Source organism: Cryptomeria japonica, chromosome 6 (assembly GCF_030272615.1).
Source record: "Cryptomeria japonica chromosome 6, Sugi_1.0, whole genome shotgun sequence".
Taxonomy (NCBI): domain Eukaryota; kingdom Viridiplantae; phylum Streptophyta; class Pinopsida; order Cupressales; family Cupressaceae; genus Cryptomeria; species Cryptomeria japonica.
Genome location: NC_081410.1, coordinates 446,865,537 through 446,937,625, shown reverse-complemented (window position 1 = coordinate 446,937,625; position 72,089 = coordinate 446,865,537). Strand labels below are relative to the sequence as shown.

General features: G+C 35.4%; 1 protein-coding gene across 1 annotated transcript; it reads left to right on the top strand.

The window, feature by feature from the left end:
• Nucleotides 1–24,830: 24,830 nt before the first annotated feature.
• Nucleotides 24,831–39,839, top strand: LOC131876646 (endoribonuclease Dicer homolog 3-like). The gene is made up of 13 exons (XM_059222089.1): nt 24,831–25,094; nt 25,213–25,715; nt 25,818–26,109; nt 26,278–26,487; nt 27,433–27,861; nt 27,977–28,252; nt 28,726–29,046; nt 29,478–29,582; nt 29,678–29,822; nt 30,448–30,525; nt 30,707–30,833; nt 30,970–30,988; nt 39,597–39,839. The coding sequence occupies exons 1-13, from the start codon at nt 24,831–24,833 to the stop codon at nt 39,837–39,839; spliced, it is 3,012 nt and encodes a 1,003-aa protein (XP_059078072.1).
• The last annotated feature ends 32,250 nt before the right edge of the window (nt 39,840–72,089 follow it).

Here is a 72,089-nt window from a genome sequence, read left to right as displayed (position 1 = left end):
ATCTAGGTCGACAGGGTTCAACACAACTGGAACTTGATCAATAATGATTAGGAAATTCTCTCTAATTTTAGTTAAGTGGAATATTAGGTATAGGAAGTTAATGGTTTTGATAGTGTTTATGATTTGTTGGGCCCATGTGCCACTTAAAACAGACTTTATTTTGATGATGACAGTTGTTACTGGTGTTTAATTTTGGTAATACTCATAAATTTGTTGTTCTGATGGGTAGATGGTGGTTAGTTAGAGTTAGCATGTTTAGTTACAGAGACAAGTTAATTTTTTATCATTTTTTAAGGTTGGCTTTGGATCTTTGTGACTGGCTGTTTGAGGCCAGGGTTTTTGTTGTTGTTCTATGATTTTGTTGTTTCATAGGTTTAGGGCCTTCTCCCTACTAATATAATAAAAAACATTTACATCTCAACCCTTTTAATTATTATTTATACATTGTGTTTTTTAAAATAGTTTTTGTTAAAAGACCCAATCTCAACCCTTTTTATTATCTTTTATGTCGATAATTATCATTTTAAATAAGATTATTTGTCACATTTTAAAAAAAATTTAGAATTACTTTTTATTATTTTTATGCTGACCTATTTTTTAAATAGTTTTTGTTAACACACTCACATCTTCCTTTTTTATTTTTCTATATTGGATTTTTTGTTAAAAGTCTCACATCTCAAACCTTCTTATTTTTTTTAACGTCAACTTTTGTTAAATGGTTTTTATTAAAAGGGTCACATCTCAACCCTTTTCATTATTTTTTATGTTGGCTTTTTTTATTAAGTACTTTTTCTCACATCTCATCCCTTGCTGCCATATTTTTGTAGGTCCTCTCTTTAATCGTTACAAATAAATATTTACATATTGTTAAAAACATATATTAGAAAATTGTATTTATCATTCATAACCTTGAATTCACATATAAAATAAATATAAATATTATACATTTAAGATTTCACATTATATTATTTTGACACATTGCCCAATTTTTTTATATTATATTGTATAGTAATAAATACCTAACAAACATTACACCCATACATATTAACATGCACCTATTCAAACTTGCATACTATAAATAAAAGTTAAAATTTTACATCTCCATTTATCGCTACCTCTTAGAGATATGATTTTTCTCTAATCGATATAAATGAGTTAAAGTTCTTATTGAATTGTCTTATAAGTTTTTTGCATAACTAATGATGGATCAGTGTGAGTCCAAATATAGATGTCTTTGTCACATTAGTTTTACTTTTTATTATTTTTTATGTTGACTCTTTTTTTAAAATAGTTTTTGTTAAATAGTTTTTGTTAATAGGCTCACATATCAAATCTTTTTTATTTATTTTAATGTAGGCTTTTGTTAAATAGTTCTTATTAAAAGGTTCCCATTTTAGCTGTTTATTTATTTTTTAATGTTGGTTTTTTTGTTAAATTAAAAGGCTCACATTTTAGCCTTTTTATTTATTCTTTAATGTGGGCGTTTTTTGTTAAATAGATTTTGTGAAAAGGCTCACATCTCAACCCTTTTCATTATTTTTTATGTTGGCTTTTTTTGTTGAGTAGTTTTTCTCACATCTCATCCCTTGTTACCATATTTTTGTAAGTCTCCTCTTCAATCCTTACAAGTAAATATGTACAAATTATAAAAAACATATATTAGAAAACTATAATCATTGTTCATAACCTTGAATGCACATATAAAATAAATATAAATATTATACATTTAAGATTTCACATTATACTAAGTTTCAAACATTGCCTAGAAACAATATTGTGTTGTATAATAATAAATACCTAACTAGCATTACACCCTTTCATATTAACATGCACCTATTCAAAGTTGTATACTATAAACTAGCATATATGCCTTAAAATTTAATTTAATCTATATAAAATATGTAAAGATATCCTTCTCCAGGAACCTTTTTTTAAGGATATCTCTCAGCATATCATATATAGATTTTAAATTTTAAGGTATATATGCTAGTGGCACTCGTAGGTGCAACATGGAAAGCATAAAATATTTCAATATATAATTATATGGTATATTTTTATTAAAATAAATTATATTATAATATTATAATATTATTATACTATTATATAGAGATATATGAGATTTTAAATCTATTTAGACTATTTTAAATAATATATATGTTTTGCAAGACCAAAGAAAATACTAAAATCTAAGATATATTAAACTTTATTTAATGGCAAGTATTGTGGTTATGGTTATTGTTAGGGTCAAGGTTAGTGTTATGGTGAAGAATAATGTTTACATCATGGTTCGGGTTAGGGTTATGATTAGGATTAGGGTTATGATAGGTTAGGGTTTATATCATGGTTAGGGTTAGCATCAATGTTAGGGTTTGGTTTTTGTTTAAGATTATGGTTAGCATTAGGGTTATGGTTATAGTTTAATATTAGGGTTAAATTTATGGTTAGGGTTTAGTGTCAGGGTTACAATTATGTTTAGGGTTTACATCAAAGGTAGGGTTAGGGTAAGCATAATTAAAGTTAGGGTTAGAGTTAGAATTATAACTGGGGGTATGGGTAGGATTAGGATTTGGTTTATGGTTATGTTTTGGATCAAAGTTAAGGTTAGTATTATGGTCAGGGTTAAGGTTTACAACATGGCTAGGGTTATGATTAGGGTTAGGGTTTGAGTTTAGGATTGTGATAATGGTTAGGGTGTATATCATGGTCAGGGTTAGCATCAAGGTTAGGGTTAGGGTTTATGATTATGGTTAGGGTTAGGTTTAAGTGCTAAGGTTAAGTTTATGGTTAGGGTATAGTATAAGGGTTACCATTAGGGTTAGGGTAAGGATTATGATTAGGGTTGTTGGTGTAAATAATTATTCATCATGGATATTATTACACTTACTTAAGTTTACTTAGGATAATGCATTTCATAGTAGTTTGGATATGAGACACTTGGGTGTTTGTGCCACATTGGGATAGTGTGTGTAGGAGAAATTCCACCTCTTATGGTGTTGATCTTGTTATTACACTATCATATCCACTTATTGTGGAGTGATAATTCCACCTTCGGTGGGTGATCCACCTCATGTGGAATATTATATTATTTCTCCTACCTACCCACACCTATTTCCTACCTACCCTTGTTTCTTATTGAGCCACATGTCATGTTTGTGTGCTCATACATATCCCTAGCCTTGCCTATATAAGCAGGCTCATCTACATTGTATGTAACAACAACAACAACAAGTTGTTGATTATTTTCTATTGATGAGAATACAGTTTATTCTTGTCCCATATTATGTCTCTATCTTGTACATTTCAATGACTTCTTGATCTTGGCAAAATCCAACATGGTATCAGAGCTATTGGAGTCTCATTGATTCGTCTTAAAGAGGCATTATTGTGACGTCAAGAGGCAGATCTGAGGAGCATCGTCATTTGGAGGCGTCCTAGACCAGATCCGACCTTGCCATTGCGTCCGGAAGGCTGTTTCCATGAATTTTGGTTATAAAGTTGGCCTATTTTGGTGAGGAAAATTTTTTTCCCCAATTTTGCTATTCGTACGGATTTTTCGAATTTAATATATAATTTTTTCAAAAAAAAAAAATTTCTGCAATTTGTTTTGAAAAATCGAAAATCGAAAAAAAAAATTTGGAAAAATTCGGAAAAAATCAAAAAAATTGAAAAGCAAATAAAAATAAAAATAAAAATAAAAATCAAATTTTGGGGGGTCCGCAGACCCCCCCCGTACTGTACCTGCGGTACCATTTTGCAGGTTGCCGCAGACCGTGTACTGGCAGAATCGTACCTGTTCGCAGGAGACTCCGTACCTCCTACCGCTGACAGGCCCGCCCGTGCCGTCCTCGCCGCAGAGGCTCACGCCGCTCCGGACTCCGGCGCCGGCACCCACAGCTCGCCCCGGCAACTCCTGCCACCTCCGGCACGTCCCCGCCGCAGCTCCCTGCCGGTACTCCACGCCTGCTCCGCTCCCAGGCTCCCCGTCCGCCGCTGCGCCGTCACCGGCAACTCCTCGGCTCTGTCCACCCTCCGCTCCGGCCTCGGCTAACTCCTCCGGCGCCCGTTCCTCGCTGACCGCGCCGACACAGTCTCCCACCGTTCAGCCCGAGCGCCTCCCGGCCTGCACCGCTCCGCCTCCCGGCAGCTTACGCCTCCTCCCGACGGCCTCCGCAACATCTCCTCCCGCCCGAGCCAAGTCCTCCAGTGGCTCCTCCGCCCTCGATCTCCGCCCGGCAGACAGAGCTCTGCCGCCTCCAGGTTCTCTCCTCCCGCGCGGCGCCGCTCCACCACTCCACCTCCGGCTCCATCCTCGGTCTCCGGGAACAGCCACGCAGACCGCCACGTAGACCGCACGTACACCAGCCCAGCCAAATCACCTCTGCCGAGTCAGATTCCGTACTGCCACGCGTCTTCTGTACGGACGCCACAACAACAGCCCAGTCACTCTGCCACGTCAGCATTCCGTACAGTACGGAACATACACAGTCAGCACGCCACCTCATCCGTCCGTACGGTACGGACGACCAGTCAGCCAGGCAGCGAAGTTTTGGCGACGGTCATACGGCCGTCAAATTTAACACAGTGTTTTGCTGACGTCAGCGCCACATCAGCAGGGTTTGAAAATTTTTTGACCCCCTCTCATTTGCATTTTTGATTTTGCAGTTCAACTTCAAATGGCCATAACTTGCTCATTTTTGCTCCTTTTTGGGTGCAATTTTTTTTGAAATGGGCTAGAATTTCGTGCTCTCCGCAGTGGTGAAAGAATTTTTTGTTTTTGATGCACGGATTTTTCAGAAAATGCAGTTTTTGGTGACTGTCCCTGAGTAATCCCAGTTTTTGCAACTTCAGAGGCTTCGTTTGGGGTCATACGACCTCCTTTTTAGGTGCCGTTTTTTTTGAAAGTGCGTATTTTTTTATCTACTTTCACATGATGCTATCAGATTGATGTCATTGTCAGTAGAAATTGTACTTTCAGATCTTGGCCTTTTTTGGCTCCTTTTGGTACTTGCATATTTGCTTGAATCTCAGTTAGATTCATTGCACTATTGATTGAAGTCTCTTGTATCTCATTTAAGAAGTTGTAAAATTTGCATCATAAGTCCACTTAGCCTTGTTTTGCAAGTGGCTCATTGTAATCGCACTAAGTATAAAGTGCCAAAATCATCACTTTAGGGGGGGTACTTTGATTGATTGAATTTGGGGGGTGTCTCTTGTGCTCTTGTGCTCTTGTGTTCTTTCCTTTTTGCTGCTATGGGTTCTTCTAAGTTTCCTCTCTTAACTCCACATAATTATGCTACTTGGAAAATTGATGCATGGAGTAAACTTATGGAAAAAGGACTCACTCATTACATTGATGGAACTATTGTTGCTCTAGCTGATCCTAAGGCTGATCCAGTTGGTCACTTAGATTGGCTCACTAAAAATATCATGGCAATTGGTACCCTAAGAAAGTATGTATCAAAGGATCTCATTTTTCATATTGAGAAATGTACTCTAATCAAGGATGCTTGGAAAAAGTTTCAAGACTTGTATGGTCAAGTTGATGAGATTAGGGGATATCAAATTGATAGTGATATCACCATGTTAGATCCCAAGAACTTTGATACTATACAAGATTATGTCACTAAGGCAAATGAGTTGAGGGCACAACTCAAAGATTGTGGCATTGATAAAAAGGATACTCAATTGATATTCAACTTGATAGGGAAGCTTCCACAAGAATATGCAGCATTTGTTTCTAGTTTCCAAACTCATAGGATGACAATGGGTTCAAGCTACAAAATGCCTACATTTGATGCTTTCAATGAAATGTTGATGATGGAACAAACTAAGTTGATAAGCATGGGCATTCTTAAGGCTTCTTCTAAGTCTCAAGCATTAGTGACAAACCAAGGAAACAAAGGAAATCAAGGAAAGGACAACTCAAACAAGAAGAAATGGCAATCAAAACCTAAGGAAAAAGCACAATCTTCTCCACAACAAGGAGATTCATCTTCTTCCAAGAAAGATAATTCACCAAAGAGAGAGAGACCTACTTGTGCTTATTGTAAAAAGATTGGTCATGAGGAACATCGTTGCCATACTAAGAAGATTGATGAACTCACACATATCATCAAAAAGCATAACATTGATTTGCCTAAAGTCTACAAGAAGGATGATTCATCAACTTCCACTTCCTCACATTCAAAAGGAAAAGGGCAAGCATTCATGGCTTCTACAAGTGGAAAAACTCACTCTTTTGGAACAAGAAAAGGACAAGCTCTATGTGCTACAACAAATCATACTTCAGAGAGATGGCTTCTAGATTCAGGGGCTTCTCATCATATGGCATCTTCACAATCTATGTTCTCTACATTTGAGGCTTGCACCATGCCTCAGATTTTGATGGGCAATCATACATACATGGATGTGATTGGGAAAGGATCTATTGACATTGGGGATAACTCCTTCAATGATGTGTTGTGTGTACCCCACTTGACAAATAATCTCCTTTCTATCTATCAAATCACACATGGCGCAACTAAGAGAGTTGTGGAGTTCACACCTGACTCGGTTTTTATTAGAGACATGGAGACTAGAGCTATCATTGCAACTGGGGTGGTTGATCATGCATCTCGGTTATACTCCTTTTCAGATTTTGTTGATGATGATGATTTCACATTTGATGATTCTACACATGATGATCACACTTATTGTGATGATTCAGATTTTGAGGAGAACTTTGGACACTTGAATTTGGGGATTCTCACATGTAACCCAGTTCTTGAGTCTTGTATTTCATCTTCTCATATTGATATCACATCACCTATTGCACCTGATGATGCAGATAGTGCGACAGTTTTGCCTTCATGTGATTCAGTGCAGCAGGATATACCTTGTCTTCCAGCTTCAGATTCATGGGATGATTACATGACAGATATTGCAGGTTTGTTTGTGGAATCCTACATTGCAGACATCATTGATGACATACATCTTCTCTTTGATGAAGATGATCCTTCTTCGATTGTTGCGAGGGCACACTCTGACCCTCTTGTTCATTCTCTACATGATCATTCTTTCGAGGTTGACATGATTGTGGATACTTATGTACAGCAGTTGGAGGAGGTCTCTTTATGCTTTGAGGAGACACATGAGTCTTTGGACATTGTTCTTCATCCATCTCCACTAGATGTTGGAGTTCCTTTTTCAGTAGTGTGGAGCAGTTCACCACCTTTGGAGGGGGTATCTTTCAGCATCGACATGGGGACACTTGAGCAGTTTTCAGAGATTCCTTTCATCATGAGTTTTCTTCATACATCTTCCCTTCATGATTGGGGAGACTTCATGGATACACCTTTGGTTTTGTTTCTTCCTAAGGGGAGGAATGTTGTTCGACGTTCGTGGAGCAGTTTCTTCTTACATCGAGCTTCTATCATTGGTGCAGATTCTTCATTGAGGGATGATCACAGTTTGACTTCTCTTCTTCTCTCATATGGGGGGGACTTTTTCCTCACATGGGGTTTTGTTCCTCACATTCTTCTTTGAGAGTTCTCTTGTATAGCTTTCATCTCTCTTTTTGGGGGAGGGTTTTTTCCCATTGGGTTTTTCTCTCTTTCCCCACTTTGTGAGAGATTTCATTGCATTGGTTTGCATGCATTTGCATTTGTTCATGGGTACCTAACATGGCCTCGTAGCCGGGACCCATCTTGCATTGCTTAGTTGCATTGTAGACTTAAGTGCATTCCCCTAAGTTGCACTTAAGGGGGGGTGTTGGTGTAAATAATTATTCATCATGGATATTATTACACTTACTTAAGTTTACTTAGGATAATGCATTTCATAGTAGTTTGGATATGAGACACTTGGGTGTTTGTACCACATTGGGATAGTGTGTGTAGGAGAAATTCCACCTCTTATGGTGTTGATCTTGTTATTACACTATCATATCCACTTATTGTGGAGTGATAATTCCACCTTCGGTGGGTGATCCACCTCATGTGGAATATTATATTATTTCTCCTACCTACCCACACCTATTTCCTACCTACCCTTGTTTCTTATTGAGCCACATGTCATGTTTGTGTGCTCATACATATCCCTAGCTTTGCCTATATAAGCAGGCTCATCTACATTGTATGTAACAACAACAACAACAAGTTGTTGATTATTTTCTATTGATGAGAATACAGTTTATTCTTGTCCCATATTATGTCTCTATCTTGTACATTTCAATGACTTCTTGATCTTGGCAAAATCCAACAAGGGTTATGGATACGTTTATTGTTTACATCATGATTGGGGTTAAGGTTAGGTTTAGGATTATGGTTAGGGTCATAGTTAGGATTATGGATAGGGTTAGGGTTTACATCATAGCTAGGGTTAGGGTTAAGGTTAGGGTTAGGGTTAGGGTCATAATTAAGATCATGGTTAGGGTTAGGTTTAGGCTTATGGTTATGATTTACATCATGCTTAGGGTTAGGGTAAGGATTATGGTTGGGGTTAGAGTTTAAGATTAAGGTTAGGATTAGGGTCTTTTTGGGTTAGGATTTAAGGTTAGGATTAGAATTATGGATAGGATTTACTCTTAGGATTAGGGATAGGTTTTGAGTTATGGTTAGGGTTAGGGTTATGATTAGGATTATGTTTTATGGTTAGGGAAAAGGACTATTGTTAGGGTTAGGGTTTATGGTTATGGTTAGGTTAGGGTTAAGGTCTAGAGTTATGATTAGGGTTATGGTTTACATTATGGTTGGTGTTGGAGTTAGGGTTAGGTTTATGCCTAGGCTTAGGGTTATAATTATGGTTAGGATCATGGCTAAGGTTAGGGTTTATATCATGGTTAGGGTTAGGGTTAAGGGTTACAATTAGGATTGATATTAGTGTTTATATCATGGTTATGGTTAGGGTTATGGTTTAGGTTTTGGGTTATAGTTAGGTTTAAGGTTATAATTATGGATATGGTTAGGGTTAGGCTTAGGATTTACATCATGGTTAGGATTAGGGTTTACATCATGGTTAGAATTATGGATAGGGTTAGGGTGTACATCATGGTTAGGGTTAGATTTAGGGTTATTTTGAGGGAAATAGCTATTTAGCCCTTAGGATGCACCAAGATATTAATGTACCCTTCATATATTATTAATACATTGTAATAGATGATTGGTGCATCCTAAGGGTTGTAAAGTCATTCCCTATTTTTAGGGTTAGGGTTTAGGCTTATGACTCTAGGATAGGTTAGGTTTAGGGCTAGTGTTATTATTAGGGTAATGGTTTAGAGTCGTGGTTAGGACTATAGTAAACGTTATGGTTTACATCATGGTTTGGGTTAGGGTTAGGGTTAACGTTAGTATCATAGCTAGGGTTATGGTTTACATCATTGTTAGGGTTAGGGTTAAGGGTTACTGTTAGGATTAATGTTAGTGTTTACATCATGGTTAGGGTTAGGTTTCTAGGGTTAGCATTATGGTTGGGATTTACATCATGATTAGGGCTATTATTAAGATTATGGATATGGTAGGGCCTAGGATTACGGTTAGGTTTAGGGTTCAAATCATGGTCAGGGTTAGGGTTATGATTTGGGATAGGGTTTAGGATTAGGATTAGGATGATAGTTCGGGTTTACATCATTGTTAAGATTAGGGTTAGTTTAGGGTTTGGGTTACGGTTAGGTTTAAGATTATAATTATGGTTATTATTAGGGTTAGGATTTACATTTTGATTAGGGTTAGGGTTAGCATTACAATTTAATTAGGGTTTAATTATGGTTAGAGTTAGAATTAGTATTCAAATAGTGTTAGTGTTTAAGGATAAAGCATGGTGTGAGGGTTAGGATTATATAATATAGCTTGATTTTAAGGTCAAAGTTAAGGTTTGGGTATGTGCAGGATCATGGTGTGCCAAAACAGGCCCTTAAGTGGCAATGAAATTTCAAAAAAATCAGAGTTATGCAACTTGACATGAAAATTTGAATAAGTTGTGAACATTATTTTTAAAATATGTAAGAAGAGAATATATAGAAAATTGAATGTAGTTTCTAAGATACTAGTTGTTTTTTGGAAAAAAAAATCCTATTTGATGAAAATTTCAAATTTCAATGCAGTGGTACTAAAATTTCAGGAAAAAAATAAGAAGTAGATGTATGTCTGACCACCCTAATCACAATCAAATCTTAATATTTTTTTATAATATTTATAATATAAGTATTAGAATCATGTCCAGATGTGACACATATTTTTTTTTTAATTTTTTATGAATTAAATAATTATTTATGATTTTTTTACTATAGCTTTTCAGAAATTCAGAAACTCCCACGTCTGACCACCTTAACTTGGTCAAAACCTTATGAATTTTTTAAATTTTTTTTTTTTCCCTATAGTAGACAAAGCATAGGATGTGACACATGTTTCGGTTTCAAAAAATGTTATACCATTTGAAAGTTATGAGTGTTTTTCAATCAGTATATCAATCAGGACTATTGTCAGAATTCAATTAGAAAATAAATAATAATTATTTACTAAAGTCAAAATAAGACAAGCCTTATATTGTTGGAAAGCTGGGAATGTCCTTAAAAAACCCTTTTCATTTTATCAATTTTGGCTACATAAAAAGTCGCCAGCCACCAGTGTAAAGTCTAGAAAATCAAGGAATACTGAAAAACACGTTTTTTTAGTTGACTTTCTAGGCTCGTCACTTCCAAGCCTAATACCAAAGCATTCCCGAGCTGAAATTTGAAATTGGAAAATTTGAGTACAAAAAGTTGCGGTCCCCAAAGAATTTCCCTTTGCCGCCATTTATGAAGTAAACTGCCACATGGCAGAAATTCGATATCCGATTAAATCGGATATCAGATTTTATTGGTCATATTTTAGAGAGAGAGAGAAGGAGAGGGAGAGAGAGAGAGAGAGAGAGAGAGAGAGAGAGAGAGAGAGAGAGAGAGAGAGAGAGAGAGAGAGAGAGACCATATGACCCCTAACGACACAATTTGGTGTCTTAAGGGTCCTATGGTGTCATTAGGGGTCATATGGTGTCTTGGGACACCATAGGACCCCTTAAGACACCAAATCATGTCGTTAGGGGTCATATTGTGTCTTACAACCCATAACTATGACCCCTAATGATAGTTATGTGATATGGTGTCCCATTAACCCTTATGACCTCTCAAGACACCATATGACCCCTAATGACACCATATTGGGTCGCTTTGGGTCATATTGTGTCCTAAGGGGTCATATTATGGTCTATGGCCCCTTAGGACACTATATGACCCCTTAGGACACTATATGACCCCTAATGACATGATTTGGTGTCTTAAGAGGTCCTATGGTGTCATTAGGGGTCATATGGTGTCCGTAGGGGTCATATGGTGTCTTAGGACACAATATGACCCCTTAGGACATAATATGACTCAACGTGACCCAATATGGTGTCATTAGGGGTCATATGGTGTCCTAAGAGGTCATAAGGGTTCATGGGACACCATATGATCCCTATGGACACCATATGACCCCTAACGACACCATCGGACCCCTTAAGACACCAAATCATGTCGTTAGGGGTCATATTGTGTCCTACGACCCTATAAGACACAATATGACCCTTAATGTTATGATTTGGTGTCTTAAGGGGTCGATTGGTGTCGTTAAGACACCAAATTGTGTCGTTAGGGGTCATATTGTGTCCTACGACCCCATAAGACACAATATGACCCCTAACGACATGATTTGGTGTCTTAAGGGGTCCTATGGTGTCATATGGTGTCCCATGAACCCTTATGACCTCTTAGGACACCATATGACCCCTAGTGACACCATATTGGGTCGCTTTGGGTCATATTGTGTCCTAAGGGGTCATATTGTGTCTTAAGGGGTCCTATGGTGTCCCAAGACACCATATGACCCCTATGGACACCATATGACCCCTAATGACACCAAATCATGTCGTTAGGGGTCATATTATGTCCTAAGACCCTGTAAGACACAATATGACCCCTAATGACATGATTTGGTGTCTTAAGGGGTCCTATGGTGTCACAAGACACCATATGACCCCTAACGACACCATAGGACCCTTTAAGACACCAAATCATGTCGTTAGGAGTCATATTTACACCATAGGACCCCTTAAGACACAATATGACCCCTTCGGACACAATATGACCCAAAGCAACCCAATACGATGTCATTAGGGGTCATATGGTGTCCTAAGAGGTCATAAGGGTTCATGGTACACCATATGACCCCTATGGACACCATGTGACCCCTAACAACACCATAGGACCCCTTAAGACACCAAATCATGTCGTTAGGGGTCATATTATGTCCTTCGACCCCGTAAGACACAATATGACCCCTAATGTTATGATTTGGTGTCTTAAGGGGTCCTATGGTGTCGTTAGGGGTCATATGGTGTCCATAGGGGTCATATGGTGTCTTGGGACACCATAGGACCCCTTAAGACACATTATGACCCCTTAGGACACAATATGACCCAAAGCGACCCAATATGGTGTCATTAGGGGTCATATGGTGTCCTAAGAGGTCATAAGGGTTCATGGGACACCATATGACCCCTATGGACACCATATGACCCCTTAAGATACCAAATCTTGTTGTTAGGGGTCATATTGTGTCTTACGGGATTGTAGGACATAATATGACCCCTAACGACACAATTTGGTGTCTTAAGGGGTCTTATGGTGTCACAAGACACCATATGACCCCTAATGACACCATAGGACCCCTTAAGACACCAAATCATAACATTAGGGGTCATATTGTGTCTTACAGGGTCGTAGGACACAATATGACCCCTAACGACATGATTTGGTGTCTTAAGGGGTCTGATGGTGTTGTTAGGGGTCATATGGTGTCCATAGGGGTCATATGGTGTCCCACAAACCCTTATGACCTCTTAGGACACCATATGACCGCTAATGACACCATATTGGGTCGCTTTGGGTCATATTGTGTCCTAAGGGGTCATAATGTGTCTTAAGGGGTCCTATGGTGTCCCAAGACACCATATGACCCCTATGGACACCATATGACCCCTAACGACACCATAGGACCCCTTAAGACACCAAATCATGTCATTAGGTGTCATATTGTGTCTTACGGGGTCGTAGGACACCATATGACCCCTAACAACACCATAGGACCCCTTAAGACACTAAATCATAACATTAGGGATCATATTGTGTCTTACAAGGTCGTAGGAAACAATATGACCCCTAACGACATGATTTGATGTCATTAGGGGTCATATGGTGTCTTGGGACACCATAGGACCCCTTAAGACACAATATGACCCCTTAGGACACAATATGACCCAAAGCGACCCAATATGGTGTCACTAGGGGTCATATGGTGTCCTAAGAGGTCATAATAGTTCATGGGACACCATATGACCCCTACAGACACCATATGACCCCTAACGACACCATAGGACCCCTTAAGACACCAAATCATGTCGTTAGGGGTCATATTGTGTCTTACGGGGTCGTAGGACATAATATGACCCCTAACGACACAATTTGGTGTCTTAAGGGGTCTTATGGTGTCACAAGACACCATATGACCCCTAACGACACCATAGGACCCCTTAAGACACTGAATCATAGCATTAGGGGTCATATTGTGTCTTACGGGGTTGTAGGACACAATATGACCCCTAACAACATGATTCAGTGTCTTCATGGGTCCGACGATGTCGTTAGGGGTCATATGGTGTCCATAGGGGTCATATGGTGTCCCATGAACCCTTATGACCTCTTAGGACACCATATGACCCCTAATGACACCATATTGGGTCGCTTTGGGTCATATTGTGTCCTAAGGGGTCATATTGTGTCTTAAGGGGTCCTATGGTGTCCCAAGACACCATATGATCCTTATAGACACCATATGACCCCTAACGACACCATAGGACCCCTTAAGACACCAAACCATAACATTAGGGTTCATATTATGTCTTACGGGGTCATAGGACACAATATGACCCCCAACGACATGATTTGTTGTCTTAAGGGGTCCTATGGTGTCGTTAGGGGTCATATGGTGTCCATATGGGTCATATGGTGCCCTATGAACCCTTATGACTTATTAGGACACCATATGATCCCTAATGACACTATATTGGGTTGCTTTGGGTCATATTATGTCCTAAGGGGTCATATTATGTCTTAAGGGGTCCTATGGTGTCCCAAGACACCATATGACCCCTATGGACACCATATGACCCCTAACGACACCATAGGACCCCTTAAGACACCAAATCATAACATTAGGGGTCATATTGTGTCTTACGGGGTTGTACAACACAATATGACCCCTAACGACATGATTTGGTGTCGTTAGGGGTCATATGGTGTCTTGGGATACCATGGGACCCCTTAAGACACAATGTGACCCCTTAGGACACAAAATGACTCAAAGCGACCCAATATGGCGTCACTAGGGGTCATATGGTGTCCTAAGAGGTCATAAGGGTTCATGGGACACCATATGACCCCTAACGACACCATTAGACCCCTTAAGACACCAAATCATGTTGTTAGGGGTCATATTGTGTCTTACGGGGTCACAAGACATAATATGACCCCTAACGACACAATTTGGTGTCTTAAGGGGTCTTATGGTGTCACAAGACACCATATGACCCCTAACGACACCATAGGACCCCTTAAGACACCAAATCATAACATTAGGGGTCATATTGTGTCTTACGAGGTCGTAGGACACAATATGACCCCTAACGACATGATTTTGTGTCTTAAGGGGTCCTATGGTATCGTTAGGGGCATATGGTGTGCATAGGGGTCATATGGTGTCCCATGAACCCTTATGACCTCTTAGGACACCATATGACCCCTAATGACACCATATTGCGTCGCTTTGGGTCATATTGTGTCCTAAGGGGTCATATTGTGTCTTAAGGGGTCCTATGGTGTCCCAAGACACCATATAACCCCTATGGACACCATATGACCCCTAACGACACCATAGGACCCCTTCAGACACCAAATCATAACATTAGGGGTCATATCGTGTCTTACGGGGTCGTAGGAGACAATATGACCCCTAACGATATGATTTGGTGTCGTTAGGGGTCATATGGTGTCCATAGGGGCCATATGGTGTCTTGGGACACCATAGGACCCCTGAAGACACAATATGACCCCTTAGGACACAATATGACCCAAAGCGACCCAATATGGTGTCACTAGGGGTCATATGGTGTCTTAAGAGGTCATAAGGGTTCATGGGACACCATATGACCCCTATGGACACCATATGACCCCTATGGACACCATATGACCCCTAACGACACCATAAGACCCTTTAAGACACCAAATCATGTCGTTAGGGGTCATATTGTGTCCTACAACCCCGTAAGACACAATATGACCCATAATGTTATGATTTGGTGTCTTAAGGGGTCCTATGGTGTCGTTAGGGGTCATAGGACCCCTTAAGACACAATATGACCCCTTAGGACACAATATGACCCAAAGCGACCCAATATGGTGTCACTAGAGGTCATATGGTGTCCTAAGAGGTCATAAGGGTTCATGGGACACCATATGACCCCTATGGACACCATGTGACCCCTAACGACACCATAGGATCCCTTAAGACACCAAATCATGTTGTTAGGGGTCATATTGTGTCCTAGGACCTTGTAGGACACAATATGACCCCTAATGACATGATTTGGTGTCTTAAGGGGTTCTATGGTGTTGTTAGGGGTCATATGGTGTCTTGTGACACCATATGATCCCTTAAGACACCAAATCATGTCCTTCTCTCTCTCTCTCTCTCTCTCTCTCTCTAAAATATGACCAATAAAATCCGATATCCGATTTAATCAGATATCAGATTTCTGCCATGTGGCAGTTTAGTTCATAAATGGCGGCAACGAGAATTTTTTTTGGGGACCACATATTTTTGTTCAAAAATTGGATATCGGATTTTATCTGATATCCGATATCCGATTTTAGTACTAAAAACCAAGAAAAAAGGGTTTGTGGGCCATTCTATAGATTCCAACGACCGACAGTCTGGGTCCTATGTTTTCTGTCGAGGATCATGGGGTTTCAGACAGCTAGAGACAAATTTGTGCTTTTGGGAGATTCTTAAAGTGAAAACTTACATTGTCAATCACGAAGGAGCATATGTGTGGAGGGAAATGGGGAGTAGTAGTCGTCGGAAGTCTAAACGCAAAAGAAAACTTTCAAATGACCAAGTTGAAGTGTATAGAGAAAGAGATAGAGAATGCCATAGGAGGAGAAGACAAGGTATGTTAAATATTGCTAATGTTACTTCAACTGAAGAGGAAATTGAAATTGAAAATGTGCCACAAGTTATTGAAAATGAAAATGTAAATTTTGAAAGTGAAAATATTGAAAACTTTGAAAATGTTGAAAGTGATAATGAAAATGTTCAACATGTGGAAAATTTTGACATAGGAGGTGAAAATGTGGAAAACTTTAACATTGAAGGTGGAATTGCCTCACCAAGTGAACCATATGTAACACCTAATTACTTTAGAAATGAAGACCCTCTCATGGATGAAAGACAAATTCCAAATCCAAGACCTTCAAGAACCCCAAAATGGTTATTTGAAATCGATGAGAACATTATTGTGAATCTTGAAGGCAAGAGGTCAACAAGAACCGTTCGGTTGTGGGCTACAAAACTTTTCAACCAAAATTTTAGCAATAAGACATTAACCGAGCAATGCCAACTCTTTGTTAAATTGCTAAAGATGATAAAGATGAGACCATTGCTAAAAAAATTGAAGATTCGTATGAACAAGAAGATGGAGAGAAATTCTATTATTGCAAAAAATCTATTTGACGCTCACAATTCTATTGGAAAGAATACCAAAGAAAGAGATAAGAGAGCCGCTCGAAGAGTGATTACAACCTCCTTAGTAAGCCATCAATTGAGGAAGGCTCGTCAAATGAGCCAAACTTGTGTTGATTTTAACATAAACCGTAAAACTTTGGATAGAGCACTTGCACGAAGACAAAGACTTGACGATCCACTTCAACAAGATACATGGGCATTTGGTGGGAGGCTTCCACGTGTTGATAGAAAGTTGACTGACAATGTGAAGGAAGAGATTCAACAATTTTGGCACTCTAATTCTAGAGTGTCACCCAATGTAAAGGATGTTTTGAAATTAAGAATCGACAACCGAGACCACACACCGCATCCCAAATATTTCTTGGAATCAAGCCAAACAATGTTGTACAAATTTTTTTGTGAATTACATCCAACTTTGCAAATATCACAAAGGGCCTTTGAATCTTTGAAACCATTTTATTGTGTTCCTCTTAAGATTCGCAATACCTGTTGTTGCAAGTACCATGTGGAGTTTTCAATGTACCACGTACTTTTATGTCATATTCATTCTATGATGCATACTAATGAGATGTTGCAGAAGCGTGGTGCAATGCTATTTCTGAGATCATCAAGAGACTTGCAAGATCTATTTTTATGCCCTAGAGATGATGGCTTCTATTTCTATAGAAATGATTGTTTGAATGAGAAGTGCTCAGAATGCGGTGGGTTGTCAAAGTTTGTTTCATGTTTTCATGAGGGTAGCGAACACGAGTTTGGAAATAATTATGTTGAGAAAAAAAGATATGAGATAGTGAAATATAATTTGAAGAGTGGAGGTGAAGGTTCTAGATGCGAATTAGTCTCAAGAGAAGTGAGTATTGCTAATTTTATTTTGGATTTTAAGGAAAATCTTTTCTACAAGTATGCAAGGCACACCCATAGGTCTCAGTGGTTGGATCAACAGTTCAGGATGTGTAAAAACTCTTTCCCGATTGGCACTATTGTATCAGTGGTTGATTTTGCAGAGAACTATACATTGCAACCATAGAATGAGGTACAGTCTCAGTACTACAATTCAGTCCAGATTGCTATTTTTGTTCACATTACATATAGACATGCTCCTTATAGTACAGAAGAGGACAGGAAGATAATCAGGGAGTATCATTTTTATATGAGTATCATTTGTGCACCATTTAATAGAAAGTTTTATTTTTTTGGGATCTACGGGTTGACCAGTACGGGGATTGAAAAACAATGAGGCGATTTCGGCTTTGGATATCTCAAGATCCTTGATATCCTTATATGACAAGCCATCTGCATATTTTCCCCTCATAGAATCTCGCCACAAAAGGGCGGCATCGTGCTCCTCAGTCATGATTTCCATACTTTTTATGATCGATGTGAGAGGATCAAACATTGGGTTTAGATGAGGGATCCTACGATATACTTCTGCAATCCCCCTCAATTCATTCAAATTTTGTGCAATCAAATCCTGAATTGAGGGGGGGTTTGGCAAATGAGGGTTTGGCTGTTGCAGTTGTGGTTCGTCAGTGTTTTCATTGTTATCCCCCATTTTTAACCTAATTGAATGTAAACAATTAAATTTAGTTAGCAAACTTAAACAATTAGGTATTTGATTTTTAAAAACCTATTTTTCATAAAAAAACCATATTTTCAATGAAAAATCAAATAAACATTAACAAAAAATACAAAAAATGAATGAAAATGATTCAAAACAATAAAATTCTTACATTTGAATCTATCTTTTAGCAATTTTTTGTCAAAAAACTAGATATCGGATGGAGCGGATATCAGATTGTGATGAAATCGTGCGGCCCGTGAGTTAAAAATGACTCACGAGCTGCCACTGTCAAAATATAAAAGTCTCAGAAAATCGGATATCCGATTTTTATACTTAAATTATTTTTAAATAACATATATAATATAATAATATATTATATAATATAATAATATATTATATAATACGTATTGTAATATAATATAATATAATACGTATTGTATTATATTATATAATATAATATAATATTATATTATATTATATTATAATATATTATAATATTATATTATAATATAATATTATATTATTATATTATATTATATTATAATAATATTATATTATATTATAATAATATAATATTATATTATATTATATATTATATTATTATATAATATATAATATAATATAATATTACATTATTATGTTATATATAATATAATATTACATTATTATGTTATATATAATATAATATTACATTATTATATTATATATATATTATATTATATATATTATTATATAATATATATTATATAATATAATAATAGATTATATATATTATATAATCTGTAACATATAATATATTTTTTAAATTAAAATTACAAATAAAAATCGGATATAATTAGGATAAGGCATGGTGAGGGTGAGGGTTAGTATTAAATTAGGATTAGGATTCAATAAGGGTTAGGGTTCATGTTAGGGTTAGATTAAGGTTGAAATTGTAGGTAGGGTCTATTTCTACGGTTAGAGTTAACTTTAGGGTTAGGTTAGGGTTAGCATTCAATTATAGGGATTAGAGTTAAGGGTTACAGTTATAGTTAATTAGAGTTAGGGTTGAATTATGATTAGGGTTTGATTATGGTAAGGGTTAGATTAAAATTAGAGTTGAATTACGATCAAAGTTTAATTAGGGTTAGGATTAAGTTTAGGCTGGGATTTAGTTATGGTTAGATTAGGGTTCATGTTATAGTTAGGGATTAATTCTAGGGTTGTACTTAAATTTAGGGTTAGGTTATGGTTAGGTTTCAATTATGGTTAGATTAAGGTTTAAGTTTAGGATTAGGTTATGGTTTAGGGTACAATTAGGTCTAGATTAGAGAAATTGTCAAGGTTAGGGTTTGATTATGGTCAAGTTTTAATTATAGTTAGTGTTCGTATAAAAGTTCAATTAAGGTCAGAAAGATTTATGATTCAATTACATTAGGGTTACAGTTAAATTAGGATTAAAGTTTGATTAGGGTTAGGGTTTGGGCTATAATTCAATTAGGATTAGGATAACATTAGGTTTAGGGATTATGGTTAGACTTAAAGTTTAAGGTTTTGGGTTTTGGGTTTTGGTTGGGATTATGGCTAGGATTAGAGTTTACATCAATGGTTAAGATTAGGATTGTGATTAAGATTAGGTTTTAGGATTAGGATTCATGGTAAAAAAAAATGGTCTTCTGCATGTCAATGGTATCTAGCACAAACCAGATGCATTCATCCTTTTTCCTGTCTTTCCTGTCAATAAGGGCTTGGAAAGCTCTGCGTGAAGCTAAATGAATTTATGGCTAAATCCTTGCTCCTCTTTGAATCACACTCAATACGAATTTGTTAAACACATGAAGAAATGAGTGCCACTACAAGTGGCATGTTACAGAAGAATTATATAATAGTATAATGTGATTGACAGAGAACGGAAGACTTCTGATAAGAAGAGAGCTACACCTTTGTTGCTAAAACAATATTCTAGTTTTTTAAAAAGTCATAATGGGAATCGAAGCTTCAAAAAATTTATAATGCAAATGCGAAGTTGGATGGTAAGCGTTGCAATTTTCCTCGGTTTCCAAATAAGTAATTCAGTCTGGACAGAGACACGTCAAACATGTAACGCGGAGGAAGATACCATAATATTCTAAGCGAGCAATGGTGGATGACTGCCATTGTAGTCCTACGCCTCTCATCTTAATAAAATTGAACTTTTACATTTTTATTTATCACTACCTCTTAGGCTAGAGTCTCATGGAGGGGGCTTTCTAGAAAATAGAGCTTCAAAATTTAAGGAAGCTAGTGGTCTCATGAATATAATATCTTTGTATGTATAATATAAACAAGTAAAAATAATTCATTTCCTTCCAAAATTATTTTTTAATAGAAAGTAAATTTAAATGTTTGACAAGTGGCAGATAACATTCCTAAGGTGGTGGGGCAATTTCTAGCCACACCCCTTTTTCATCGACTCAAATTTGCAAGCCAATTATTTTTATAGTAGATATGATTTTTCTCTAATCAATATAAATGAGTTAAAGTTCTTATTGAATTGTCTGTATAAGTTTTTAACATAACTAATGATGGATCAATGTGAATCCAAATATAGATGTCTTTTTCATATTAGTTTTACTTTTTATTATTTTTTATGTCGGCTCTCTTTTTTTAAATATTTTTTGTTAACACACTAACATTTTAGTCCTTTTTTTTTATGTCTACTTTTTTGTTAAATAGTTTTTTTGTTAGTAGGCTCACATCTCAAAAGTTTTTTATTTTTTTAATGTCGGCTTTTGTTAAATAATTTTTTTTAAAAGGCTAACATTTTAGCCTTTTTATTTATTTTTTAATGTCGGCTTTTGGGTTAAATTAAAAGGCTCACATTTTAGCCTTTTTATTTATTCTTTAATGTGGACCTTTTTTGTTAAATAGATTTTGTGAAAAGACTCACATCTCAACCCTTTTCATTATTTTATATGTAGGTTTTTTTTGTTAAGTAGTTTTTCATAACCTTAAATGCACATATAAAATAAATATAAATATTATACATTTAAGATTTCACATTATACTAAGTTTTACACATTGCCCAAAAAAATATATTGTGTTGTATAATAATCAATACCTAACGAACATTACACCCATTCATATTAGCATGCACCTATTCAAAGTTGCATACTATAAATAAAAGTTGAAATTTTACATTTCCATTTATCATTACCTCTTAAAGAGAGTTTTGCAGAACATTGCCTGCAAAATTTTAAGGGAAAATTTTCAGGTTTGTTGTAATAGAAGGTCATCATGGAAGATGCAAGTGAAAGCATAAATGTCTCAAAGAGGTATGATAAACAATTATATTTTTAGCAGACGAGTTTTTATTTTTTTCTAATCAGTTAAAGTTCTTATTGAATTGTCTGTCTAAGTTTTTTTATATTACTAATGATGGATCAGTAACAGTGATTCCAAATATAGATGTCTTTTTTGTTTTTTAATCATAAAAGATTGATGTCCATAATAAAAATGAACACACTTCTATTCTATTATGTTTTAATAACAATAATAGATCATATCCATTCCAGTGTGTGATAAATTTGTGTTAAAGTGGTTATATAGATGTAATCTCTCTTTAAATCTATAATTCAGGTTATGTAATAGTTGATCTATATTTTTGAGATAGGGTTTCAATTAAGAGAGACAAAAGATGGATCATGGAGTGTGATCCAAAACACTGATAAAAAACTCACACACAGTCTAATTATCACACATAATCTAATCTATTGTCAACTTGCAACTAACAAAGAATCTGCTTTATTATTCATTTTTTTTGGGTATACACTTTGCGTCTGAATTCTCTAAAGAATTTCATATTTCAGGGTTTACAATCCATTGGGTCTCATAAAGGGCTACCCACTTGACACATTTGTGCAAATCTGGTATATCCGATTCCTTCTGCATTTGGAAATAGAAAGAAGAAACGCAATGTTCTATTTTTTTAGGAGACATTCAGTTACCAAGTTGTATTGGATGTCTTCAGGCCTAATCCAGATTTCTCTTGACTGTCCTCCTCTCTCATGGAATAGATAATCAAGGAAAGCTGCAAAAATCTAGGGAATACCATCTGATTGCCAGCTATTGGATCTCCCAAACTAGTTGATAATAAATATTGCATGATAATTTTCTTAGCAAAGTTTGTATGTTTGCTTAGGATTCCCTGTATTTGTGTAGAACAAGACTCCCTCACATCTCCTTTTTCATTCACCATGGCAATGGTCAACATTTGAGATAGAAGGTAGTGGTTCTTTGTCATGCTTGAAACCTGCAAATGTGAAAATAATTGATGTTTCCTTGGTGTCCTTCCCATGATCATCTCAATGGTGGTCATTGCTGCTACAACTTTATTCATGTTAGCTGAAACTCTTCATGCTACAACTTCTGCGATGCATGAGACATACTACAATTGTTCCCATGGGCTAGAAACTATATTGCAGACAATTGCTATGATGTTCTTTTCATGTTATACCTTGTTGGTTCATACAACTTTTTGGCTGTGAATGATTTTCCGTTCTACTGAAACATATGCTACAATGAAGGCCATATGTTATTATAATGTTTACTGTCAAGTTAAAGTGCTACTAGGAATGCTATAACAGCTGAGATTATGTGGATTCTCATATTACAACCATGCACATGCTACACCTTATGAGATTTTGTGCAAAATACAATTGACCATGTAACCCACTGGTTTGTGTTTGTGTATTGGGTCTCCTTTTTCATTAAAATGCTTTGAGGGAAGGTAGTGATGTTTTGTCATGCCTCAAACCTGCAAATGTGAAAATAATTGATGTGAAAATTGCTACGATGTCCTCTTTCATGTTATAACTTTCTGGTTCATACAACTTGTGGGTACGAATGATTTTCCTTTGTACTGAAACATATACTACAATGAAGGCCATACATTATTATAATGTTTACTGTCAAGTTAATGTTTCTTAGTTATGTGGATTCTCATACTACTATCATGCTTATTATAATGTTTACTGTCAAGAAGATCGGATGAAGTTGGAGATGTTGGTGAAGATCTTGGAGGAGTTAATGTAAGAGAGGATCTTCAAGAGGGGAAAACATCTTTAAAATCAGGTATGCAAACAATTCATTCTCTTGTATCATAATTATTTTGCTAAACTATTTGTATGCGCTAGAATTTGAAGTATTTTCTGTACTGATGGATAATAGGAACTAGTGAATTAAAATGTTTGTAGCATTTTAGGGTTTTTACAAATTTTGTCTATGAGAGGGGTAAAATGATAGCATTTTAGGGTTTTTACAAATTTTATCTATAAGAGGGGTAAAATGATAGGTTCATTTTTACTATTGAATTAAACCGTTTTTACCATTTTAGGTTTTTACAAATTTTGTTCATAAGAAGAATAAAATGATATTATTTATCAAATAAAATTAATATTGTTATGCAATATGAATTAATTGTGTTTAATTTTTTTTTTTGATCGATAAAAGCAAAGCCATATTAATATATTAATTCATGAGAGAGATTATAGCATAAATGTCTAGATTTCCAAAAAGCTGAGAGGGCCTAAAGATAGACCGTATGAAACTAAATCCTGAGTATGCATAAGTTTATCTCATAACAGTAAACCTTACGAAACCTCCTCAGTCATTCAAAAATATCTTCAAAGTTTAAAGCTACGATAACGAAGTATTAGTAGAATTTATGAGAGTTTAATTAAGGGTCCGAAAGGAAAAAAACCCCAGCATGAAACACCTATTTGACTATTCTGCTTGGGGTTCCTCCTCTTCTGTTTTAAGGCAAGACACCATTAAGTCTGACGAATTCAAGAAGCTCTTCCTCCCTGCCCAAATCTTCCGGATTTTTCTAAAGAAAGCGCCATTTCAGGAATCTGAGACCCATGGCTGCAAATGATCTATGCTTATCAAGATCGATCAAGCAGAAAAAGGGTAGAATTTAATGAGCTCATCGGGAACATTGAAGAGAATTCTCTCGCTGGACTAAGGAGCCCCTGAGAATTGTGTTTAATTTTAATAGTAAGTGAAAACTTGTTTTTTTTTATTATTTTATAACTTCATAATGATAGTGTTTAAACTTTTGAAAATTTTGAAATCACGTTAGAGATTCCAAATATTTATGGAGGATTTTAAATTATTTTTTATTATATTACTTCATTCTTAAAAATGCATTTTTCATGTATATCATTTGTATAAACGAAATTATTATCAAATTAAAAAAAATTAAATGAAACCAAATAAAATGTTAATATTCTTTGAAGAAAATTTTGTTTTCATTATTTTTTAAAATCTTTATTTATGATAATTATGCATTTGTTAATATAATTGTTTTAATGATGATTAGTAGGTTGCGATATTTGAAGATTTAATTGTCTGATATTATCTCTTTGTCTTTCTTTGTCTTTCTTAAAGGTATATCAAGAACAATGGAGTTACATTCGACTGCTAAAATAGATGCTTTATCTGATAGTTGGGATGAAGACGAGACAGGAGTAACTTTGAATGTTTATGAACTTCGGTTTACATCTCGATCCAATAATGATAAGACATATTCAAATTTTGCCTTTTTGATGAAATCTGAATTGGATGATGACATTACAAACACAGAAATAGATTTGTTTGTAACTACAGATAAGATTGTTAATTCAGAATTTTTGCCAAGAGGACAAATGACTTTGGATTTAACTCAGGTATGGAAAGATAAACATCTGAATTTCAAGTTCAAATCTATATATTACATTCAATCTCAATAAATTATTTACTTCTTTTTGCATGTAACTAATAACTATTTTGTGTATTATTTAACAGATGAAGAATGCGAAAGATTTTCAAGAAATAATTTTCAATGGAATTTTTGGAAATCTAAGGAATAAGAAAAAATTCACTGAAAAGAAAAATCTATGGTGCAGTTCCTATATGTACTTAATTTTGCCCTTAGAATCAGATAAGTCTGGTGTAAGTGTTATTGACTGGAAATGCATTGAAACATGTGCATCAAGAGCTAGAGAATTTAAATCACTTTCAACTATTTCAGAAGAGGACTATAGTACCATTGATATTGATAATATAAAAGAGGCTCCTATGGGAGGAACAATACATTTGCATAGCCAAGGGGAATCACAAATTTTGATTCTGGCAAGTGGCATTTGTGAATCTTCAAATTTGATAAGTAAAGCGGTACTTACTGTTCATAATGGAATGCTTTACCAAGTGGTGGAAATTATCCATGAAAAAACTGCTGAGAGTCCTTTCCCTTTGAAAAAAGATACTCAACAACGTTATGATAACTACAGTCAATATTTTGAGAAAAGGTGAATATATCTCATCTTTTTTAGTCTTAAATTCCCATCCAAGTTTATTTGCATAAAATTGATTGCAATGGTTCTAAATTGCTTATCATGGTGTGTTTGCAGGCATGGAAAGAAACTTGAGTATTCAAATCAACCACTTCTTAGGGTGAAGCATGCTAAGCAACCTCGTAATTTTCTTACGAAACACCAAGTACAGCCAGTTGAGAATGAAGGAACATTTGTGGAGCTTCCTCCAGAGTTGTGTTTGAATTTGGATGTTTCAAGCTCTGTTATGAAGTCATTGTGTTTGGTTCCATCTGTGATGCGTCGCCTCATTTCGTTAATGCTTGCAAGCCAACTCAATAAAACAATCAGAGAAGAACGCCCAGAATGTCCCCCTGTGTCCTTACAACTGGTACTTTTATTTTTAATAGCTTGAAATTCAGATGAGATTATGTTTTTGTTTTTTTTCTAAGACATTTTATAATGGTAGTAATGGATAGAGAGTAATGATATGAATATGTTAAAACCCCTCTTTTATTTTTCTGTCATAAGTAATATACTGACTTTATTTTGGTGGCAGATAATGGAAGCAATCACATCGCATAAATGTTTAGAGTGTTACTCATACGAGAGGTTGGAATTATTGGGTGACTCATTTTTGAAATATGCCACCAGTCTGCATCTTTTTATGAAATATGAAAATGGAGATGAAGGAGAGTTATCATCTCGTAGAGCTGTGGCAGTTTGTAACAAAACTCTTCATGGTTTGGCACTGCATCGTAATTTACAGGTATTAAAATGTTATATTTTAATAGTTAGTTAATAAATATATCTTGATAAATGTATTTTAAGTTAGAAATATTAATGCTAAAAATGAGCTTCTGTTTTATGTTTATTTATTTTTTGTTATGTAATAGGCTGTAGTCGCAATAATAATAATAATTCAGTCTACAATAATAATAATAATTATTATTATGTTTGATTAGATTGATCCAAGACCTTCCCCATCTTAGAGAAGGTCAAGAGTCACAACTTAGAATTCCACTTTAGATGTCCTTATTGAGAATTGAACTTGGTCTCCACAGTGAGAACCCATAACCAGTTAAGCTCAACCCCTTGGAGAATCCTGGTAAATATATTATAGATTAGAAATCTTAATGCTAAAATATCTTGATAAATATATAATAGAAAAAATATCCTAATGCTTGAGCTGCTGTTTTGTGTTTCTTTTTACTCTTTCATGTTCATTAGTAAATTTCTTCTAATCATTAAGAGAAAAAAAAAACATATATTTTTTAATAGATAACACTTTCTTAAAATCTATGCTCTATATTTTATTAAATATGGATAAATTTGTCTGTTATTTGTCTCTTCAGATTTCAATGTATTCGTAATTGAGGGCTCTTTTGTTTAAAATTTCTCACCTTAATATGAAGAGAATATATTGATATTTGCCTTCTTGGAGGCAAAAGACATTCGATTCTTTACATAATTTTCTTTCATTTTCCATCTTGGCCTTTTACTTCAGCCAATTGACTCAATAATCGCCGATACTGTTGCTGATTGAATACCATCGCTTGCTTGTTTGGAAGAATTTGAATTTGATTTTGTCTATGTATAAGTTGAGTTTTTGTCAATTTTAGATTTAATCTAATAATTTTCTTTGTTTATTGTTTACTTATTCATTTGAAAATATGGTTTTGGGATGTTGATTTTTATTTTGTTTTGTGAAAAGGGGTATATTATAGATGAGCAATTTGATGTGCGCAAATGGGTGGCTCCTGGATTATTTTGTAGAAGTATTGTTCCCTGCTCTTGCAACTTAGAAGATCCTAACAGCCTTCAAACAGGAAAAGTTTGTGATAAGGGACATCGATGGATTCATTCAAAAACAATATCAGATGTTTTGGAGGCATTAATTGGAGCACATTTAATTGGAGGGGGTACAAAGGCAGCCCTTGAGTTCATGAGGTGGATGAACATAGAGGTTGACATTGAAGACAAATCAATAGATATTGCATGCAATCGCTCTTTTGATTATCCTAGTGCTTTGGAAACAAATTTGGATGAATTGCAATCCCTCCTAGATTACCAATTTAAGAACAAACATCTCTTAGTGGAAGCACTCACACATGCTTCAGCAAATGGAGGATGTTCCTACCAGGTAATTTTTATCTCATCTTACATTGCACAATCCATATAGTACTTTGATAGTACTTAAAGATGAAGTTCCTCTGAAATATAAGACTGAATTTTAATATTTTATCTATATTTGACAGCGGTCAGAATTCCTTGGCGACTCTGTGCTGGATCTGCTTATTACTCAGCATCTGTATTCAACATACCAAGAATCATCCCAGGGAACATTATCAGATTTACGGCAGGTAGCTGTTAATAATGAGAAGTTTGGTCGAGCAACAGTCAACCATAATATTCACAACTATATTCGTCACAATTCAGATGACCTACAAAATCAAATAGCAAATTTTGTTCAAAAATTTAAACAACGTAGAGGTGATGATTGCCCGTTTGGAGGAGGAATGCATGCTCCCAAGGCAAGTTATTTTGTTTTACATTTGTGAGAATTCTTCCTTGAATATAACTTATGGGATTGGAAAGCCATCTGATTTTTTATTAATTAAACATCAAAAGTAAATAGATAGTGTCGTATGGGATTGGAAAGCCATCTGATTTTTTATTAATTAAACATCAAAAGTAAACATAAACATTAAACTTCTCCACATATTTCAGAAGTTCCTCTGAAATATAAGACTGAATTCCAAAAGTAAATATATTAATTTTATCTCATCTTACATTGCACAATCCATATAGTACTTTGATAGTAATTTTTTATTCAATGAAAGATTTTCAGTGGGTATTCACAGAACAGATTTTAATTTATTTTGTTATTGAGTAGATCATAGAGATTTTATAGACATGAGATTAGCATTGCACTTTGTTTGTATATTAATATAAACGTTATCTTCGATTGAAACTTATGTTATTTTACTATTTTTATTGAATGCAGGTGCTAGGAGATATATTAGAAAGCATTTCCGGTGCAATATTAGTGGATACTCAACTTGAACTAGATATTGTGTGGGAAAAAATAAAACCCATTTTGTCTCCTAGTACGGGAAAAAATAAAACCATTGAATTGCAACCAGTACGGGAATTGCGTGAGCTCTGTGATCAGCAACATTATAATTACAGCTCGGACATCACTAAGAAAGAGAATGTTAGTGTGGCCACTGTACAAATACAGATCGAGATATGTGGAGAAGGTTCAGACACGAATAAGAAGTCTGCACAAATTAAAGCTGCCAAACATGCGTTGGCACAGTTAAAGGTAATTTCAAACATTGCTGTCAAATTATTTCTAGGGAAAAGGCTTCTGGCCTTTCTTTAGCCTTTCTTTTGCAGACCAATATAACAGTCTGATCTGAATTCAAACTGGGAAATAAGTTAACTGCTATTGTTTGGTGGGTTGGTAAGCAATGTCAATCTTTATTTAGCCCATTGAAGCAAAACGTTAACCGTTAATCTGCATATGCCACCAACTAATCATATTTAGCTATTCCATATTTTTCCAGAAGTTAATTCGTTCCAGACTGTCAAGTTAAGTTCTCAAAATGTTTGATCAAGAAGCCTTTGGTGCATACATTTATAGTAGTTTAAATGGTGAATTTGAATTTATTTTTACTAATCAGTAGCATCATATGGACAAGCCTTATAACAATTTGGAATTTCTGATCCTGAAATGGTTGTTTTGTAAATAAGGCAATGGGAATATATCATGACCGTCATACCCATGTCCAAAGTTCAATGGATGCGACTGGGAACGAAGCTCCACATGGATCCAATCTCATTGCTCAAGAAAAAATGGTTCGTCTTTTCTATAGTGTTGAGTTTAATTATGTTAGCTGTAAATATTTTTGAAAAAAGTTGTTAATGGAGATAATATTTTGATGTTGGGCCAGATAATTGCTAGGAGTCCACATGGGGATATAGAAAGTGATCGGCCAAAGAAGAGGACCAAAGCTAGAAAGATATCAGTGAATTCCTTAATACCTGAAGATCATATTGGTGATGGAAAGGACGTTCCTATAACGCACAATTCCGGAGGTAGTTTTTTAGTTGAATTTTTTTTTTTATATAGTTTTAAGTTATTTTGTTATACATGATTAAATCTATGGGATGATCTGTGGTAATGAAATAATTATCTCTGTTAAAAGGGAAAAACTATTCTTTGGAAGTTTCTACTACAACTTTCACTACATTAATTTCTACTACTACTTTCACTAAATATCTCTGTTAAAGGGAAAAGTACACTGGTCTTATATTTTCTCTTACAAACTATAGTAATGGATTGGATTGAAATTTTTCTACTACTTTCTGGTCATCAGCTGTAGTTATATCTTAGGAAACCACTGTTTAAATGCTACCACAAAACTCTATAAAACAGATCCACAAATCAGCATAATAACCAACTGCTCATATGCAGCTATATAAACCTAGACCGCTAACAGCAGCAATAACAAAAATATAGCCGATCATTAAACAAATAATAACATAGCTGATTAGCAAATCAGCAACCTATATAATGTTCAGTGGCAAAAACAACATCTACAATATCATATACAGCTTTAAGATGCAAAATAAAACGTTGATCAGCAACATAGTTAAATTGTATATTTATAATTTGCTGATTTGATAATTATAAACAATTATTTTGCAATGAACAACTCAGGTGGTCTCATAATTACAAATGAGGATGTAGAACGCAATCATCCAAAGAAGAGAGCGAAGAAAGAGTGTTCCCTCCCAGGTATGCAACATCTAAAGTGTAATTTTAAGTTCAATTGAATATAATTTCAACAAAGGAGTGATGTAGGATTGTCATAAATTGTTTGAAAAAATGTGTAATTGTTTGAAATCACTTAAAATAAATTTTTTTTATAGAGATTATTATCATTTAGTACTTATTTTAATGTGGATTTGTTTCACAGTACACATTTTGCTCAGTTCGCAACAAGGTAGTTATAGATGCAATTTGTATCAATTGTGTCAAAAGATGCATTGCATGGAACCTCAATTTACACTGGTAGAAGAATCGGACATGCCTCACAAAGCAAGGTATTTTCTAAATTATATTTTTTTATTGATTTTTTTTTGGTATGCTTAGCTAATATTCTCTTTTCTAAATTATATTTTCTTATTGATTTTTTTTGGGTATGCTTAGCTAATATGCTCTTATGATTTTCTTGTGTAGGTTTGTATTCAAAGTTGAGGTAAACATTTCAAATAAAGAAGTTGTAAAGATTTGTAATAAAGAAAGTTTCTCAATTCAAGGTGAACCTGAAAGAGATCATGCAAGTGCAAAAGACTCGGCTGCATATAAAATGTTGGTGGAACTTCAAATTCATGGATTGTGTTCTATAAAAACATCCAATAATGATTGTAAAAATAACATAGATTTTAAACCTCCCTCTTAAAGATCAAGGCCCATTGGCTCTTGATATATCCATTGTACCTTCTTTTGTGATACTTTTATATGTGTATGATTAAACAAATTTTGATGCTTAAATGATAGTTGAAGATGATTATACTGGATACCTTCTTTTGTGATACTTTTACATGTGTATGATTAAACAAATTTTGATGCTTGAATGATAATTGAAGATGATTATACTTGATATATCTATTGTACTTTCTTTTGTAATACTTTTATATGTGTATGATTAAACAAATTTTGATGCTTAAATGATAGTTGAAGATGATTATACTTGATACCTTCTTTTGTGATACTTTTATATGTGTATGATTAAACAAATTTTGATTTGGATGCTTAAATGATAGTTGAAGATGATTATATTTTAAAGTTTTGCTTTGTGATGTTTGTTATGTAGATAAATTAAGATAATTGAAGATGATTATACTTGATATATCGATTTGTATTTGTAAGGCCTATTGACTCTTGGTATATCCATTGTACCTTCTTTTGTGATACTTTTATATGTGTATGATTAAACAAATTTTGATTTTGATGCTTAAATGATAGTTGAAGATGTTTATATTTTAAAGTTTTGCTTTGTGATGTTTGTTATGTAGATAAATTATCTATAATATTAGTTCATGTGTTGATAATGGTTATTTCCTATCATAATTAATTTGAGGGTTTTCAATTAATTTGATGGTCACTCGAGAGTTTTCAATTAATTTACATTGTTACTGATTAATATAAGATTAATATATTATATAATATATGATTAATATATTATATAATATAAGATTAATATACTATATAATGAAACGGTTATTGAGACGGTTTCGATTAATATATTATATAATATATGATTAATATATTATATAATATAAGATTAATATACTATATAATGAAACAGTTATTGAGACGGTTTCACGGGATTGAATGATTAAAAATTGCAGAAACCTATTGTTCCACTCTTCGAATTGAAATGTTCTGAATTTCAGAGAAGGGATCATTTACACAACAACAACAGGTATGTGACTTTGTTTTAATAGAATTTAGTTTTTGACTCTCAGTTTTCTCAGAAACTAACTCTATCTTTTTATTGTATCTTTTTATTGTTACTAGAGAGGGTCTCCTAGGTGGCTTAGACAACTTCAACATCCTTTTTAGATAGAGGTATTTGATTTTTCCTCAGGCTTATCATTTTTTGATCCTTTCTAAATACTTTATATTTGATATTTCTCTGCCAATAGCCATCATATATTTCTCCATTGCAATACTTCATAAATTCATCGTATATTTTTCCATTGTAATACTTCATAAATTATTTCATGTGGATGAATCATTTCATTTTGTATAGTTGGAGTCATCAATGTTGATATTTGTTTTATGATTTCAAGAGTGTGATTTGTGTGGGGTGAAGAGTGTACCCAGCCAAATATTTCTGAGGTTGGGTTGGTCTCAACCTCCCTTACCAGTTCTCATGCTTTTTATCAATCTTGGTGCCCAACCAATTAAGTTTCCCGGAAAAAGGGCACCATGGTGTTCATCTATGCCTCCATGAACTCATATGCCTTATTCCAAGGCTCACACATTTATATAGACCATGAAGGATTTTCGAAAATGCTGACTACTTCAAATTTGTGTGGAGGTTTCTAGAACAAATACATTTTAAGTATATACTGCAATTGTGATCTTTTGTGAAAGCAGATTTCATTGAGGCATTCTATTAAACAACTCACAAGTTTCAGAGAGAGAAGGGATCAATTAGGCAACTTCAACAACCTTTTCAGACAGAGGTATGTGATTTTGTTTTAATAGAATTAATTTTCCAACTTCAATGTCTTTTTTACTATAAAGTACATAGGACAACCATAAATGATAATGAGACCACCAAATCCTATTATTACATAAAATTTTAATGTGAAGAATGCCCGGCCACTAATATCAAATTTGTACATTAGAAAATCTATGTCTTCACAATCATACTATAAATAATTTTCTGATTTTTATGAGACGAGATTTTTATCTTTGATCACTAAACTGGATAATATTAAGAATATAGTCTATTGCACTTATATGGTAGGCTATCATTTGTGTTACATCATATATATAAAATAACGACATTTGGTGATCGAAACTTTCATTATTGTGACAAACAAAAAATTGTAGTTCATGTAAAGATATTCCTACAAAACATAGTTAGATAATTCACATGTATTTCTCTCTGTTTCATATATCCACATAAAAAAACTTATTACAAATTGCACCTACATAATTTACACCCCAGCCTTTGTTCTCACTTAATTTATATTATTATTTTGTATAGTGTTGTTGGCAATTGATTCTAGGGCTCATTTGTTGCATAGTTGAAATCATATAGTAAAGTTAATCTGGATGACTAATGTGGTACATGAAATCATATATTGCAATGATCATTCAGTGGTTTTTTTTTTTTTTTTTTATGTTTATCATTTGGTTCATATGATAAACATTTGGTGTCATAAATAATATAATGGTTTTTTTATCAGTTTGGAAGCTTTAGACATAAAAAACATAATGGTTTTTTTAATAAGTTTTGAAACTGGGTTAAAGTTATGCAAATGAGGAATAAAAAATAATTTAGTTATATATTAATATTTAAATTTTGGTTAAAATAGATTTTATAAATTTAAAAGGGTGAGGTTTAATTTGTTATGATTTAAATAAGATTATGATTAGGTATTAATTAGGGTTAAGGTTAAGTAAAATTTGAATTATCAATATGGTTAGGGTTAACAACCATTTCATTAAATTTTTTTTTTTTATATCTATATCATTAGTCATATTAATTTTGGACACTTTTCAGATAGTTCAAATGAAAAAAATTAAATTAAATTAAAAAATTATTAATAGTGTATTAAGGAGCTAATCAAATCAATTGTAAATCAGAATAGTATTCTATTTATAATTTGAGAAGTCTTATATAATTGATACTTCTTACATATTAATTTAAAATAAAGTTGAAGGCAAGGATGCATTATTATTATAATAAAATTTATCTAATGTTTTTAAAATAAAAAAAGAGAGCATAAAACATAATAAGTCTATTCTTAATTCTAAAATCAACACTAACATTATAAAAGATTATACTTATTTTAATTATTATTATATTCTTATTATATTATATCAAGATTTTAGTCTTTATACTTAGTTCAAAATTTAAACCCCATACCTAATCTCAAGTATTATCATAGACTTAGTTGAAACCCCATACCATAACCCTAATCATAAAAAATGAAGAATTTTAGGCACTTTTTAGATAGTTCAAATTGAATAAAATAAAATAAAATAAAATAATTATTAATGGAAAATAAAAAAATTATTAATGGACTATTGGCGATCTAATCAAATTAATTGTCAATCAAAATAGTATTCTACTTACAATTTGAATTAATTTTCAATTAATAGAAATCTTAATTGTAACCCCAGAGTTCTAACTAAAACTAATTTTAACCCTTGATACTAACACTAATATGTAAAAGTCCATAATGTTTAAGAAAGTAAAAAGAGAAATGTAATAATGGGGTTCAAAATTTAAACCCCATACCTAATCTCAGGTATTATCATAGACTTAGTTGAAACCCCATACCATAACCCTAATCATAAAACAGGAAGAATTTTAGGCACTTTTTAGATAGTTCAAATTAAGAAAAAAAAAAAAAATAAAAAAAATTATTAATGGAAAATAAAAAAATTATTAATAGACTATTGACAATCTAATCAAATTAATTGTCAATCAAAATAGTAATCTACTTACAATTTGAATTAATTTTCAATTAATAGTAATGTTAATTGTAACCCTAACTAGAGTTCTAACTAAAACTAATTTTAACCCTTGATACTAACACTAATATGTAAAAGTCCATAATGTTTAAGAAAGTAAAAAGAGAAATGTAATAATGGGGTTCAAAATTGAAACCCCATACCTAATCTTAGGTATTATCATAGACTTAGTTGAAACCCCATACCATAACCCTAATCATAAAACAAGAAGAATTTTAGGCACTTTTTAGATAGTTCAAATTAAAAAAATAAAATAATTATTAATGGAAAATAAAAAAATTATTAATTGACTATTGATGATCTAATCAAATTAATTGTCAATCAAAATAGTATTCTACTTACAATTTGAATTAATTTTCAATTAATAGTAATCTTAATTGTAACCCTAACCGGAGTTCTAACTAAAACTAATTTTAACCCTTGATACTAACACTTATATGTAAAAGTCCATAATGTTTAAGAAAGTAAAAAGAGAAATGTAATAATTCTATTTAAATGATTATCAAAATAGAATTAAGTTAAATATGTGATTATCAAAATAAAATTAATTTAATTATTTATATAAAGTGTAATGGTTTGGAAGACACCACTTATTATATTATATCAATATTTTAGTCTTTATAATTAGTTCAAAATTTAAACCCCATACCTAATCTCAAGTATTATCATATACTTAGTTGAAACCCCATACCTAACCATAAGCATAATCTAATCATAATTGAACCCAACCCTACAATTAACCCCAACCCTAATCATAAAACATGCATAATTGTAAATCAAAATAGTATTCTACTTACAATTTGAATTAATTTAAAATAAAGTTGAAGGCAATTATGCATGATTATTATAATAAAATTTATCTAACATTTTTAAAAGAAAATTATAAAGGTTAGCATAAAATACAATAAATCTATTCTTAAAACATAAAATAAGTATGCTCTTTTATAATGTTATTGTTGATTTACAGTTAATTTGATTTTATAAAAGACCATACTTATTTTAATAATTATTACTTCAATTCTCAAATTAATAGTAATCTTAATTGTAATCCTAACCTAGTTTCTAACTAAAACTAATTTTAACCCTACCATTGATTCTAAAATTAACAATAGTTATTTTAATTAAAACCTTGTCCTTGATACTAACACTAATATGTAAAAATCCATAAAGTTTAAGAAAGTAAAAAGAGAAATGTAATCATTTTATTTAAATGATTATCAAAATAGAATTTAAATATGTGATTATCAAAATTAAATTAATTTAATTTTGTAATCCTAACCCTAACCCTATGACATAAACCCTAACCCCAGACATAAAACTAACCATAATTGTAAATCATAATCCTAACCACAACCTTAATCCTAAGCCTAATCATGATGTAAATCCAAACCCTAACAATGATGTAAACCCTAACTATAACCCTAACTATCTATAAATTATAAACCTAACCGTAACCTTAACCCTAAATCAAAAACCTAACCATTAACCTAACCCTAACAATGATGTAAACCCTTATTGCAATCCTAACCCTAACCATTAACCTAGCCCTAAAAGTGATGCAAACCATAACTATAAATCCAAACCATAACCATAAGGATTAATATTAACCCTAACCCTAGACACAATTCTAAATGTAACCCTAAATCCTAAGCCTAACCATAATCTCAACCCTTTCCCTAACCTTAATCCTAACCATGATATAAATCTAAATCCCAACCATTAAGCCAACCTTAACAATGATGTAAACCCTAACCCTTAACCCTAACTCTAACCCTCTAATATAAACCCTAACACTAACATTTATATATAAACCCTACCCCTAAACATAAAATTAACCATAATTGTAAATTTTAATCCTAACCTTGATCCTAATCCCATGATATAAACCCTAAGCCTAGAGATAATCATAACAATAACATTAAATCCTAACCCTAACCCTAACCTTAAACCCTAAATCCAAAACCTAACCATTAACGTAAGCCTAACAATGATGTAAACCCTCACTACAATCCTAACCCTAACCATTAACCTAGCCCTAAAAGTGATGTAAACCATAACCATTAGCCAAACCCTAACCCTAACCATGTTGTAACTACAAACCATACCCATTAACTTACCTAACATTTATATAAACCATAAACATAATCCTAACCTTAACCCTATGATATCAACCCTAACCCTAGACATAATCCTAAACATAACCCTAAATCCTAAGCATAACCACAATCTTAACCCTAACCATTAACGTAACCCTGAAAGTGATGCAAAACACAACTATAACCCTAACCCCTAACCCTAAGTCTAACCCTAACCCTAACCCCTAACCCTAAGTCTAACCCTATTATATAAACCCTAGCCCTACACATAATCCTAACCATAACCATAAATCATAAGCCTAAACACAATCTTGACCTTGACACTAACCCTAACCATTAACCTAAACCTAAGAATGATGTAATATCTATCTATAATCCTAACCCTAACCATTAACTCTAGCCCTAACCCTATGATATAAACCCTAACCATAGACATAACCCTAACCATAATTCCAAATATTAAGCCTTTGAAGCACAATCATAAACTTAACCATCACAATAACATTAATATTAAGCCTTTGAAGCACAATCTTTACCTTAACCATAACCCTAACCCTGATGCTAATCCTAACCCTAACATTGTGATATAAACCCTAACCCTAAATGTAAAACTAACCATAATCATAAATCCTAATCCTAACCCTAATCCTAATCCCATGATATAAACCCTAAACCTAGAAATAATCATAACAATAATACTAAATCCTAAGCCTAACAACAATCATAACCCTAACTGTAACTTTAAACCCTAAATCCAAACCCTAACCATTAACGTAATCCTAACAATGATATTAATCCTTACTTCAATCCTAACAATAAGCATTAGCCTAACCCTAAAAGTGATACAAACCATAACTATAACCCTAACCCTGACCCTTAACCCTAAATATAACCCTATGATATGCATCCTAACCTTACACATAATCCTAACCATAACCATAAATCCTAAGCCTAAACATAGTCTTAACCCTAACCCTAACCTCGACTCTAATTATTAACCTAACCCTAACAATGATGTAAAATCTATCTATAATCCTAACCCTAACCCTAATCCTATGATATAAATCCTAACCCTAGACATAATCCTAACCATAATTCTAAATATTAAGCCTAACCACAATCTTAAACTTAACCAGAACCCTAACCATTGTGCTAACCCTCACCCTAACACTGTGATCTATAAACTATAACCCTAAACATAAAACTAACCATAAATGTAAATCCTAATCCTAACCATAGTCTTAACCCTAACCTTGATCATGATGTAAATCCAAACCCTAACGATTAAAATAACCCTAATGATGATGTAAACCCTACCTATAATCCTAACCCTAACCCATAACCCTAACCCTAGCCCTATGATATAAAGGTCCTAATTGTACACATAATCTTAACCATAACCCTAAATCCTAAGCCTAACCACAATCTTAAAATTAACTATAACACTAAACATGATGTAAATCCAAACCCTAACCATTAACCTAACCCTAAAAATAATGTAAACCCTAACTATAATCCTAAACCTAACCCTTAACCCTAACCCTAACCCTAACCCTAACCCTAACCCTAACCGTAATCGTAACCCTAACCTTATGATATAAACTCTAATCATAGAGATAATCCTAACCATATACCTAAAAATTAAGCCTAACTAGAACCTTAACCCTTACCATGATGTAAATCTAAACCCTAACCATTAACCTAACCGTAACAATGATGTAAACCCTAACTATAATCCTAACTCTAACCTTAACCCTAGTCATAATCCTCACCATAATGATAAATCCAAAGCCTAACCACAATCAACCCTATCCCTAATCCCAATCATGAAGTAAATCCAAACCCTAATCATTAACCTAACCCTAACAATGATGTAAACCCTAACTATAATCCTAACCCTAGATCATAGCCCTATGATATAAACCATAACCCTACACATAATCCTAACCATAACCCTAAATCCTAGCCTAATCACAATCTTCACACTAACCGTAACACTAAACATTATGTAAATCCGAACCCTAACTATTAACCTAACCCCAACAATTATATAAACCCTAACTATAACCCTAACCCTAACCCTAATAGCAAGACAAAATGAACCCTATTCCTTATTCAATTAGGCCTACTATTTTAAACCAAATCAAATCCTAACCCTAATAGTAAGCCAAAATGATAATATTTGAGATTGGAGCAAGGATTGGGTAGAGGAGGGTTGATCTGGATTGGGGTTGGAGAGGAAGTCTTTAGGCATTTTCTCATTTGTACATTTGTCTATTGTAATCATCATTTTCAAAAGATTTCTCTAATTGATCAATATACTCCATAAAATATTGTTATTAAACTTTTAACGAGATTGTCTAGCTTCCTTGCCATTTGTTTAGAATATTGGTTTTCCAAGATCCCCCTCCTGTATTTTTTTATTCTCAGTCCAAGGGTATTGTCTCTGCATTTATTGTTTTTTCTTATTCTTGTATGCTCTATTAGCGGGCTGCAAGTTTTATTCATACCCAGAGAAGCGTTGGAGCTGTGTTTTTTTTAATTTGGTGGAGTCACTATGGTGTTTGGGACCCACCACGGTGTGGGGTTCCCATGCATGGTGAGAGGCTCTCCCACGTGGGATGGGGGCCATCCACTACGTGGGGTGGTCACCCATGCCTTCTATATGCTCTGCAAGCCGCCATTCTGCTTTGCACTCCTAGCAAATTGGCTGTGCTTCCAACCAATTAGATTTGTAGTTGGTAGTCAAATTTTGAGCATAATATTTTAGGTTTTCTTTTTTATTATAGGTAAATATTTTGCCATGGATTTTGCCCAAACAAGAAGTTGAGTTCGATCCAATCAGATCATGATATTTGGTTTAGATTTTGGTTTTTATATAATGTTTGGTTTTGTTGTAAACCCTAACTATAATCCTAACTCTAACCTTAACCCTAGTCATAATCCTCACCATAATGATAAATCCAAAGCCTAACCACAATCAACCCTATCCCTAATCCTAATCATGAAGTAAATCCAAACCCTAATCATTAACCTAACCCTAACAATGATGTAAACCCTAACTATAATCCTAACCCTAGATCATAGCCCTATGTTTTAAACCATAACCCTAAACCCTAGCCTAATCACAATCGTCACACTAACCATAACACTAAACATTATGTAAATCCAAACCCTAACTATTAACCTAACCCCAACAATTATATAAACCCTAACTATAACCCTAACCCTAACCCTAACCCTAATAGCAAGACAAAATGAACCCTATTCCTTATTCAATTAGGCCTACTATTTTAAACCAAATCAAATCCTAACCCTAATAGTAAGCCAAAATGAACCCTAATCCTGATTGAATTAGGCATACTATTTTGATTCCAATCCTAGCTATAATTCTAAATCTAGAATTCAACCAAATGAAATCCTAAATCTAAAACTGTACAAATCCAAAATACATAGCTATACAACAATATATAATTTGAAATTAATTTATGTCATGCCTTTCAATTCACACTGTGACTGCTACTAGCTTATATATATTTAATAATATATATAGAATAAGCCGAGAGATATCCTTCTCGAGGTGCCTATTGCAGTTTAATATTGATAAATTAATAAAAAATAGGCGCCTCTAGAAGGATATCTCTCGGCTTATTCTATATATATTATTAAATATATATAAGCTAGTATATGAATCTATGATATCAAATAGATTGATCTAGATTGGTGATCAACCAATTCATGATTTATGTATATATAATGTCTTTAATGAATATTTGATCTATACATGACTTATGCCTGTATTATCATTATGTGATTCACTTAAAAATATAAGTGAGATGACGCAAAAATTCTGCTCAAAGTTTGTCAAAAAATTTAAAATTACAATCGTTTACTACAAAATTTGGCTTTCTTAACTACATTAAGAAAATTAAAAATATTTTTAATAAAAATATATTTTACTATCTTCCCATTTCTGACATTGGAAAATTAAATAAAGACGTTTTTTACTAGCCACCTCACGAAAATAAATCTAAAATTGCGGACAACATAAACTAACCCATCAATTGGATGCATTTTAGTTTTTCACCTCGAGCAAATGTTAAGAAATTTAAATTGGAATAAGAATTAATATAATAGTATTTATGATTAATATGGTTGGTGAATATCGTTAAAATATTTGATTAAATACAATGGAACCATCATTTATTGTCCAGTTCTGTTTATGCTATTTGATTTTGTGCTTTGTTGGGGCTTCCATCGCTTCTATAGTTTCGGCTATCAGGTATGGTCTTTTGGTCTTTTCTTCTTCTGATGAATCATCCCTTTGCTTTCCTGTTATGGGTGTTATCTGGCCGTGTGAATGATCAAATATTCAAAGAGAATTTTAATTTTCAGTCAAGAAAATACAAAGGATCCATTGAATTTCCCCTACATTCTCGATCTCCATTCATATTTCCAAGAACTCCATAGCTTACTAATTCAATTCTACAGCTCCCCTATTTAGATTCGGGCTTCCTTGTTGAGTTCCATTAATGGATTTCAAGCTGAAATCTTTGACTACTTTGATCAGTCTATTTAACGATCCCTTATTTATCATCCCACAAAACCCATCTGCCTTAGATCCAAATGTCAATCTGGTTATGGCTAATGGAGGCACCCATGTTCCAAATTCCCAAATTGGGTTGCCCTGTGATGAGGCACTTGAGATAAAGTCATGGAACACAACATGAAATTGATATGCACTATGTTTAAACAGGTAACTTCTCATTCTATCAAATAAGACAAACTTTACCTTAACACACACAGAAACAGGAGAAAGCCTATCATCATGAGGCACAAATTTAATGTTGTGCACTTCATTCAATCCATTAATGCCCTTCATAAATTAGGAAACACAATCGATGCTTGATTGAAATCCAAAGATATGCTTAGCAAAAATGACTAATATTTGAATAAAAAATGAAAAACATAGAATTGCAGCTAATATTGCAAAATAGATTATAATATGTCAAAGCATTATTTTATACAAAGAATAAATGAACATAGATCATGCAGAAATCATTGGAGTAGAGTGAGTTAAACTCTAGTTCTCAGTTGTTAGCTTAAATGCAAAACATGCAACTTCTATTTGATTCCGATGCAAACTGTGGTCTCAAGGTAAATTATGGAGCAAACAGAAGTTATGCGCTAACACTCTCCCTTAAGGAGAGACATGAGAGATATGAGTCATGACAACAATGATTAGGAACCCAATTACAAAGAAAATAGGAGAAAACACAATTGAGAAAAACTCTTAACCATTTAATGAAACAATAAAAGAAAGCTGTAACAATCGATGAAGAACTGCAAATGAATCCACACTGCACTGCATGAGTACCTCTGGGGTACTTTGAAAAAAATAGTTGTACATATTTGCATTGCTCAAATTGATGAACAGACAGGTACATGCTCAGAAAAGAAACTGAGAAATTGAAGACATGAAATCTTTAGGAGCAAACAAAATTGGAACATTGGAATCTCATGTAGACAGGAATTTTGAACAAAAGAACATTTTGGCTGTGAATTGGAAGAAGAGTGCATAGCAACTTTAATCTTCTAATGTATTAAGCAAAACCCCCATATAAACTTTCTAAAAGTTCAATTTTTTGTTTTTTAAGCCCCAAATTTTTGAGATCTAGATCTTTGTGCTTGCAAAGCACGTACAAGTTTTAAAAAATCAATATAGAAAAAAAAACAACCAGCATGCAAAAAATTGTGTTTAGCTTCTTCCTAGCAACCTTACACTATACCATGTAAAATCAGAACAAAAAACTATAACCATTGTATTGATTATAATAAGCCAAAGCATTATTTTATACAAAGAATAAACCAATGCATGAACATAGATCATACATAAATCATTGAAGTAGAGTGAGTTAAACTCTTAGTTCTCCATTGTTAGCTTAAATGCAAAACATACAATGCCTGTTTGATTCCGGTGCAAACTGTGGTCTCACCCTAAATTATGGAGCGTGAACAGAAGTTATGCGACAACAGAAATGACAGTCCGTAGGGCGAGTTAAACTCATAGTTCATGCAACGCCTGTTTGATTCCGGTGCAAATCTGTGGTCTCATCGTAAACTATGGAGCAAACAAAAGTTATGCGCTAACACGCGCTAACAAAAATGACAGTTCGTAGGATTTTTTAATCCAACAACTTACATCTCTTCACTTTTACCTTTGTTTTTCTTTCACGCAAATTGGTTTTCTATTTCATGTCAAAATTTCATCACTCAAAACTCTGAATTTTTCTCATCCTGGTAGACGGTTGAAAGGATTTTGTTTCGAGTTTGAAACGAGATTTTTCCAAATTGAATCTGCAGGAACTGAAAAATGCAGTATTAAATTCATATTTGAACAGAGCCTTGTAACCAAAACCACAGCCCTCTGAGTCCATAGGCTAATATGATCAAACTTGATAGCAAATTCTGAAGGCATTACATGTCCTCGATGTCCAACACATCTTCCACACTCTTGTTATCCAAGACCACGGTTCCTTAGAGATTTTCCTCCATCTTCTTATATGCCTCTGCTCTCAATATGCGAGAACATTTTTATTTCTCCGGTGCAACCTGTTTGATCTCGCTTCTTCTCTGAGTAACATCCTTTCTAGATGTGCAATTTGCAAACATTGTGCTCAGGTATAATACCTATTATTGTCACTACAGAGATTGGGGTAGTAATATACCACAACATTCTACGGAAAATGTGGAAGCATTTACCAAGCACGTCAACTATCCCAAAATATGCCACACACCACAAGTATAGCCCACGTCTCATGCCTTCAACCAAAGGCATAGAAAAATTCGTTTATGCAACGCATATGAGTTATTTTCCTCAAATTTTTTTATATATTAATAATTTTTTATATCTAAAACAATATTGTATGAAGATCAATAGTACAATTTATCATAAATAATAGATAACACAATAATATTATAATTTAATATTTCCTATTATGAAATTTAAATTATTCTATAAATATAAAAATATTTAAATATAAAAACTATTTGATTTGGTAAACCTCATAGTAATAGGTATGCTCACACTAAGTGGCCCTAATCTGAATTTGCTCTTAAAGGATGTGGTTTTCATTGTAAACAAATATTGACTGTCTTGTTAGTACTAGATCTTCTTTCAAGGGCTTCAGGTTATGATAATATTCTTATCCTTGTTAATTACAAACATTCGCAACAATTTATGAACTCTATAATTAAAGAATCATTGCATTTGTTTGGCGAATAGTTTTGTAGACTATAGGGTAGATTTTTTTTTAAGGTTGTAAATAATTTTGCATAGAAATTGGGTAAATTATATAAGGATTTGGATATTATTATGAAGGATTTTTAAGTATAAATAAAAAAGGATGACTATAGATTTGTCTTATAGATTTTCTTATGAAGTTTTTCTATTGAGAATTAAAGAAAGGAAATAATTAGCATCTAAACTATGACTTCATTATGAGCTTATCTACCAATCCTCCATAATTCTTTATAATTCAGCAAAAGAAAATCATTAAAAGATCCTAACTATATCAAAAATTTGTAAAGCGTTATTTGCCTAAACCCATCAATACCTTCCTTTCTCTCTTCTACCTCTGGAGGAACATGATGCTATGTGTCTCTTGTTTATATAATACACATTAAATTTATATGTAATATCATTGTATTTATTATTACATTTATATATATAGATTTTATTATAATAACTTTATAATTATATATTTTATAATTTATAAATAATATCTTTTAATTATGTTTCAATAATATGCCAAGATATATATATATATATATATATATAATTAATTACGTAATGTTAAAGTTAATTTCAAAGTTTCATATAAAAAAATCAAATTGATGTCTTTTTTCAAAAAAAAAAATTAATACTAACTCTAACTAGATTATCATTACATTTACAATTACAATTAATGCTAGGCAAGTGTTATGGTTTAAATATTGTTTATTTAGAGTTAGAGTTAACTATATCTAGAATTAAGGTTAGGGTTATGTTTATGGTTCTACATAAAACATTGGAGTGAGTAATATGATTATGGTTAAACTAGTGTCCATTTTAGGTCACAATCCAATTAGATATAAATATTAAAAAATATGAATATATAATATAATATAATATAATATAAAAATATGAATAATTTAATATATCAATTTTTTTAAATAATAATTAGGGTTAAGATTCGATTATAGATAGGAATAGGGTTTAGTTAAAATCATCCATCCAAAATTAATCACAACCTTGATCTTAAGTGAACATCAATTATGATTGAATATCAAATATTAGTGAACATTAAACCCTATTGAATACCACTCCTAATTGAACCATGATTTTAACTTCTAAAAATGTCATTAGATTTACAATTACATTTGAACTTTGAAAGTTTTATGGTTTCATTATTGTTCTTTATGATTAGTTAAATTAAGGTTAGGTTTAAAGTTATGGTTATGGTTCCAAGATAAAGCATCCCATTAGGATTAGGTTTATGGTTAGGATTAAATAAGGGTCCATGAAGTAGACATAAATGTAATAATATAATAATAAATAAATAATAATAATAATAAGTGTAGTAATATAAATTATATAAATGTAATATAATAATATTATTATCATATTGTTTTACTATATTATTATATTATTATAACTACATATCACCACATAGATATACAATATATTATAATTTTTTAAAATTTAAAATTTTGTATAAATATTTTTATTTTTGGTATATATTTATCACATACAATATTTTCTATTATCAATTACAGATTATTTTAAAAAACATTGATAATACTAATTGTATATAATATAATATTAATATAACATATGAAAAATATTATAATTAATATATCATTAATTAATAATATGCATGTTTTATATATTATTTTTTTATCAATAAGGGGTCGTAGTCGAAATATTGATTTTATTACCAATAAGATTACAATAATCCTGGTTCAGAAGAGCATACCGATAGGAGAGAATGAGGAAGAAAACCTCCTGTTGTAGCTCAAACCTAAACTAATTTGAATACAATAGGCCGATACCACCAAGCCCAGATACAATGATAGTTCAATATGATCAAATTTTACAATTAGGGTCGTTGTTGAGCCCAATCAACTTATACAAAGATATAGTAAAGATATATCCTAGCCATATGAGCAATTTCTAAATATAGAGCAAGACCTTCTTGCTTTCCATCTATCCATGAAGTTTTGTTACACCTTCAGCATACAACTTGAAACATAGATAAACTTAGCATTAATGCAAGTCCAACCTGATCCTCCTCTATTCTTGTCCTCGTCGTTGAACCCTCCAATATTTTGCGTGGCTATTAGAATCAACACCTACTGAAGCTGTCCAAATTGCTCTAGCCACAACACAAATAATTTAAACAGAAAGGAGCTAAACAAATTCCTATATGTTTTCTTAAAGTGGCATAAATAAAATTACTACCAATATTGTTATCATTAGAATTTGCACCATTATACCAGAGAAATGAAGTCATGAAGATTACCTTAAAACATGCACATATATCGAAAAAACCTATAGTGAATGCATGAATCCATAGGGGAACTTCCCTATAACTTGAAATTGCCTTAAAATATACAAAGTCTATCATATCATTAGAGAATAGATCATAACTAAGCTGAGAGTACCATAAGATTCTATTTACTAAAAACCAAGCTAAAAGAAATAGACCATAAACCAATCCAATCTAAAATCAACATAGAGGAAGATATGCTATGCGAATCAAGACATACACCAAGAAGAAAAGAGAAAAGAGAAAATAAATAAATAGATAGACAATAGTATGTGAATAAATAAATATATTGTAGACACCTAAAAGTAATTATTTTTAATTACTTTTAATTCCTCACATAATTAATTAATTAATTATGTTAATTCAAATTCTCCTCAATATTAATTACATATAATTAATATTGTCACTATAGTATGTGACTGATTTATTTAATAAATCAATCCCTTTCTTTATTCTTCTAAAAGATTAAATCCTCACAAATCTTCCTCTTGGCTAATTAATTTTAATTAATTAGTTAACCTACATGATTCCTACAAATCATCTTCTTAATTCATCATTAACCTAATAAAGTCTTTTAGAAATTCTTTAAACTCATTTAACCTTATTCTTCTAATTTTTTATTCCCTCCACTTATTCTCTCTCCTAGTCAAATCCTCCATCAAATCCTAATCCCACCTATCATTCCCTATAATCCCCTCCTAATGAGTTGCTAGTAGCTAATCATCATGATTAGCCACAAAGTCAACTCCTTGTCTCTTCCATCCAACCACTAGCTTTAAATGCTTTTTTCCTAGGTGAATGTGAGATTTTCAAAATCTCACAATCCTCTAGGCATCTTCTCTCCCAAAGAATTTTTAATTCCTTCTTATTCCTCCAATCCCCATGGTTATCCCTTTTTGGAGAATTTTAAATTCCACATCCCCATTCTTCAAGGAATGTCACATCCCTTGCTCCTCTCAAGGCACATTGGGAACTTCCTAATGCACCTTGCTCTTCTCAAGATACCTTGGGAAGTCTTCCCAATGTACCTTGAGGAGTGTGGAGACAAGAAATGTTTTTAAGGCATATCTCTTGGTCTCCACACCCTCTCTTGGGCCTTGTGGGAGCTCATAAGAAATCTTTGCCCTTCATCTTGAATCCATCCTAGCCATCCATTTTTCCTCTCCTCTTCCTATAAATTGAGGACTCCATCCCTTCATTCTTCATCTCCAAGTTAGTAATCTTATGCTGCCCTTTTGAGCCTAGAAAAATCATTTTAGCATCCTTATCATGTCAAAATCATCCTACATCCATACTTAATCCTCTCATCTCCATCACCTTCCAAGATCCATCTCATTTGTACACAACATTGGAGAGCCATCCACATCAAGCAAGTAAGAGGAGCACATCAAGTGGAGAATCATCCAAGGGTGCCTTCACTTCATCGAGCTCAATCTGAAGGAGAAGGTAAAATAACAAGGTAAAATGGTCTCTTCATGATATTTTAGCATTTTCATGTCTATTTCATTATGTTTTGATCATTTTCCCTTCTAATCCATTTTCCCCTCTTCATTCCAGCACGCCCGATGGGACCCACGTCCCTAAAAACTAACATTTTTTTGTGAGTTTTTGTGAGTTGGGGGACGGAGGCTCCAGAATAGCATGAGAGACTACAAACCAGCGTGAGCGTGACGGGTTCAACGCGACAGAAAAACTAACTTCGATGCGAGCGCAGGCGCATCAGCGCGATTGTTTGACATATTATGATTTTTTTTCCTGCTTGACATGTTTTGAATTTAAATCTGCGCGAGCATTTTTATGTCATTCCTGCCCTGTTAATTTAAATTTAAAATTTGAAAACTTTAACTCCTGTTGATCTTTGTTCTCAGTTTGCATGATCACAGGTGTTTCAGCGCGATCGTTTTCAACTAGCGCAATAGACAGGTATAAAATCCTTTCTGGTTTTGTACTGCTTTATTTAGTTCAGCACATACGCAGGCGTTTCAGCGCGGCTGACTGCAATTCATTGCGTGCACTGTATGTATAGTGCAGTTAGAACTAATTTCCAGTCTTTTAGTTTTGGGGTTTTAATCGGACCGTCCAAGACTCAGAAAATCAGAAAAAACTACTAATCTCACTGTTTTGCAGGTTGCTTAAGTAGATTCAACGAAACATTGTGCATTTATTTAGATTAGGCACCTAGATATTAATTAAAATGGAATGAACCTTTGTCTTGCGTGTCTTTTTAAGAAAAGCGTAAAGGTAGGAGAGTATGCTCTCGTCTAGCTAGACAATCAGAAATCCAGACCCTCCAACCTTTTCTTGTTTGATTGTGTGTTTTCCTCTAGCGGGCCTGCCCTCCCAACTTTCTCTTTGAGAGGGGAACAACCTAAGTGAGTACACCCAGACCTGGGGTTCCCAACTCACTATAATAAATAGGCCATTGACTACGAAAGGGTTAATGGTTGGGGCTATATGAGAGTTCACTCTCACATTGGGTGCTTAGTAGGATCCTAGAGATCTCAATCACGCTTGCGTGACTACTAAGTTCTTGGTGCTTCGTTGGGCTATAGGCCTCAATTGCGCTTGCGCAACTTCAAAGGGTAGCTCCTCATGGGAAGACTTACTAAACACCTTGTTCATAGTGGCCAAAAACCTTCTAGTCATTGGTGCAGGAGGTCGGACCTCCGAAGCTGCCCATATTTTTATGACCCTTAGTAGAGACACGAAGTTCACCATGAGGAGTTTTCATGGAAATTGATGCTTGGCTACCCTGAGAAGTGAGTGCCGTGGAGGGGAGCCAGTGGGGTCAAGCAACTAAGTGTCCGCTCTGGGTAGGCATAGTTGGGAAACCGATTGGGATCCAATGACTACTGTCCTTGCCAACCTTAAGAGTGTTGTATATGAGCATGAGTGTCTTTAAATCAAAATGCATTTAATCATTGTGTTTGCTTTGTTTGATACATACTTGCCTAGAGAAGACTAAAAACACATCACTATCCCCAAACACTTTGCAAAAACACTTGTCAAGACACAAACAATTGTCCAAGTCATTACCCACACAAAGTCCAAAATTGTGTCAAAACTCCATCCATCCCATGTTTCATAAGCCCAAGAGAGAAGCTAAGAGTTCATCCTCTCCATCAACATTCAAGTTTGTCCTTTGAAATACCTACAATCATCCAAATCAAGGTGGTCGTATCCCTTCATACAACTTTCTATTCGAATCGATCCTCCATTAAGTCATGTTCATGACAAAGACAACCTAGTCATCAAGTTTCTTCTAAACCATCACTACCATACCTCTTCCATCAATCATCCTCAAATTTCCCAAGGACTTAGCATATCAAATCAATCTCCCTCCACTATCAAATCAATTAACAAAATTCAAATCCAATCATCCTCTACTCCAATTTAACCTTGCGTTAAGGTTACATGCCTTGTGAAATTTCATTTAGACCTCATCATTAATCAATTGGCTCTCGTGCTTGAAGGGGAATCCTCTCCAAGTACCTTTTGCCTAATCCTTTTGAGTCAATCAAGACTCTTAACTCACGTATTTACTTTGCTTAGGGTCATTAGTCAACCCTTGGTATAAGAGAGGCTTTTTAATCATCAATCCAAGATCTAAATTCTACACAACTTGGCCATCACCTTACTTGTGGTTGCATCCACCACCTAAAATCCTCATCCAAGGACCAAGGTGTCAAATCCTAATCAAATCTGGGCTCTAATCCAAGAACCATACCAATCAACACAATCCTTTGTCATAAAAGCCAAAATCCAAAATTCCACAAATATATTTCTAAGTCCTTTCATCACAAATTTCCCCCTCCAAACTTTTCCAAGGTTATTCGTGTATAGTCACAACTTGATCCCAAAAGAGAAAGATGGTTGAACAACAATATGGCATGTCAGACATTAGTGCCCTATATGAAGATCCCACGCAAGATCCTACACAAAGTGGGCAACCTAGCAATCAAGATCAAAGCCAAAATCCTAACATGGTTAGCCAAGATGAACTCTCTCCGGAAGTGCAAACTTTCCTAGTGGATTCTTATAACCAAGAGATGATGGAAAAGTTTATTCAACACAATCCTACTGCACTTCTGAAAACTCTCCTTGAGAGTGGAGCTCAACTTCCACCTGAATTTGATAGATCCACTCTCGCCCAACAACCACAAGGAGACCTTGCTCCCACACAAAGTGCTGCACCTATTATTCAGACTCAATCAATTGCGGCCCCATCAATCATCCAAGCTCAATCAATGCCACCCGCAACACCTCCCACAATGGTCTCCATCCCGCCTCCTTCCTCTCTACCATCTATACCATTATCAAATCCAATCTCATCTATTCTCCAACATGCTTCTATGCCACCCCCTTTCATTCAACCACATATTTCTATTCAACAAACTTCCCTTCCTGCCAACAATGTTGCAAGTTTTATCTGGGCCATACTCAATCTTGTCACAATAGTTTGCGGACCGCAACCAACTATCACACAAATCCCTATGACATCAGTCCTCACATCCCAAGTTCCCGCCTCCTCATCATATCAATATATTGGTGGTGGTGCACCTCCTTTGGCTCATCCGATTCTTGGGGCAAATACAATTCATCATTGTCAAAGTCCACAACAAGACCTCATCAAGGAATTTCAAGACATGAAAAATATCATCAAGGACATGAAAGAAAGGACTAATAAAAGGAAAACTTACTCGTTTGAAGAGTTTTGCCCCTGTCCTTACAACCCGTCTATATCAGTTGCACCCTACCCCCTAAGATTAGAGATCCCCAAATTCACCAAGTATGAAGGCAAAGGAGACCCCCGCGACCATGTTCGAGAATTCCACATCTTATGCCAAGAAGTCTCCTATAGTGACCTTTATCTTCGCAGACTCTTTCCCAAGAGTCTCATGGGAGACTCCCTGACATGGTTCTCATCTCTACCACGAGGTTCCATTGTCTCCTTTCCAAACTTGGTAGAAAAATTTGTGGCCCACTATGCTTACAACATGGTTAATGATGTTTCTATGATGGACCTATGCAATACAAAACAAAGGCCCAGAGAAACCTTCGCCAATTTCCTACAAAGATGGAGACATCTTATCAAGAAATCCAGTGGGATATGCCAGAACAACATCAAATTGAGCTATTTCAAAAGAACTTGGTGCCTGAACTTTTGAGACCCTTAATATCCCAATATATCAAATCCTTCCAAAAATTGACCGCTAAGGGCCTCGCCCTCGAACGTGTCTTGTTGGAGGAAGGAATCTTGAAACATAACCAGAAATCGACACAAAGTTCTCCCTCTTATCATAATGACAAGCCAAAATTCTGGTCTAAAAACAAAAACGTGGTCAATGATGGTGTAACTGATGCAAAGCGGGTCCAAACTGTGGCCGATCCCCTAAAATCCACCACCAATAATCATCAATTCAATAATCAAAACAATAAAAATCAATCCCAAAAACCTCACAACAATGTCTCAATCCAGGGACGATCACCCCAATTGAATAATCGGACTCCAAGAGACTTCACTCCTCTGGCTAAGCCTATTGAAATGGTGTTACTTGTCCAAGCAAGTGTAGTGGTTTTTCCAATCACTCGCCCATTTAACCCTAATCAACCTAAACCAAGATGGTATAATGAAAATGAGTATTGTGAATACCATCGTATCAAGGGACATGATACACGAAAGTGTATGAAACTGAAGATCTACATACAAGATCTCATTGATAGAGGTGAGATTGAAGTAGAAAATGCAAAACCTGGTAATAACAATGACAAACTCAAAATGTACCAGGAACCCTTCCTGAAGCATGATAAAGGAAAAGGCTCATCATCTAACGCAATAGGTTATGACTATGCTAATCACATAACCGGCTTTTATTTTTTAGTAGGTCGCATTGAACCTGCAGACAATCATGTCAATGTCATAACCATCCAAGGAGTTAATCCTCCTTCTTCCCAAAGCAGACCAAATCCTGCTAGGATAGTCATTCAAGGCGCCACGCCTTCCACCTCCCATTCCCAGAATGACTGCAATGTAACTACACACTGAGGAAAAGTCACCATCCAAGGAGTCTCTCCCCCACCAAATCCACCACCCATGTCTTCCACCCACCGATATGACCTCCTTGACCAACTTGGGAAGACCCCCGCTCAGATCTCCATTTTGGAACTTCTTAAAACTTCCTTGGTCCATAAAGAAATTTTCGAACAAGCCCTTCTTGGATCATGCGTTCTTGATAACATCAATGCCACCTAATTCCAAGCCCTCATTGGAAACCTTGTTGCCCAGCAACACCTTACATTTACCTCCAAAGATGCTCCCGTAGAGGAAGATCATAACAACCTTTGCACATTGAAGCCCTTGTCCAAAAGCACAAGGTCAAACGTATCCTGATAGACGGTGGATCCAGGCTTAATCTATGTACATACATATTAATAAAACAATTAGGACTTTCTGAGGATCTGGTAGACACATCAGGAAGGATCACAATAAAGGCATATGATGATGCAGAGAGAGTTTCAAAGGGCATGATCACCTTACCTCTTCAAGTGGGCCCCATTAAAATTGAAACCCCTTGCCAAGTGCTAGATCTTGATCTCTCCTACAACATTCTCCTCGGGCGGCCATGGATTCATTCCTTGCAAGCCATACCCTCCACCTATCACCAATGCATCAAATTCCCCTATAATGGAAGAGATATCACTATCAAAGGTGATCCCCAACCTTTTCAATTTTGAAAACTATTAGAGGGGAAGCATTTGTATCATTGTCCACTAAATAGACCCTCGCCAATGCCTCCATCTGACACATCAAATGTTGCCTCCACTTCATCCCAACCAGATAATCAAATCAAGATCTTGGACAATGGCTCTGGAGAATACAAATTGGAGTACGTCTTATTAATAGGCAACCTCCCTCTCTCTCCTAAGTCATTTGGCAAACCAAAAGAGCTCAAAAAGGACCCAAAACCAGTAATGCAATGCCAAAATACCACCTTCGAGCAATGGGGCACACTTAATAAGGAGAGCCTTGAAGAAAATGTCTCTTCCTGGTTGTACCGAGAAGAGGATGACAATCTAGCAAAGGTATCCAAAAAAATGTACCCAAAAGCATCTGCCATAGTTGAAAAAATGGGTTACAAAGGACATGACCTGGGACTAGAGGAGAAAAGAAGAAAAACACCCATAAATCCTATCTCCTACAAATACAACAGAGGCTTAGGGTACACCTCGGTACCTAAGATTACTATCGTCGGTGCCCCTTCTAGTCCTTCTTTGGATATCAAAAGCATCGACGAAGTGGAATTCCATGAAATGCCTTATGAATATGAGAAATATATCTTCTTTAACGCTTACATCAATGCCATCACCCCCTTAACCCCTCCCACTTCACACGAGCTACATCTTGTCCATCCTGAACTCATTGACAGGGGCCAACGAGACAAACCCACTTTGGATATCTGCGCCGATGATAATGCTCTCATTGCTCTCTTGACGATGCAAAATTTGGAAGATTGTAACAAAATCATGGGTATTCAACTTCACGAAAAGGGATACTTTGGTAATCAGGACAATGCCCTTAGCCACGAAAAAGACAATAAAAGGAAAAGACATGATTCCCTAGGTGAAAACCTCCCTGAGGCACCTTTGGATGAACAAAAAATAAAAACAAAAGGCGTATCTGAAAGTGAAAACCTAGAAAAGGTACTTGACGATGAGGGATTTGACCTCCCTACCATTGGTTACCTTCCACAGGACAAATCAAATTTACTGATAGAAGAAACAGATAGCATCAACATGGGCACCGAAGCCATCCCACAAAATGTGCTCATTGTCAAGTCGCTCACAGAAAAAGAGAAACAAGATTTCATCAACTTCCTTACAGAGGTAAAAATTAATTTTGCATGGTCCTATGCCGATATGCCAGGGTTGGATCCTGCCTTGGTGGTTCACAATCTTGCTGTCCACCCAGATGCAAAACCTATAAAACAAAAACTGCCCAAAATGCACCCACATATTGCTCTCTTGGTCAAGGCGGAACTCCAAAAGATGTTAGATGCAGAATTCATCAAACCCATAGACTACGCTGAATGGGTCTCTAACATTGTACCTGTCGACAAACCTGTCGGGGGCATCTGCATCTACACATTTTCAAGATCTAAATAGAGCTTGTCCTAAAGATGATTTCCCGCTCCCCAATATAGACATGATTGTGGACGTTACAGCAGGACATGAAATTCTATCGCTAATGGATGAGTTTTTCGGATACAACCAAATTAGGATAGCAGATGAGGATCAGCATAAAACCGCATTCACAACACCATGGGGTACTGTTTATTAGCAGGTCATGCCTTTTGGCCTTAAAAATGCTGGAGCTACATATCAACATGCAATGACAACAATTTTTCATGACCTCTTGTACAAAATTATGGAGGACTACGTGGATGATCTGTTAGGCAAATCCAAGACAAGACAAGAGCACCTCCCTATTCTAAAATAGATCTTTGAAAGATTTGAAAAATACAAGCTGCACCTAAATCCCAAAAAATGTGTGTTGGCGTCACATCAGGAAAACTACTAGGATTCATTGTTTCCTACAGAGGCATTGAGGTTGATCCTGCAAAGGTAAAAGCTATTATGAAAATGCCTCCGCTAAAAACTCTCAGACAACTGCGTAGTCTCCAGGGAAAACTCTAGTCTCTCAAGCGTTTCATTTCACAGCTAGCAGACAAGTGCCATCCATTTGCACACCTGTTGTGTAAAGACACAAAATTCAAATGGGATTGCTTATGTCAAAAGGCCTTTGAGAAAATAAAAAAATATCTAGAATCACCTTCAGTTTTGATGCCACCTACCCCTGGAAAACCCCTCATTTTGTACATATGTGCTACTACAGTGGCATTGGGGGCATTACTGGCACAAACAGATGATCAAGGGAAGGAACACGCCATTTACTACATCAGTCGGACATTGGTAGGATATGAACTCAATTACACCCCCATTGAAAGAGCATGTTTGGCATTAGTGTTTAGCACACAAAAACTTTGACACTATATGTTGAACAACAAAACAAAGCTAATTGCCAAGATAGATTTGCTTAAATATCTCTTGTCTAAAGCTGCTCTCACTGGCAGAACCACTAAATGGGTCATGCTCTTGAGCGAGTTTGACATTGAATACATGGACAGAAAGGCAATCAAGGGACAAGTTATTGTAGATCAGCTGGCTGAAGCTCCACTTCTAGGTGACCATCCTCTTCTCACAAAATTACCAGATGAGTTCATTATGGCTGTCACCACATCCCCCACATGGCAATTATACTTTGATGGCTCTTGCACTCAAAACGGATAGGGGGTAGGAATATTATTGGTTACACCTCAAGGAGATGGCATCCCTAAATCATACAAAATAGCCTTTGCATGTACCAATAACATAGCAGAATATGAGGCACTCATCACAGGTTTGCGTTTGGCTATCCACTAGAAAATAAAGGAGTTACAAGTTTATGGTGATTCTCAACTCATTATCAAACAAGTCAATGATGAGTACCAGACAAAAGATGATAAAATTCTTCCTTACCATACCATGGTTGAAGATCTTAAGCAACATTTCACAGTAATCATATTTAATCAAATCCCACGAACAAACAACAGGGCTGCAGATGTAATGGCCACCATTGGCTCCCTCCTTCAAATGCCAGCACACAGTTAGAAGTGCAAGTTCTTGATCGAGAAATTATTTATACCAGCATATGACCTACTAGAGTCTGAAATGGTGTGTGTTCTCGTTGGTCCTGAGTCACCTTGGTACCAAGAAACCTTTGCTTTCCTCAAAGACAACACCATTCCCCACATCTCACAAAAACACAACAACAAACCTTCATCCGCCGATGTGCTCATTACACCATCCTTGGAGACACCCTATTCAGAAGGCATTTTTATGGTTCCCTCCTAAGGTGTTTAGATAAACAAAAGGCAGAATGGGCATTACGCAAAGTACATGAGGGTATCTGTGGGGCACACTCAAGTGGGCTCACATTGGCTAAAAAGCTTTTGAGAACAAGATACTATTTGCTTAAAATGGAGGTAGATGCATATAATTATGTGAAGAAATGCATCCCTTGCCAGCAACATGGCGACAAAATTCATGCACCATCACAAGAATTGCAGCCATTTATAACACCATGGCCCTTCTCACAGTGGGGGCTCGATCTCATTGGGAAAATACACCCTTCATCTTCCAATGGACATAAATTCATTATCACCACCACCGAATACTTCACCAAGTGGGTAGAGGCTATCCCTCTTACTTTCACCACCGATAAGCAAATATCCAAATTCATCTTGAACTACCTAATCTGCCGATACAACATCCCAAAAGTTATCATCACAGATAATGGAAGACAATTTAAAAACCAGGATGTCAAAGAACTCTGCCAAAAATTCAGCATCCAACACTGCTTCTCCACTCTATATTACCCCCAAGGCAATGGCCAAGCTGAGGCTTCTAATAAAACCCTAATAAAAATCCTCAAAAAGACAATCAATGAAGTAGGCCGTGATTGGCACCTCCAACTCCATCCTACATTATGGGCCTACCGCACCTCCATTCACACCCCCACAGGTGCCACTCCTTATTCCCTAGTATTTGGTTTTGAAGCCATCCTTCCCCTTGAGATCGAGATCCCCTCTCTAAGGGTTTTGCTGCAAAATATCTTACCAGATGAGGAATACAGAATTGCCCACTTACAAGAGCTAGAATTGTTAGATGAAAGGCGCCTCAAGGCCTTGAATCATCTCTGGGTATATCAAAATTGTCTGTGCATGAGTTATCATAAAAAAGTTAGAACCCGAGAATTCCAGATTGGTGATCTTGTCCTCATGGAGAATCAGAAAAATCTACAAGACAGAGAAAAGAAAGGCAAGTTCGAGCCTAATTGGCTTGGACCATATGTAATCACAACAAAGTATGGATCAGAAGCTTATCAGTTGGCTACTCCTAAAGGCGATCTTGTGGATGAACCAATGAATATCATGCACCTCAAAAGATTTTATGCCTAATCCTCAGAAAATCTTAAAATTGTCAAAAGACCAAAAAAAATTTTATTAAAAAAAAAAATACAAAAAAAAAGAAGAAGAAAAAGATCCTAAAAAAAAGCAAAAAAAAAGCATCACTTTGGTGAAAACCTGACCAACATGCGCCATGTGACACACAAAAAAAAAGAAAAATATACAAGAAAAAAGAAAGAAAAACAATTCGTCCACCAGTGAAAACCACTTTGTGGCACTATGGACAAGTACCTTGGTGAAAACTTCCATACAGGCGCCAAGGTAAATAACCAGATCCACTATCTATTAGGTTGACACTGCAAATCACTCTCCATCCAATCCTCCCATTCGTAGCATTCCTTTCCTCTCGCCTTCCAATAAAACACATGTATGATGATGAGTCTTCACGTGAGTCATGAATAAGGAATGTCCCATCAAGCTGAGCTTTTATGCCTCTATGTAAGCTTCAAGAAGTTTTCAGAAACAATCCCAGGTCTGCTAGTCACTCTCCAAAACCATAAAATCACTTGCCTAAAATCTACAAGACCATGTTGCCCTAGGGATTATTCCTTCCCTCATCTGGCAACCTAATCCTCCATCCTAGTCCTACTCTTGGCAAGAGGTATCAGTTGGTTATATTTGACTTGTTAAATTTTGTTGGATCTTTTCATTTAGACTTGCATCTTTTGCCCTATGACTGCAACTATTTATGAATGCTTGGTTTTTTTTCCATATCCAGGTATGTTACAATAGGCATAGACTGGGGCATATTTTCATAGCAGGGCATGTTTGGGATCTCTCTTGTACAAATCGACGACTTGGTATTAGTGTTCATCAACACTTACCTTCTCGTGTACAAGAGTTATCAGTGTGTTTGAGGGTCTCTTTGCACATACCCACAACTCTATATCAGTGTTTCTTAACACTTGCATAGTTGTGTGTAAGGAATTCCCATTTATCTGAGAGTCAGTCCACGCCTTGGGTTTCTCAAGGCATCCTGATTTCTATAATCAGTGGTGCAAGTCACCCAGGGAAATATCAAAATAGGTTGGCTCTCCACATTTGTTGTGCACAAAATCTCATCATCATTCCATCAAATCCTAAACTCAATAATCCCATGGAGTTCTTAATCTCCCCCACTTCCCATCTATTCCATATTCTTCTATCTAAGATCATTGTGTTATTATTGGCATGTTCCCTCTTTTTAAATCATTCACATCAGGTAGAGTGCATTTCTTAGACAGTCATATTTTCCACAAAACATTTACCATATAAGATTGCATCACATAAATAAAAGATACATTCATCCATATAGAATTACATTTAGACTGCATTATAAATCATTCACACATGTGTATTTATAAATAAAACATAAAAATCATTCATCTTGCATCCAAAAACTATGTCAGCAACACATCATAAACATACATATATAAGCATCCACTCTACATCACAAAATAGGTCAGCATAGCACATCCATTATTACATCCATATAGGACACCATAAGAAAAACAAAACTAATCCATCACAATAAATGCTACACATCATCTACCACCAATCAAATCATGTATATATATATATAAGGAGGAAAATGCATCTGTCATGATACAATGATCACCCCGAAGGGTCAAAAATATAATACATAAGCAATATAAGGAGCTAGCTCTCCCCTCTTGTCTCTCCACCCCCCTCTATTGTACCACCCCCACCTGATCCTCCTGCCCCTCCTACTCCCCCTGCTAGTGATCAAAAACCCACTAACCCCCTATCCGCTGACTCTGGCTCGGCCGCTAACTGTGGGTCCTGTGAGATCTCGCACTCTCAGTATACGAGACTGCTCACTATCCTGCAGGCACCACTTCATGATATAACCCCCTACAATACTATGCCTCTCTGGTTGACCTATATGATCTCTCTCACTACTGCAGACTATCATAAAATATCTGCACCAACTCAGCTGGAACCAATGCCTGTCGGGCTGCATCCCTCTCCCCCCATAGTCATGTCACATCTGCCTCCGCCCTCTGCACTCTGGCCGATAATCCCTCTAACTCGACATCCTGCCGACAAAGAGAATCCTGTAGCTCTACAATAGTTTTACCTATCTGGGCCTCCTCCAGCATCCTCTCTGCCTCCTCCCCCTCCACCCTCAAGGCATCCACCTTTGTCCTAGTAGTATGCAGACTCTCTGTCAGATCAAATATCTCCTGAGTCAACCGTGCCACCTCTGCCTCCAGGATCGCCCCTCGAGCCCTCTCTACCTGCAGCTCATCCTCAACAAAATGAATCCTCATCCGATAGTCATCCCGCTCCTGCTGTAATCGGTCAAAATCAGCCTGTGACTGTCCTCCCCTCTCCCCTGCCTGTGTCTCAGGGATATCCATGGGCACAACCTCTCCCTCTCCAACTGCAGCCTCCCCTCTCTTGCCTACTGTGGCCTCCGTAGCCTCTCCCACTGGGGCATCCTCTCCATCCCCTCCCTCCTCCTTTGGACCCCTCTGCCACACAACTCAGACTCTCCTTTGCTCTCCGCCTACACCATGCCCTGCCTAAACTACAACTCTCTCTCTCCTGGGCCATCATCCTCCCCACCCACCACTTGATCAACCCCCAACTCTAACTCCTCATCATCCAAAACTCCCAAAATAGTACGCCACATTGGCAAGTTCCCCTCCCACCAGCTCCGACAACCACCTATCATGCCTTGGTCCTCCCCTGCTCCCATCCACTCATCCCAAACTATGTGAAAAGTTGTCTGGAAGCTCATCCACCCATCCAAGGGACTCACTGTAGGTCCCCAATACCTTGCCTCCAGTGTAATCCAGGGATACACTGGAATATCCCCCACAATATCCCGCACCTTCCCAAGCTGTCGGGCCACCTTGAATGGAGCATAATACTCCATGATGTAAACTAACCTCCCAAAATTCCACATCTTGAGCCCTACCCAGTGAAGCTGCCAATCATCCCTCCATCGCTCACACCCCAAAAATGGCCTCCATGTGAACTACGTCAGGTGATCTAGTATCCTCCTCCAAAACCACACAGATGCCATTTGTGTGTAGTGCAACAATCCCCTATACCTATCCACAAATGACTGCCATGGCTGCCTATCCTGAGCACCCAGTGGCCGAGCCACTGCAATATGCTCCCACGCCCATATGTGTAAGAGTGTCACCCCAGCAAACAAACGAGCATAACCTCTGTAGGTCACTAGGTGCATGTCATGATAGAGTTGGGCTAGCATCACTGAGCCCCACACATACTAAACACCCTCATGAATCATGAAATACACGCATCTACTCCACCCCAAAGGAAATCTATGTCCACCCAAATCTGGAAGGATTCGCCCACTCAAGAAGCTGCAAATCACCAAAACTAGCCAAGGAATATGTCGAATTGCCATCGCTTGACCCAAGTGCATCCTACTCCTATCTAGCATCAGTGGCGTCTCATACTCGCACACCTCCCTCGAATAAAAATCCGCTGCATCCAATTGATACTTGGGGATCACGCCACAAACAGGGATCTTCAAGATCCACCAAACATCCAACAAGGTCACTGTCGCCTCTCCAGTCAGCAAACGAAAGGTGTTATACCGACTATCCCACCTCTCCACTAGCGCAATCATCATAGCAATATGCGCTTGAATCCTCAGCCATCTGCCTACATAATGCAACCCCTATGAATGTAGAAACTCCAACTCATCATGGTCTAGCTCGTGGTACAGGCTCATTGTGGCAGGCCAATGCTCTCTCAAAGCCAGTGGTCCCCTCTCCACCTGCATCCATTGCATCAAATCATTAATTTTCACATCTCAAAATCCCCTCCTGACCTCTGGAACAAATCATACCCCTTTCACCCATTCCAAAATTCTAAGCAAAAATGCATCCCCCCTTCCCAAGCGCACACATTGATTTACCTAGCGCCTGTGCCAAAACTGTGACGCATGCGTCATTTTACAGGTGCTCGCACCAATAGAGACCCCCTCCTCTCTTTCTTTTTAGCTCCCACACTCGTCAACGTGAGTGCCCGCATAATCCCTTGGGCGCTTGCACGGAAGTGTGAGCACCCGCATCGAAGCGTGAGCACTCACGCTAATCCCCAGTGCCCCTACCTAAAACCCTATTCTACCCAACCTCCCCCGGCAAGCGCCCGTGATGATCGCGAGCGCTAACCTAGGGGCACATGTGCTGAAACAATGATCAGTACGAGTGCCTCACCTTGTTCCTATACCTATTTCTAGCCCTAAAACTTACTCAAAATTAAAATTTCCAAAAGAGGGATAGTCCTACTCACCAGTGGTTCATAGCTCGTCGGTCGATCGAATTGTTGGATCCTCTTAGCGTGATGATCACGAACTAGAATGTGGTCCATCTCTCCTCCTCTTCTTCACTCTGAATAACTCCAAGGCTTGTGTGTAACAATGACCCCTCATTGGGTCCATTGTGGCTTATATAGGCCCCCGTGAGGGCCCATTTTCCTCCGCGGTCTCGCATCTCCTATTCTTCTTTCCAAATTCTTCATGACTGCTTCATATTTCATCCTCGTTCATCCCTTCTACCCTAATTCTTCTTCCTCTTTTTTTGAGAATTTTTCTTCCTTTTTCCGAAAAAATTCTCAAGGGGGTATACACCCCCCATGCTTTATGCTGGGGCCCTTTTCTTCTTCTATCTTCTACACACCGCCAAAATGTAGCCACTGAAAAATAATTATCTTAGTTATTTTTAATTCCTCACATAATTAATTCTGATTCTGATCATGTCTTATACAGGGTGAATCCTTCCTGAAACCAGACGTTGTGATCAATCATGTCTTATATAGGATGAATCCTTCCTAAAACCAGATGTGACACTCTGATCATGTCTTATACAGGATGAATCCTTCCTGAAACCAAACGCTCTGATCATGTCTTATACATGATGAATCCTTCCTGAAACTAGACGCTCTAATCATGTCTTATACAGGATGAATCCTTCCTGAAACCAGACGTTGTGATCAATCATGTCTTATACATGATGAATCCTTCCTGAAACTAGATGCTCTGATCATGTCTTATACAAGATGAATCCTTCCTGAAACTAGATATTGTGATCAATCATGTCTTATACAGGATGAATCCTTCCTGAAACTAGATGCTCTGATCATGTCTTATACAAGATGAATCCTTCCTAAAACCAGATGTTGTGATCAATCATGTCTTATACAGGATGAATTCTTCCTAAAACTAGACACTCTAATCATGTCTTATACAGGATGAATCCTTCTTGAAACCAGATGCTCTGATCATGTCTTATACAGGATGAATCGTTCTTGAAACTAGACGCTCTGATCATGTCTTATACAGGATGAATCCTTCCTGAAACCAGACGTTGTGATCAATCATGTCTTATACATGATGAATCCTTCCTGAAACCAGACACTCTGATCATGTCTTATACAGGATGAATCCTTCCTAAAACCAGACGTTGTGATCAATCATGTCTTATACAGGATGAATCCTTCATGAAACCAGACGCTTTGATCATGTCTTATACAGGATGAATCCTTTCTGAAACCAGACGTTGTGATCAATCATGTCTTATATAGGATGAATCCTTCCTAAAACCAGATGCTTTGATCATCTTTATTTTATACAGGATGAATCCTTCCTGAAACTAGACTGAATCTAGATCTTATCAATCGAATCGAACAAGATGTTTCAATCTTACCTACCTAAGCCATCAAGCTCATACTAGAATTTAGCAATCAAGAGCTGGGGCATCTTATCAAATCAATATCATCATCAAAGAAATGAGATTATTCTTTGATCAACGTGTCATCACACCTCGCTTCAAAGAGGGGAAAAATGTAAACACCTAAAATTAATTATTTTTAATTACTTTTAATTCCTCACATAATTAATTATGTTAATTCAAATTCTCCTCAATATTAATTAAATATAATTAATATTGTCACTATAGTATGTGACTGATTTATTTAATAAATCAATCCCTTTCTTTATTCTTCTAAAAGATTAAATCCTCACAAATCTTCCTCTTGGCTAATTAATTTCAATTAATTCGTTAACCTACATGATTCCTACAAATCATCTTCTTAATTCATCATTAACCTAATAAAGTCTTCTAGAAATTCCTTAAACTCATTTAACCTTATTCTTCTAATTTTTTATTCCCTCCACTTATTCTCTCTCCTAGTCAAATCCCCCATCAAATCCTAATGCCACCTAACATTCCCTCTAATCCCCTCCTAATGAGTTGCTAGTAGCTAATCATCATGATTAGCCACAAAGTCAACTCCTTGTCTCTTCCATCCAACCACTAGCTTTAAATGCTCTTTTCCTAGGTGAATGTGAGATTTTCAAAATCTCACAATCCTCTAGGCATCTTCTCTCCCAAGGAATTTTTAATTCCATCTCATTCCTCCTATCCCCATGATTATCCCTTTTTGGAGAATTTTAAATTCCTCCTCCCATTCTTCAAGGAATGTCACATCCCTTGCTCCTCTCAAGGCACATTGGGAAGTCTTCCCAATGCACCTTGCTCTTCTCAAGATACCTTGGTAAGTCTTCCCAATGTACCTTGAGGTGTGTGGAGACAAGAAATTCCTTTAAGACATATCTCTTGGTCTCCACACCCTCTCTTGGGCCTTGTGGGAGCTCACAAGCAATCCTAGCCCTTCATCTTGAATCCATCCTAGCCATCCATTTTTCCTCTCCACTTCCTATAAATTGAGGACTCCATCCCTTCATTCTTCATCTCCAAATTTAGTAATCTTATGCTGCCCTTTTGAGCCTAGAAAAATCATTTTAGCATCCTTATCATGTCAAAATCATCCTACATTCATACTTAATCATCTCATCTCCATCACCTTCCAAGATCCATCTCATTTGTACACAACATTGGAGAGCCATCCACATCAAGAAAGCAAGAGGAGCACATCAAGTGGAGAATCATCCAAGGGTGCCTTCACTTCATCAAGCTCAATCTGAAGGAGAAGGTAAAATGGTCTCTTCATGATATTTTAGCATTTTCATGTCTATTTCATTATGTTTTGATCATTTTCCCTTCTAATCCGTTTTCCCCTCTTCATATATATATATAACAAAAGGGGGAATGATAAGGAAGGAAAGGAAAGGAAAACATTAGTATCTAAGTTTCCTAAAGGCTAGACATACTGGCTCATAAGACCTGGACAGTTACGACCTCACCCATAACCAACTCTTGCTAGCCATACCCCATCAACTCCTAGGTTGGCCAAACTATTTGCTTTAGTATTACCTTCCCCATAGATATGGTTAGTAGTGAATGTTTTGAATAATTTGATTATCTCTAGGGCTCTACTAACCAAGTTGTTTAGCCTCCAATTCTGAGTGGAGCCTGATCTTAGAGCATTAACTATCAAGACAGAGTCACCCTCAATCTCTAGCTTCCTAATCTTTAGATCTTTACATAATAAAAGGCCCTCTATTAGGGCTTCTACTTCTACAACATTGTTAGTAACTTCCCCTATGAGTCTTTCCAATCTAGAAATCTCCGCACCATCCCAAAGATGAATGACACATCCTATACTTGCCTTCCCTAGATTGCCTCTAGAGGCCCCATCAAAGTTAAGTTTATACCATCCTTTAACCAGGGGGGGGGGACCATCTACACTCTTTCCTCTTGTCTATAGAGACTTGACCTCATTTACCATTGAAAGGAAGAATAATGAGCCCCACCCAATTCCTCCTAACTTGCTCTTATCTGAATGAAAAAGGATTAGAACGTTGAGTCTTTCTCAACTTATTATTTGCCACTTCTATAATAGATGCCTCTATCTTGTTGAAGAGATTGACCAATGTGAGTTGTTTCCCTTTAAAGATCCTTCTATTTCCTTCCTTCCATATTTCCCACAACAGAATGGAAGGGAAAATGATCTAGAGTAGACCATAAAGCCTGTGCCTAAAATGGACAAGCCAAGCTTGTAGGAAACTTAGTAACTTATTGGGACAAGTTGCAGACCATTTGAGTTTGTTTATCAGCCAAATCCAACACTGGCTAGTAAAGAAGCAGATGATCTAGTGTTTCTTCATCTTTTTCACAAAGTGGACATCGGTTTGGGCCTTCGTATCTAAACTTCCTAAACCAATCCATGGTTAGAATCTTATTTTGCATTTCTACCCATAAAATAAATCCTGTCTTGGGAAAACATTCATTGTCTTAGCATAAAATGGTAGGCATATTAGTTCTTAGTAATTCCAAATTATTGCTAAGGTATTTTTATCCCTCTCGTACATATATTCTCCATATTTAGCCTTATTCCATATAAGGTCGTCATCTCCTCTACTCATAGTTATGCTCCTTTTCTGTAGAATCTCCTTAAGTTGATTGATCTTATTGTCTGGAAGATTCAGTCTCTTTAAAGGCTTCCACTCCCAACCTAAAGTCAGATCTTTATTGTTAAAAGCAACATAATCCTTCACATACCTTCCTATATTGGTTTCCAAGGTCTCTTTGAAGAATTTATTATTGAAAATTCTTTGGATAGGGTTCCTCCCCATGAATCACTCCAAAAGAGTGCTTTGCTACCATCCCCTATATTCTAGGATAACTGGTCAATTATAATGCTTTTGCAATTTAAGAGAAAGTTCCAGATTTTAGATCTTTTAGGAGGGCTTTCCATTCTAAATATACTAATAGGGTCATTAGAATTTAAATATTTGTGGTTAAGAACCCTAACCCACTTCAGATGTGGTTCCTTATACATTCTCCAAACCAATTTTGCTCCTAATGCCAGATTTTGTTTAGCTTGGTTTCTCAAGCCAAGACCACCTTCTACCTTGGGTTTGCAAATTTTATCCCACGCTGAGAGAAATTTTCTTCTACTCTATCGGCCCTTGCTAGTAGAAAGATCCGAGTTTCTGAATCAACTTGTCTCTAACCCTTGTTGTTAATGGGAGACAAGACATTGGATATTGAGGTATAGTAGATATGACATATTTTAACATAATAACTCTCCTCGCAACCGACAACCATTTGCCTTTCCATGACTGAAGTCTTTTATCCAGTTTTAATAATACATTGTCCCAGAGTTTTGTAGATTTGATACCCTTATCCAGGGAAAGACCTAGTTTTTTACAAGGGAGAGCACCTTTACTAAAGCCTAGAATGTTTTGGATTTCTTTTTCTCTAAAATTCTTTGTGTGGAAGAAGATTTCTTATTTATATTTATTTACTACTTGCCCAGATTCCCTAGAGTACCACTCTAAAATGATTTCAATTTTTTTTGCTTCCTGCTTACAACTAATCCCAAACAGCAAAGTGTAGACACCTAAAAATGTCTCATCGATCGTACCCTAATTATTCGTCTAATTAATTAAGTAAATCTTTAATTATTTAATTAATCTAATTCTTGTAAACTAATTCATTCGTTAGTTTCAATCATTACTAATCATTCAATTTCTATCATTTAATCAATTCATCATTAACCTCCTTCTCAAATATTAATTATTTAATTAATTATGATTAATTCCCCTAATTAAAAATCTTAAATATTTAATTAATCCTATTTTTAATAATTAAATAATTTTATTTAAATTATTTAATTAATTAACTTATTCCTCCAAATCCCCAAATTCGAATTTCAACTAATTCCATCTAATTTCAATTTCCCCCAAATTCACGTTTCACCAAATGTGAATTTCAATAAATTTCAATTAATCTTATGTGCATTTCATCATTTGAAAATCTAAATTCAAATTCTAATCAAAATGTAAATGAATTTCAATTCAATCTCCTACAGCACATGTGATGCAGAGTCTTGTGAGGGTTTTAGTTGACAAGACAACTTTTGAGGCACAACTCCAAAATCGACAAGTCCAACTTAGGGATAGTCACACAAAAATCGCATACCCTAGACAAGACCCTAAGCATCAACAAAAGCGTCCTAGGTATGATGGATGATTCATCATACAAAACCAAGCCTTAACCCTTCAAGGCTTCAACACTTGCTCACAAGGCAACTTGCACATGACATAGTGGACATTGGGCAGTGGTCAAGAAACCTCATGAACATGTCTATGACAATGTTTGTGGACCCCAAAAAGAGTCTAGATTGATCACAACCTATAATATAGAGTTTGACACAATGAAGACCACACTTTGGCCTAGTAGCTCTTCACCATTGGACAGTCCCAATTCACACAACCACAAAGGGATTAGACACAACTTGTTTGTATGAAATGAAGTGTTTCAACAGGGACTAAAACATATCACAAATCCAACTTTTTATGCTTTGAATTTCTCTTGAGAACCATTATTGACCTACTAGCCAAGAGCCTCAATTAGGTCACTTTTACAAAGGATCTATCATAAAAATTGATCAAATAAACAAGAACCACTTGGAACACCTTATAGCATCCTCCAATCCACCAAATCCACCACTATTTGGGGTCCAACCTTCTTCAATTTTGCCTAGTCCTCAAAACTCAGTCAAACCGTTAACCTGTAACATGGAGATGCCAGGTTAAAACCCTCAATTATTCCTCCATCCTTCACAACCATCTCTGCAACCTTGATAATATTATAGTACACATATAACACTAACATTCCCCTCAGTGGCATGAATTTTGGACAAGGGAATGTCAAGTTATTAGCATTTTGGTTCAAAACCCTTGGTTTAGGAGGTTTTCTAACCCGATATGAGAAAATTGAGTGGATCTCTCTCCCTAGTCCACCAAAACACCTCAAACCAATTGGAGATGGGAGCCAGCTCACTTTATTAGCATGCCAAGTACATCTTAGAGCAGTACCAATCTGTACAAAGAAGAATTAAATGATTGTTACGTGTTTTTGCAGCAAAATTCAAGGAAAACAAAGATGTTTGTATTGCAAATTCTTCACAAATATTTCAGCAACCTTTTCCATAGTTGGAAAGAGGATTATATAGTCCAAATACAATTGACCAACTGAGTATAACCACCCTTTGAACCAAATAGCCGTTGGGTGACAAATTGGCAAAAATTGTCAACAAAAATGTAAAAGTTGTCATGCACTTTTTGCAACATTGACAACATTGTACTCTAACCCATCAAACTCACCTAGACACATGTCAATCATGAAAAATAGGCCACATATGGCTCAAATATGGCAAATACATTGATCTCACCCATTTTTTCACACTCGGACCTGACCATTGACCACTAGTTGACCAAATAGGTCCTAATAGGTTACAAAACACAAAATGGCATGAATGCCTTACATCATTGTCAAAACATCATGGAATGGTCCAATGGACCTTATGACATCACAAAAACATGAAACAACACAAAAAAAAAAGACTATGATCCTCTTGAGCCTCTAGGTGCTCCTGCACCAACATGTTGAAAATCAGAATTGATTGATCAAATCAGTTCTCAGTTAACTTTCCAATCTCCCCTTTTCACTCCAAATCACCTTTTCTGACTAATCAATCAATTCAGTCTTCTTTCCAATCTATTTCAGTCATCTCTCAATCAATTCAATTTTCTTTTCAATCAATTGAGTCAACTATACAATCAATCTTGTTAATAGATCAATCAATCAAAATTAATTATTTATCAATCAACACTTCAGTTCCAAATCTCATCCCATCTCACCTAAAAATCTATAAAAGCAAGCCTCATTTCCCAATTTAAATCTAAGAATCACATTTTTATAATCTTCAAAGCAATTGTCTATCTTATGCAGGAATCCTAGTGTAACACCTAAGAGCCACCTACATACATAATTCAGAGAAGAGAAATGGAAGCCTTGTTACATCAATTGAGGGAGTTTAAATTAGTTTCTTACATTATTCAATTGATTTAGCGTTATTTCATTGTCATTTAGGAGTATTTTTAATTAGATTAGAGTTGCGATTTGCTCTTATAATCTTTATGTTATTTATGACTAAATTTACCCCTAGGAAACAATGGTGAACCTGACATGAATCGAACACACAACCTTCTTGCGTCTTTTTATGATTTGCAAATTTTATACAAATGCAGGAAAAGTGCTATGCATTTGTTCACAACAATTCATATTTGTGTTGACAATGATTAACATTTATATTGATAGTAATTTGCATTTGTTAAAACTAATTCACATTTGTAGGACATTCAAATTTTCAATTTTGATTGTCATTTCTTCTCTTCATTCATTTGCGGTGCTAACCCATAAATATTTTTCAATTCTGGATAAATTCCTTTTTATGCATAAGTTGTGTCTAACCCTATGGCAAGAAGAGTAACCTTCAAAATTTTAGGTTCTAGGAGGAGAAAAGAACACATAACATAGAAGAGAGCCTACCAGAGAATCCTAAAGGCAAAAAATAAACTTTTAGATCTAGAGGAAGAACAAGCTATAACTCAATACCAGTGCATTGTAGGTGAATTCTTGAAGAAATTTAACATTTATGATGACATTGAAGTCCTAGCCAATCTTGTCTGGAGCAAGACTTTCCAAATTTAACTTTTGTCTTTTGTCTTTTTCTTCTTTGTTTAACTGATTTACATTTGTGTAGAGATCAATTCATAATTGTGTACATAGTAATTCACAATTGTGCACACAAAAATTTGCAATTGTGCAGATGATAGTTCACATTTGTGCAGACCCTGATTCACATTTGTTAGAGACCAATAAAGGATTAATATTCTATCTTTTCTTGATTCTTTGTCATTGTAATGTTTTGTTCCAACAGACTGTGAAGTCAATTTTATAATCGAAAAAAGAAGAATTGAGCTTGTGAGCCCACGATGTGCTAACACTTTCATGAGTTTTTCCAGAAATAGGTGGACCAAGTTTAGCTAATACTTACTTTGGTGCTCTTTAAAAAGAACAAAAACAAACTTATGTTCCTTTGTCTTGTTATTTCTTTGTTGGCTAAAATAAACATCATGATTTTGTTGGAGCAACATCTCCAAATAGTTTAGAAAATTTTGCAATGAAGGGATAAAAAGAACTCTTGTTTTCCATGTTTCCAAGGTGATAGGAATATGCTCTCCCCTTAACTGGGTGACCAAAAAGCCAGACCCACCTTTCATGCTTTCTGTCAATTTTTAAAATAGGATAAAACCCTTAGTAGGCTTGCCTCCCATGTAGCCCATAAGGCCAAGTGAGAGGGAATGACCTAAGTGGTAACGGCTAAAGCCAAGTAATCCAAGCCATTATAAATAAATGTGTTTGCAATAAAAATTGTAAGCAACAAATGTTACATGCTATCATAATGGTGTCATGCCTCCCTTAGTGCCTATATGGTACGAGAAAATTTGTAGAGCGTAACCTCTACAAACTGGGAGACTGTTGCCATTTGTATGAAGATCGCATTAATGATATGTTATGTTGTCATTGATGTCAATTGAACCGGTAATGATATTGCTAATATTGTTGTTATTGTTGATATTGTCTTATAACTAGTAGGAAGAGCTTAGTGAAGGTTATTGTAAACTGGTATGTAAGTTTGTGAGTTGAACTAGTAATCAGAGTAAAAGGTTAAACCCTTTATATGTTATGCAATTGGTAAAACCTACCAGTTGTTTTTGTTAAACCCTAACCGATTAAGGTTGTTGAATTGGTTATGTTGGTTTATGATCTGATGTTGAGCGGTAATGATGGTGACACATAAGGTCATTGTATGAAGACAAGTTCAAAATTGTTTGGCACGATTGTTTGTCTAGGGAATTAGAAAAGTGTATTGAATCTAATGCAAAATGTGTGATGAGTTACTGAGCTCGATGAAGCGGCAATCAAGGAGCGGTTGAGGTTTTCTTGATTGATGTGTAGAGATTGCTATCAAATCCAACGATCATGCTTGTACCGACTTGTTTGTAATCTCGATGAGAGGATTAAATTTTTTTGTGTTACCGACCTAATTGATTTGCATTTAAGGTCGATGAAGTTTTTTTGTTTAGAGTTGGCAAGAGTTGGCAGAAATCAGTTGAGTGTGTGGTTGCCGAACTAGAGAATGAGTTTGTAGTTTTGAGTAAAGGAAGATAGAAGCTTAAATGGATCTGATCAAGCAAGCATAGTTCTATTCAAACAGATCAAAAAACTCTTGTTGTTTTCTAACAATTACAGTAGAATTGAAATCCCCTAACTAGGTAAGCTCTAACAAGCTTGGTTACTTATTAAATCCTCTAATAAGATGGTCCATTAGATTGGATTTTCAAATCCTCTACTGAGGTTACTCTTTACAGGGTATTTTCTTCTAACAATGCATTTGTAGTCAATCCCTTAATTGGGTGATTCCTAACAGGATCAGTTCTTAATAAGACTTTTGTAAAATCTTTAACATGCTTGGCTCCTAACATGGCAAACTTCAAAAGATTTCAGATATTATCTTGTGAG

Bases quoted from the DNA above. Each gene is read 5' to 3' on its own strand.
- LOC131876646 (XM_059222089.1), top strand. From the start codon at position 24,831: ATGGAGTTACATTCGACTGCTAAAATAGATGCTTTATCTGATAGTTGG. The intron at 26,488-27,432 runs GTATTAAAATGT...TTTTGTGAAAAG, and splicing joins CACTGCATCGTAATTTACAG to GGGTATATTATAGATGAGCA. The intron at 29,823-30,447 runs GTAGTTTTTTAG...TGAACAACTCAG, and splicing joins TATAACGCACAATTCCGGAG to GTGGTCTCATAATTACAAAT.